At 41.4% G+C, this 66,620-nt stretch overlaps 1 protein-coding gene across 2 annotated transcripts; it reads right to left on the reverse strand.

Moving 5' to 3' along the window:
* Positions 1-4,584: 4,584 nt before the first annotated feature.
* Positions 4,585-54,806, reverse strand: LOC130250547 (amine oxidase [flavin-containing] B-like). 2 transcript variants are annotated; one of them, XM_056486311.1, is made up of 16 exons: positions 54,439-54,806; positions 37,116-37,210; positions 36,184-36,321; positions 25,017-25,121; positions 24,228-24,319; positions 20,700-20,841; positions 19,324-19,473; positions 18,558-18,717; positions 17,861-17,957; positions 17,062-17,115; positions 12,983-13,040; positions 12,022-12,119; positions 10,819-10,930; positions 9,236-9,298; positions 8,686-8,846; positions 4,585-6,033 (listed from the first exon to the last, which is right to left on the reverse strand). In XM_056486311.1, the coding sequence occupies exons 1-15, from the start codon at positions 54,482-54,484 to the stop codon at positions 8,691-8,693; spliced, it is 1,566 nt and encodes a 521-aa protein (XP_056342286.1). In that variant the 5' UTR covers positions 54,485-54,806; the 3' UTR covers positions 4,585-6,033; positions 8,686-8,690. The 2 variants fall into 2 exon arrangements, with proteins under 2 accessions (XP_056342286.1, XP_056342277.1); XM_056486302.1 differs by having other exon boundaries at positions 4,585-6,070.
* Positions 54,807-66,620: the final 11,814 nt, after the last annotated feature.

Raw genomic sequence — 66,620 nt, forward strand, 5'->3', positions numbered from 1 at the left:
GCCCAGGGAGGGTCACTAGGCTGATCACAGGACTGGAGCACCTCCCTATAAGAACAGATTGAGAGAATTGGGGCTGTTCAGCCAGGGAAGAGAAGGCTCTGGGGACACCTCAGAGAACCTTGCTGTTCCTAAAAGGGCTGGAAAGGAAGTTTTAGCAGGGCTTGTTGTGATAAAACAAAGGGGATAAAACTAAAAAAGATAGATTTAGATTAGATATAAGGTGAAACTTTGCCCAGAGAAGTTGTGGATGACCCATTCCTGGAAATGTTCAAGGCCAGGCTGGATGGGGCTCTGAGCACCCTGGTCTAGTTGAAGATGTCCCTGTTCATGGCAGGGGGTTTGGACTAGATGACCAAGAAAGATCCCTTTGCTACATCCCCTCCAACCCAAACTATTCTATGATTATATTTTAAATTATTTTTGAGCTTTTTCTAGCCTAGCTTCAGAACAGTATATTGCTACTGACTGTACAAATCATACACACTAAAATCAACTTACAAAGCCTCTTACTCAGGTGTATTTTTTTACAGCTTATCTTGGCACTCAGCTGCAAACTGAAGGCTTTTTTAGCAAACTCTGCTAATATTATGACTAGAATATCATGGCTCTGTTTCCAATTACAAGCAAATTCATCTGTAGCCTGCCTGGGTAAAGGACAGCTGTGTATTAACACATTATAAGTGCAGCTACCTATTAACATTAATTCACATGTTAGGTTCACAGAGCCCACATCATCCCTGGTGCATTTCTTCAAAGCTAAATGCCCCAAGAAGTACCTAATTGCCATCAGCAGTTGGTGGGGTGTAGAAGCTGCTTAGTTTGGTACCCAAAGATCATCTGTGCCACAGGGCAAGGCTGGTTTGACATTTCCCTTGGGCTTCTGGAAGAGCTGCCTCTTGTTGGGGCAGCAGCTGGAGGCTGAACAAGGTGCCCTTGAGTGTTTGAAAGGCACAAGGTGACTGAGTTTTGGCTCATGAATTGCCCTCTAGGTAGGTAAATATGTGTTCTTTGCAGAAAGAGTAAGATGCAAGTAAATTCCATCCAATAAGTGAATTTCCAAATCCCATCCATCCCTCCATGGACACAGAGAGGAGGACATGTCCACCAGAGTCCCACAGTACCTGCATGGGTTGAAACACCAGATGAGGAGCCCCTTCCACACCCACACCACAGAGCAGGACCAACCTGAGAAAAATGTGTCTTTTTCCCAGCAGATACCAAACTGAACTTTGGTTCTGCCATCTGATGCCAGTTTTACCTATCATTCTTGGATGCTTTTTAAATTTTTTTTTCTCTGAGGCAATTCCACAGGCTCAGGAAGAATTTATCCTGTTTTGAGCCAGAAAGAAAAACTCATCAGTCCTTCCAACATTTTGGGATTTGCTCCAGATGAGCAATTGGTATAATTACACAAGACAAGAAGAAAAAATTATCCTCAGCTCTTGTAGTAGCACTGAGCTTTGCATGATTTAGCCAAATAATTTTTGCACATATCCTATCCTCTTCTAAACAATGAGTGGGATTTCTAATTGGTTTCTTGGAAAATCATATTTGTATCTTTCGTAGATGTTAAACAAAATGGATTTCTTCTGTATTAATCTGTCCACATTAATTTTCTATATGCTAGACTGATGGAAATAATGAAGTACCCCTTGGCTGACACAGTCTCTTTGAAATGCACACTGAAAGCTTTGCAAATAACTAAATTAATAATAATACCATTTCAGTTATGTCCTCTGGGATGCTCCAGGATATGTCTGCACAAAGGGTTAAAGAGATAGGTCAAATCTGACTCCACTTTCCACTCCTCACCTCTGTGAATCACATATTTAACTATTTAGGAATTATCATTAAAATCCACATCTGTCACACAACCTGCACTCACATCAACAAAACCAACCAAGCAAAGCAAGACAAAAATTCCCCACACAAAAATGAAAATAACATCATCACAACACAGAACAAAAGTTGGCAATTCACACAAAATCCACCCTTTGTGCCTTCACCACATTACAGCAAAAATTCACCATGAACATTCTACTCTCTAACATTGTTCAGTCCATGCCTTGCCCAAACTTTCCCAATTCCCATCCTTATCTCAAAATAATCATGATCCTGGGTTTCAGCACCAAAAACACTGTGGTGGGTTGACCCTGGCTGGATGCCAGAGACCCACCAAAGCCACCACCCCCCTCAACTGGACAGGGGAGAGAAAATATAACAAATGGTTCATGAGTCAGGATAAGGACAGGGAGAGATCTCACTCACCAAAAACCATCATGAGCTAAGCAGTCTGAACTTGGACTTATTAACTGAATTTTTTACTGACATAAACAGAGCAGGATAATGAGATGAAAAATAAATTGTAAAAACAGATCTCCATTAACTTCTGCAATGTGAGTCCTTCCCAAAGGCAACAGTTCTCCACAAATTCCTTCACTGTGGGTTATTCTTCCATGGGGTCAGTCCTTCAGGCACAGCCTGCTCCAGTGTGTGTCCCCCACAGGGTCACAAGTCCTGCCAGGAATTGCTCCAGGGTGGGCTCATCTCTCCATAGGGCTGCAGGTCCCTGCCAGGACCCTGCTCAGCACAGGCTCCCATGGGTTCCCAGCCTCCTCTCAGCATCCCTGTGCTCCATTTTGGGTCTCCTCCATGGCTGCAGGTGGATCTGTGCATCCCTGAGCCCTCTGTGCCCTGCAGGTGGATCTGTGCATCCCTGAGCCCTCCATGGCTGCAGGTGGATCTGTGCATCCCTGAACCCTCCATGGCTGCAGGTGGATCTGTGCATCCCTGAGCCCTCCATGGCTGCAGGTGGATCTGTGCATCCCTGAGCCTCTGTGCCCTGCAGGTGGATCTGTGCATCCCTGTGCCCTCCGTGCCCTGCAGGTGGATCTGTGCATCCCTGAGCCCTCTGTGCCCTGCAGATGGATCTGTGCATCCCTGTGCCCTCTGTGCACTGCAGGTGGATCTGTGCATCCCTGTGCCCTCTGTGCCCTGCAGGTGGATCTGTGCATCCCTGAGCCCTCCATGGCTGCAGGTGGATCTGTGCATCCCTGTGCCCTCTGTGCCCTGCAGGTGGATCTGTGCATCCCTGTGCCCTCTGTGCCCTGCAGGTGGATCTGTGCATCCCTGAGCCCTCCATGGCTGCAGGTGGATCTGTGCATCCCTGTGCCCTCTGTGCCCTGCAGGTGGATCTGTGCATCCCTGAGCCCTCCATGGCTGCAGGTGGATCTGTGCATCCCTGTGCCCTCCATGGCTGCAGGTGGATCTGTGCATCCCTGAGCCCTCCATGCCCTGCAGGTGGATCTGTGCATCCCTGAGCTCTCTGGGCACTGCAGGTGGATCTGTGCATCCCTGAGCCCTCCATGGCTGCAGGTGGATCTGTGCATCCCTGAGCTCTCTGGGCACTGCAGGTGGATCTGTGCATCCCTGAGCCCTCTGTGCTCTGCAGGTGGATCTGTGCATCCCTGAGCCCTCCATGGCTGCAGGGGAATCTCAGCTCCATCCCCTGCAGCAGCTCCTGCCCCTCTCTCTGCACTGACCTTGGTTTGCAGGGCTGTTCCTCTCACATATTCTCACCCTGCTCTTCTCTGGCTGCAATTACAGCTGCACAATAACTCTCTTTCTTTCTTGAATTTGTTACCCCAGAGTTACCCACCCTTTCTAAATGGCCCAGCCCTGGCCAGCAGTGAGTCCATCCTGGAGCAGTCAGGGATTGGCTCTGCCTGACATGAGGGAAGCTTTCAGCACCTACTCACAGAAACCACCCTGTAGCCCCCCTGCTTCCAAAACCTGGCCACACAAACCCAGTACAGCAGCAATGCTCTAAAATCATAACCACTTGCTGGCTGCTTTGAGGGCTGTGAAATGCACTGCTGGATCTGACACGTTTCTTAGGGGACAGATGCTTTAGAGAGCGTGTGAAGGATTAGTTGAGGGTGTTTGGTTTCATTGTATTTGTGCTCCTTTAGAACTTGTAATGCTGAAAGTTAAGCCTATACAAAGAGCACTGCACACTTTGGATGTTTTTCACATGGATGATTACACTTACTCCAGTATTCATGGCCAACATTTTTGTGCAACACAGGTCCCTTCCTAGGAGAAAATTTTCTCTTCAGTTCTATTATCTCTCTAGCACTGACACTGAGCTACTGGGTGAAATTAAGTGATTTTGGTCTCTCTTTTTTTCTAGGGCTTTTATGTTTATATCACACAGTATTTGGTACAAGGTCTGTTTTCTTCTTATGTTCAGCTTAAGCTGCTTGCACTACAATGGTAAAAACTAATTCTTAAGTGTAAGAGAGTTGGTCATCTATGCTACTACCAAATGTGGCTTGATTTTTTTTAAAATTGTGTATTTAAGGGGTTCAGTGAGATTTTTTGCATTGTTTTGGGGGGGTTGCTTGGGTAGTTTTGTATTTTTTTTCTTTTATACTCTCTTTTTCTTTACAGAGCTTTCTTTACTAAGAAAAGCTGAAGTTACCTCACAGGTTTCAGTGCAAAATGCAAAATGCTGTGTCAGTAATACCACTACAACCAACTCAAAAGGGTCTTCCACAAAAGAAAAGCCTCAAACAACTCATATGACATGACAATATTTATTGATTCTAATTAAGGTTAAAAAAATTTCACAGCCGTCAGATAAAAATATCTGCAGAGCCTATTGGAAAGGGAGCTGAAGAAGGAAACCAAGGGGGACAGTCACCACAGAGGCACTTTAGAAAATGCTACGGTTATAAAAGGCACAAATTCATCACACACAGAGCATATATATTCCTGCAAAGTGAAGTCACTCTTTTATTTTTTTTTCCAAAACACAGAGGCAGGCACCACTGAGCACTGACCTGCACATGACCACAGCAGACACTCTATAAGCAGCAGTCTATGACAAAGAATTCACTGGAGAGACACTTGGAAAGCCAGGCTGCTTTGGCCATCTCGTTTTTACAATCTGTTCTTCAACAGAAGGAAGATCAAGGTGGTGGAGATGGGAGAGGGAATGCTAGTTCATTTGAACACAGGTGAGGTTTATTTGTGAACTTTTGTCACCTGTGGTTAGAGGGGCTTTGCTTCTTGCCCAAGAGCAGTGGCAGGTCTGTTATTTAATATTGACTCCCTAGTATTTCTGGAGGTCATACCATTCCTTCCTCCTCAAAAATATTACTTTTTCATGTCTCAAAAAAGAAGAAAAAAAATCTTAAAATTTCTGCACATCTGTAAAGCCTATTTCAGTGAAACAACAGTCCCACTGTGGACACAGAAAGATTTCTTTAAGCCCCATAGTTTCTTGTCCAGGCCGTGGGTTCCAGTGATGTACAATGCTCAGACAGGTAATTAATTACTTGATTAATGTCTTCATATTGAGAGCAGATGTGCTATTTGGAAAAAATGCACAGATTTAAGGGAAGACAAGGGGGCTGCCTCAGATTGCTCACATCCTTGTAATTGTTGAGTAGTTTATACAATTAGATTTTAGCACTTTGGTTAACACAGATTTCTATGCCATGACCCGTTATTCCTTGCAATATACACTGGTTTTCAGAACAGTGTACAAGAGAGTAAATTTTTTTTTTTTTTGTAAACTCTTAAGAGCATTACAAAATATGCATGGTAACACAGTTCAGTTCATAAGAGACAAACACTATTATTTCCATGGTTGTTCCTACAGTACATTTTACAAAGCTGGTAAACTCTTGGAACTTTCATGATAGCAGTTGTCTCATCAAATATGTTAATAAATTAAGAATACAGCACGACTGGTTATCCATTAAAACAGACTTCATTCCTCTCTTCAAAGGGTTGGCATGAATTTCAATTTCAAAAATGTAAGCCAGTCCTAACAGCTCCCTCTACCCATAGGGAAGCAGCTTGATTCTCTACCTCCATTTTTCAATTTCTCATCACACTGGCATCCATGTACACAAGGTGCCACGTGTTCCCTTTGTGTGGAAAATGTTGAGAAAACAGCAGCAAATCCTTTTTTTAATCCCACAGTGGTGGCAAGGTCCACAGCACAATCATAGCAAGACATGGCTGTAAAGACAGAGAGATTTCCTAAAGCTTTGGCAGTCTGCAAGGAAGAACACAGAGACTTTAGAGTGTTATTACAAATGTTACAATTCAAACCTCCTAGCTCCAATCAGATTTTATTAGAAATCTCAGGGAATATAAATTTGTTTTGAGATTCCCTGTCTCACCTACTTTAGTTGTGGCAGAGAAATGCTTTGTGGGATTGCTTTATTTTTTTTCCCATTTTTATTTTGCTTTGAAACTAAAAATAAGAAAGGTTTATAAGTATAGAAACTTTGCAATATTGTGTTTTAATTGGCCAATCTCATGAAAAGCTTAGGTTATGATTCAGTTCACTTCTAACTACCTAATTTCTGGTTTTGATTGGAATTTCTCCCCCTGTGGCACACAACATGATCTTGTCAAACTGGGAAAAACTTCTGCCAGATTCAGGAGCAAAGAAGAGGGAAATACATTTTGGATGTGAATAAAACTGATTTATCCTCATTAGTTTCATGAATTTGCTCCTCTTTAGAGAATCTGGAGAAGCAAGACCTGAATTCCAAACAGTTTTGGCAGAAAAATCACCTGCAAATGCAGCAGCTCTTTATATGTAATATATGTTTTCACTGTCTAGCACTTAAGAATATTAAGGCTAAGACTTCAAAAATGTCTTCCCAAATTTAGGTTCCTTTGTTTATTTCTGGCCTGAGAATTGTGTGAGTTGCAAAAGCTCTGAACTTCCCATTCAGCTTTCAGTTCCTAATTCATGTAGTAAAGAAATCACAGGGAGAGAAATCCACATAGAAGGTCTCTGCAGTAGGCAAATGTCCCAGCAAATTAGAGCTGGATGTGATACAACAAGAGAGGCCATATGTACACTGCTGCACTCCTCCTCTGCCTTAAAGATCTTTATGCCTGAAAAGTTCCCCCATGCATTTTAAAAGGCTGTTATGAGGCTATTCATTGGTGATAAAATCCAAGCTGCTGCTACAAGATGATGTTTAACCAGCACATCAAGTTAAAAAGAACAAAACCTAAGGGCCAGAAAGAGAGGTGCTGCTCACAAATATTACAGCTTTCCAAGCAGTTCAATTTCCATGGGACTGTTTGGAGAACAAAGTGCTGCTCTACACAAGCAAGATCAGATGCTAGCCCAAAAATCTGCCTGACACTGGTGGTACAGCTCCTCCACTGTCTGCTCACATCAGTTGCTGCATTTATTATTATTCTTCCCTCCATGCCTCTTTACTGCAATCCAGTATTTTTTACATATAAATTGCTACAGGTAGAAGGGAGAAGTGCAGCAAACAGGCTATGAAAAAATCCAGACATCTCCAGCTTCATGTGCACCAGATCTTGTTCTCAGCCACACCTGTGTCTTCCTGTTTTGTCTTGTGCACAGGTAGCACAGCAGAAATATCTAGAACAAGATGCCAACACACTGACAAGAAGCTTTGATGGGTGGATATTTTTTTACTTCTCCCCAACCCTGGCATACTGACTTCTTTATATCTTCTCCTATTTTTTCCCCCCCATTGTTTGAACAGTACCAAGCTATGGAGAAGAGAAGCACTTGCATTTGACTCTCAAATCCACACTTCTCCTTGATCTCACTATCATTTAGAACCCTGATTAGTTATAAAAGTGCATAATCAGTGCAACACAGCACAGCAGGCAGAAGTGGCAGTGCTAATCCCATCAATAAGGTTGTTAGGAAAGACCAAAACTCTGAATCAGCAAATCTGTGTTCAGCAGGAAGCAAGAGTTTGGGGGCAGAGAAGTTGGGGGTTTTTTGTTTTGGTTTGGTTTTTTTTTGTTTTATTTTGTTTGTTTAATGCTAACAGTACATTTTCAAGCCCATTGTGCCCTCCCAGGTAGGAGACAGCCTCCAGGTGCTCACAGGGACAGACTCCACTGGACAAGAGCTCTGCTGTGCCAGGCAGCTCTGAACACATCTGGGGAGCCTGAGCTTCAACCACATTGCCAAACCCAGCAGAACTATTGTCCTCTAGCCACTGTAAGATATATATATGCCACTGGAAATGCATCCTATGGTTCCACTTGCATAATTCAGATGGATAAATTTACCCTGACTTGTCCCTTGGGTGCTCCCTGAGCTCTGGACATCTGGGTAAGAAATAAAAGCACTAACAGTTTCTTACCAGTAATTTGCATGAACTACCTGATTATTCTGTAAGCTGTGGATTTCTCTTCTCAGTCTACCACACAAGAAGGAAAAATCCTTTTTTTTTTTTTTTTACAACTAGAGATTTTGTTGTACAAAATCGTTTACAAAGGGCCTGTGGAGACTTGGAGTTCAGGACCTGGTTCTGACATAAGTGTAAAACCAACCAGAAATCTCATCAGAATAGGCTTTAGAGAGGTATTTTGTCACTTCTGTTCTGAGATCTGGATAAAAAACTCAAGGTGATAATACTTGGTAACCCAAAAATTCAACAACCAAAAAGTTACTGCTAGAAGTAGGCCTGGACTCAAGGGGTTCTCCAGTATGGATCCCTTTACTATATCCCTGCCCTCCAGCCTATTTTCTCTACTGCTTTCACCTCCTCCTCAAATTTTGGCAACAAAAAACTGCATGATAAAATAAAACCTCTGGAAAAAAAAAAAAAAAAAAAGAAAACCCCTCAATTGAGAGGCTTTGAGTGGACACACCTTTTTCAGTTTCGAACCAGAAGTCCCTTTTTGTAGGCAAATAACCCAGCTGCAGCCACAGAGGTGAAGAAAGTGGAAAATCCAACCAGCTTTAGCAGTCCTGGCACAGATGGAAGGTTCCTCTCCCAGAAGGTTGTAGTGATGGGCAAAGCTGGCACATCCTGTGGGGAGAGCACCCATTATCCACATAACACACTGAGAGAGGGATATAAATGGGGAGATTCCTGCAGCAGGAACAGAACTGGGTTGAAGCATTACATCTTATCAAGAAGCAGTATATCCAGATTTTCTGCTCAGTAAAAGGGAAGAACACACACATGGAAAGGATTCACAGCCCAGTTAAGAAGTGCAGCTCCTTCCAATCCTGCCTTACAGACTTGTCAGAAAGGTTTCCATCCTCTTCCTTTTTTAGGGAAGGGCAATTTTGGTGAATAAGAGGAAGTTTATTGTGGCTTTGATTTAGTGAACTTATATAAAAACAGATGAAAAAAATTTATCTCAGCAGCAAAACAACAGGAAAAAGCTCCATTTTATCTACATAAATACTTACAATTGATTCAGGTTCTGGCTTCCAAATTTCACTCTCTGGGATTTTCCTCATAGCAAAGAGTATCTGAAAATAAATAATTCTCAATAAGTACTATTGATTCTTCAAGACAGAAAAAAACCTGGCTTTGATTGTTGTTTAAAAATGGCATCATAACTGAGCACATAAATCACAGAGTATTCAAATTTTAGAAGAAAACTCAACCTTTTACAACTTATTTCTAGGGATATTTAATAAGACACTTCTCCTAGTGATACATAGAAACAGTCACAGAAACATCTCTTTATGCTTAGTTAGTCCATGCAAGATATTGTTATTTGGCCAGTCCAGGGGAACAGGCTAATGTGATTATGACTACGAGTTAAGCAGACACTGGTGGCAAAGTGGGCCATGAAGGCACCAGCTACAAGGAACAGCTTCTTTTGCAAATTTTGTCATGATGTAGGAAGAGGAACAACATCTTGGGTGTGATAACAGAACACTACCTTCAGCCAGAGAGAAGCAAATCTAAAACTAAAACCTTCACCATGAGAAAGTCACCATTCAAAGTATCAAAGATAGCAGAGATCAGCAGGATAGCAAAGACTATTTGAAATTATACTCAGGGAAGACACCAAGATTAGCTCCTTCTACAGTGAAATAAAATGGAGGTGGTGATGATTCTTTTCAATTCCAGACACCTGTAGATTTAACATGTAACATCTTTTACAAGGGGCTTTTAGTTTTGACAAAATTCATGGACCCTGTCAACTCTTCAATGCAGGGGAGTGAGAAGCATTGAATTTTCTACACATTTTCCTTTCATAAGTTAAGGAGGAAAGGAAAACATCAAAATTTTTACCAGTCAAGTGCACATCTCTACTCCAGTGCTATGGAGGCTCTGCTGTAATGTCCTGACATTAGAGAGGCCATGAGGTGTCTGGAGCTTTCTCCAATGGGATAATTTATCAACAACTGATCTCTGTCACTTGGGGCAGGGTAGGGGCTAGATGAACTAACTCTCCACATTCCTTCCAGTACAATTTGTGCTCCTTGACTAGTTTTTAGCCAGAAAATACCCTTCACCTCATAAAACAAAGATTAAATTTCTTTTGCTGCTCCATAAACTCTAATGTTCCTGAAAATACTCGAGGAATTGGCATTTTCTCAGAAGAAGAATATCTGTGTCCTTGTTCAGTGACTCTGTGTTAAGGCTGTCTCAGTGGTACATCCCTGTGCTGGAAACACTGAGGAAGGGCCTGGCTTGGAGTGCAGAGCAGCAGGACTGAACTGTTCCCAGGCTCTCAGGATGATGATTACCAGATTTGGGAGAAAAATGACTGGGGGAGAATTTGGGACTTCTGTAAAAGAGAGAATTTAATCCTAGAAACAAGGGGAGAGTTTGACAGAATAGCCAGAGCCCTTCCTAACACTCCAAATCTAAGTGCAAAACCTTCATCCTTTTTGGAGTCAATCCCTTTTGCAGGGATTTGCATCAAGATTCAGAACACCTGAAGCTGTCAACACTCAGCTCTCATCTCCCCCCCCCACCACAAGACCTTTCATTTCCAACAGCACATTTTACAATGTCCCCTGAGCATCTGCACCTCTCTGGCTGCTCTTTCTCCAGCCTGGACAGCCCCCTCCATGTACCCACTCCACTCAGTGGCTGTCTCTGTGCCAGCAAAGTAGATCCTGCCAAAGGGCTGTCGAATGATCCTGCAGGGGGAAAAGCAGAAAGTCACATCAGTATCAAAAAGGAACTGAAATAGCTGGGTTAATGCTGGAATAAAAGTGTTTTAAATGACAGCAAGCACTTAAAGATAATAGCAGTGGGTGAGTGGAGCTGGAGGAGGAGGCTGGGTGGCATTTAATTTCTTACAGTGTTCACATTTTTTAAATGTTTACACTATTTATAGGTGAAAACGACAACTATAGGTGTAAAGGACAATTATTTTGAGATGAGACTTACACTATCTCACAGTTCCAGCCTGTGGCATAAGCACCAATGCCAGGCATTACTGGCACAGTGCAGCATTCTGAATATTTCCCCAAAATATTTGAAGCAATAAGTAAATAAACAAAAAGCATTGTTTTAACTCTATTTTTGCCAGAATCTGCAATAATTATCATTTTCATTACTTCAAATACTAAGGCTTCCATAAGCTCTTCCTTACTACTGCTTTATTGCTCTAAGTTACTTTTAAATTTTAAGAACTGAAACTTTAAAAGTACAGCTCTTCTACCACATTAAAACCTGTGTATCTAAATCCAATCAACAGTCTGAAGTAAGTATTTTTCCCCTTGGTAAATCTTATTTTCATGCAAAAACTTAAGTGGGAGAGGATTGTATACAACAGCACACTAATCACTATATTAAGTTTTCATTGCTAATAAAAAAACGGAATGGCCCAAAGAAATCACTCATTATCATCAATGTCAGCAAGAACCCTCTGTCAGTATTTTTAAATCATCATCTAAAGGTGTGCTTGAAATGGTCGCACTGATCTCAAATACCCAAAGCCATTTTTGCAAGCAGACTGTGGAAGCTTCCCAGCTCCCTTCCCAGAACCTCCTCAGCTGAGCTCACCAAATAACAGGAGAGGATAAAGCCCCTCATGATTCTGAACTCATCCATCACAAAGCCCAACAGAGACAAGTGGAAGGTTATCCCATCTGCTTAAAACATCCCCCAGTGATCTTAAAGGTATGAAGTGAACAGTGACAGAGGATTTATGACCCTTTCTGAGGATATTTATTAACTTGGTCTTATCTCACCCTCCAAAGCCCACTATAAACAGACACTGTACCTTCCATACTGAGTCATTATGCCTGGTGGGAAGTAGGCTGTGTAGCAGCCCCCAGAATACTGCTCCTCACACCAGTTCTTCTCTTCATAATGCACAGGCTGTAAAACAGAGATTAATTCGCTCAGGGAAAGGACAAAGTCTTGAGGAAGTTAATAACAGAACAGCTTATCATTTGTTGCATGTCAGTGCAACAAGATGAGCACACTTAACAAATCTCTTAATGCAGCATGAATGCAACACAGTAATCCCTATTTTTTTTTTTAAATAGGAATATACCATCTAAAAAACTAGTTAATCTGGCCATTGTAGAGCATAATCCTCTTAATCTGTCAATGTTAATTTATGCTTTATGAACAAATTTATGCTTTGAGCCTTGTAAAGCAACATTAACCTCTGGTGATACAGTTGTATACTGTAATGTGTACACTGGGTACAAATATACACTGTTCAAAATGCAAAGTGTGGCACTTTCATGGTTCTGTGTGCAATGTTGTTGTGTTGAAGAAAATCATAACCCTGTAAAATTGTTCTTAAAAGTGTAAGTGGTGTTAATCACATAATCTGAGTGTGAGATCACACAAACCCCAATTTTCATTTACATTTACATGGAAGAGAAGGCAAGGGAAAGGCAAAAGAAAACCAACCCAACATGAGCAGCAGTGGATCTGAACAGCTAGTAAGAGAGAAGATTGGCATGGACAGGGAGGGAAAGCAAGCCTGCCACGTGTGACAGCAGCTGAGGTTTATGGTGGCAAGCACTGAGAATCCCACCCATGGAGCTGGACAAGAATATATCAACAAAAACATCTTTTAATGTTCATTAATGTTCATAAAGCTCATTCTTATCCTGTCAAAACCAATCCAAGGCTTGCCATTATCTTCACACCTCTAGTGGGGGCAGCAGGTGCCCCCATAGCAGGTACCTTTTCCAAAGGAACCTTTCCAGAGATTTTGTGCTTACATGTAAAGCTTCCTCTGATCCCAGAACCTTTGCATAGAGCTCACACAGCTTTGTCTTCCTGCAAGAGAAAAGCAACAGAAGGCTTCAGTGTGAGGAAAGAGAAAAACAAAATCACTTCTAATATACCCTATATCTAAAATGACAAGTATTCTATCTGCTGGAATTTGAGGTTCCAGCTTTTTAGGATCTATCCCAATTCATCAGCCTCTGGATCACTAGAAATAACCCAAGCTCCTGTGCTGCATAAGTGCTGCTTTTCCAGCAGTTTTGCAAGCTGCTCTCTTAAGATAACTCCAAGTAGCCCAAACCCTCAAATTATCCAAATGGTCTCCAGGCTGTCAGGGAAAAAAAAGTAGTAAAGGACTGCACTTTTTTGTTTTGGCACATAGTCTAACTTCCAGTTTGTTCCTACAAAGATTCAGGTCTCAATATACTGTGGCTCTCAGGTAATCAGCACTTAATTTCTGTTTATATAAAATTTCCTCCTGTTTTAAGTTTATGTGTCTATAAATCATTGAATATACTTCATTCTGTAGCAAACCCCAAGTGCAATTAATTTTGTTCCTACAAGCCCTTGGGTCTTACTCTCAGCCATGCTGCACCAATTCCCAAAAGCAAGATCAGGATGAAATAACATTTATAGAAAACAAACACCGCTCTGGAAAGACATTTAGTTCTGGAAGAAAATCCAGTGTCAAAAAGCCATGCTGGGCACAGAAATACAAGAGTCCCATCTCTGTAATTGTGAGGGCTACCCTTCCAGCTCTAAAAGCACATGAAGAAAACATCCACAACTGATGTAAGAAGGAACCCAGCTCTACAGGAGCCCAGCTCTACCCAGGAGCAGCTGAACTCAAAGGAAGAGGAAAGAGGATGAAGAGAAATAGGATGAACTGAAGGGCCTTGGAGGTGTCCTCACATGCAGGTTGGAGCTTGAGAAAGTGAAGGTTGCTACAGCTCAGGAGGAGCCCTGGGGTGGTGCTGCTGGCAAGTATCAAGCCCAGCATCAGGGGGAAGGAAACAGCCCCTTCTTTTGCCCTGGGGCACAGGACAAGGGTCAGCCTGCTCCAGAAGCAGTGATGGGCCAGGAAGGCTCAGAGAGCTCCAGGACCTGAATATGAACATTCCTCTGCACTCAGGGGTGACACAAATCCAGCAGCAGCCATAAGGAAAAAGGTGATTTCCCAATTTCTCCATACCTGGGGTGAGCACTGTGCCCTGCAGGCCACCAGCACATACCCAGTGTCTGAACAGAAGAAAGTTATCTTAACAGCAGGGTCCAGGCCAGCCTCTGCTGAGGTCTGCCACCACCTCTCCCAAATGTCATCAACTCCTCCTTTCAGGGCAGGTCAGACACCCCACAGGCTCCACAGGAGAGGGAGTTATCACCTTGGGACCCATCTGCTTCTGCTCCTCCCAGAATTGGCAGGGATAAGAAAGACCCCTCTAGACCTTCCTGTCTCCTGTCCTTTTTCCATAATGACTTGCAGACCCTCCAGGGAGCCTGGAATTGCTATACCAGTGACAGGTAAGTATTGTCACTTGTGGCCACCTGCAGGGCTCCACCAAGGTGCAAGTTCACAGCTGTGTGCTGAGTACATTGCAAACACATATTAGTTAGTTTAAGATAGCTGTGTAAAGGAAAATATTAAGCTGCAGGTCAAGGGCATCTTAAAGTGTAGACATTGGAAGGAATTCTTCATCAGTAACAGGGTGTTATTTGACTGGGGAAAAAAAAAAAAACCCAAATGACCAAACAGAACAAAAACCAAACCAGCAATTTCTAAAGGATTTATTCAACATAAATCAATCACTGAGGACATTTCCCCTAATAAGAGCAATCTTTGCATCTTGCTGGTCTCTCTGCAAGATCTACACTTTTTTGTCCTAGAGAAGTTTAAATAAATTCTTATTAATGGACTTGCAGTTAATGCTAGCATGGAACATAACAGCACTACATGGAATATGCAGTGAGTAAAAGCCTCATTTCTTGGCTTTGGGCTCAGGTGTGAAATTGCTGGAAGCACTAAAGAAGAGGAATGTAATGCTTGGAGCTACCAAGGTAGGGTCTTGTTGAAAGTCAGACTGTGCCCAGTGTGGAAGTGCTCATGCAGACACTCAGCTCTTCTCCTGGTCTCCTATTCCACAGCAGGGTGTGATGCCATGGCCTTCACTGCAGAGCTCTGAGAGGCAGGGCACAATCTCACCCCTGGTGCCTTCCCACCCCTGGGAAGACCAGCTGGAAGGATGGAATTTACTCCCTTCAGTCTGGCTTAGGCTGCAAAGAGGTTTCCATTCTCTCACACAACTTTTGTTTTCAGAGATGATTTAGGATAGCTGCCACAGACTCCACATCCTACTCTTCATAGCCAAGGATTACCAAAAACCCCCATCCCATCCTGAGCATGATGAAGGAGAGCCCAGGTTGTGCTGGTAGCTGAGCACAGCATCTCAGCAGGGTACACCCTCTGCAGGTGTCCCAAGCCTGTGCTCAGAAGAGATCCCTCCCTGCAACACCCCAGCCCTCACCTGAACCAGCCAAACTGGTTGAGTGTGCACTGGGAGCAGGTCTGGGCTCATGTTCTGCCTTCTCCTGGACCCCAAATCCCACTGGGGAGGGCAGGAGCTGCAGTGCAGCCCAGCAGGTTCCTGCCTTTCCTGGCCAAGGCTCCTGGAGCCAGAGGCAGCCCTGCACCAGGGCACAGCCAGCACACTTCAGAACATTCCTTACCAAAGCAAAGCCCCTCCCGGTCTAAGGTTTCTTCCCCAAGAGACAGGAGTTCAAAACTCTGGTGTAAAACTTGGCTGTTGGCAGCAGCACACTCAGATAATTGTGCCAGTGCTTTTAATGCCCAGGGAGAAGGATGGTGCCTGCAAACAGCCAGGACAGACCCTAATTTCATAGGAAGAAAAGCTGTTATCAAAAAAAAAAAAAAAAAAAAAAAAGCTGCAAATGCTCATTTGAGGCACTGACACACAGTGAAAGACACCATTTGGTGTTTAGGATGGCTCAGAATGCTGGGCACACTGGGTTTCAGAATACCTACATGATTTTTATCATCTGGCACCTGCTGGGCCTCTATCTCAGAGCCTCAGTGCTGTCCATTCCTGCCAAAATTAAAAGGACTCTGTGGTACCAGGCTGTCATTTGAAAAGACTGGCCATAAACAGCTCCATTTAGACCCATTATCCACAGACTGCCAGACTATCTGAGACAACTGCATCTTCTCTAGTTAGAGCAGATATTACTGTAAAAATGTTTACTTGGGCACAGTGTTCCTTTATCATATTTTAAAATCAAATGTATTTTCTCCCTGTCAAACCAAGGCTCTCCTCATAATCCACAGTTTCTACTTGCAGCTTTGATTTGATCAGATACAGCGAATCAGTGAGATGGAAAATAAAAAAATCTTTACTTTATAAATTCTATTTTAGTAATATACCAAAGAGCACTACTCTATGCAGAGATTTGTTTCAAGAAGACAGCAAAATGACCTTCATCTGTGCCTGAAGGGAATTTTTTTCCCCACACTGAGGGTGCAGAGGTGGAGGCAGCTTTCTGATCCCTTCGTGATGCTGAACCTTGCTACAGGTTCAAGCTGCACCTAGTTACAGACACTGAAAGGAACTTCCAGGGTGAACAGAAAAAAAAAGATAAAATCAAACACAGAGGCCAAACCTTTCCCTTCTGACAAGCTTTCCAAGAGCTCAGGGCACCTGCAGGGAGCCAGGGAGGCAGCAGAGGGAGGAGGAGGCTGGTCCTGGACATTTTAAAACAGAATACCTACACCACTTTTATATTCAGCACCTTAGAGCTGCTCCTTGGCAAGAGTCACATAAACAGAGAAGCCTTGTGGGAAAATAAGAATCAGGACCAGAGAGTTTCCAAAGGACAAGTGTGGGAATTTCTGTGGGTCCTTCATCCAAAACCAAGTAAGGCATCTTCTTCCTTAATGCCTGCCTACTGGCACAAGGTTACAGACATCTTCCTTCAAATCAGGGCATTTTTTTCCTGCTCTGGTCATTTATAACAAAATTTTGACTTGAATTCCACACAGATCTCCAGGGTTTGAACTTACCTTTCTTCTTTTGTGAGACCTGTCAGTCTTCTGCACTTCCGAGCAAGAATGAAGCTGTAAGACCAAAAACAATTTACTCCCACTATGCTGCTACATTTCCTGCATTATTTAAAATGCCAATAACTTATGATGAGATGCTGTGATTCACAGTAATAGCTTTAGGGTCTCTAATAAAAACATCCATTTCACCTTTCTGCATAATTCTCTACCTGCTGCTTGCAGGACTCATTTAGGAAGGAACCACTCTGAAATTCATGTTAGAATATTTGCATGAGCTGTTTCCCAATTACTTTAATTTTATACAGCCTTGGGTGCAGGCATATAGCAATAACATGAAACCTGAGATTGAGCTGGAAATCATATTTTAATAAAACTTTTAAGACTGATCATATTCTCTTGTTGCTAAAATAACCAGAACAAAAAAAGATTTAATTCTAGAAAACAAATTTTCATTTAAAGAACTGAAGAACTTGGAGAAAACTTGGGGAAAACTTTAAATTTTTGCAATCGTCTTCTTTTTTCTTCTCTTTCCTCTTCTCCAAGTTTGTACTTTGCCACAGAGGCAAAAGATAACAGTGATAAAAAGTACAAACAGAAAATTTACTTTTTTTAATTAGCCATGGCACCATAGAGGAAAATTTTGAAGTAAAACATAGAACATCACCATGCACTGAGAAACTCAACTTTTAGTTTATTTTAAGTATTTTCTTTCAGAAGTATCAGGTTTTCCTCTTCAATTTTTGCCTCTAAGACAAAATAAAAAGCATTAACTAGACAAGACACTTTCTTTGTCCCTTACCCTATTATGGCAGGAAAGCTGCCATCAGGCTTAGTGTCATCAAGTGTTAGACCAATTGCAGCATCCTCATCTTCAATGATCATGGTACCACAATACCCTGGTAAGAACAGGGTGGGAAAGCAGTCATGATCCATGAATCAAAACACAGGAACTTCCAAGAAGTTGTAAAATACTCAGACACCTCCTGCTGATCCATCCCAAGACTAAAAGCCAGAACATGACAGGATCCAGAACCCTCAAGTTCATTTACAAAGATGGGGGGTGGATGATATTTGTAGGCAAACAGATGGGGATGTCTGTGTGAAGACACCTCCAATTAATGCTGACCAGTCCATCCAGAAAGCAGAATTTCTGCAGACCCTTCCATCACACATCACTTGTACCTTTACATCCCTGTCCAACTGAGAGAGACTCACATAGGGACCATTTAAGGAGAGGACAACAGAACAACTAAAGCAAAAAGCAACAGGCATGAATCCTTCCTTCATGACTACCTCCTTTTTTTTATTCCCTCACCCACTCTCTCCTCCCAACCAAGTTCTCAAGTTTCTCTCACAGGGGAATGCAAAAATGGCATAGAAGAATATGAAGACTCCTTCTGAGGTTTGGCATGCTCTGAACAAAGAGTCTGCTCTGTTGCCAGGTACCCTCTTCCCTCTCTCTGTCACTACTATTCCTTTCAATTAAAATGCAATACCCTTCTTCCTCCAGAAAGTTTCCTTGTAGTACACGATGCACTTGATGACTGAGCCCATGGGGATCCTGTTGATGAGCTGGTTCCTCATTGGGGGCAAAGGTGGGTTGAAATGAATCTTCAAACATAGAGCTGGGGGAATGGCACTGATCACATATTTGCCCTGGAAAAGAAATTATCTGTAAGCCAAATACCTTCTCCCCAAGTATACTGCTCTGATGGTCTTGGCAGACATCTGGGGAGGCTGCAGTGTGTATCTTGTGAACCAATTTTGGCATTTAGCATAAGAATTGCAAAACCAAACCCTCACAAAATCCTGCTCATTAAATAACAAACAGGCATGACATAAACAGCCATCTGTTCAAATGATGGGCAGCTGCCCTTCCCCTGGTGTTTAAAAGAAAACTTTGTGCCCTAAGAGTCCACTGGTCTCCCCTCCATCTGGACTCCTCTGTCACAACTTGGAAGCAAAGCTTGCAGTGCTTTTCACTTATAGTTTGTTGCTAAATCACATTTTACACCTTACAATTCAGAAAGTAACTGAACACAGAGAGATGCCAGGAAAGGAAAAGTTTTGAATGCACACTTTGCTTTTAGGCATCACTTTAAAGCTCCTACACTGCTGTTACTTTGGGGCAACGTGTGACTTTCTGTCACTTAAAACCGAACTGCATTTTTGTACAGGACTTTGCAGAAGTTAAAAAGGAGAAGCTGAGGGTTTTGTAGCCACCCATCCCAGCAGTGATGCTCTGTGTGGACATGCCCTCACCTCGTAGAGCTGATGGTCCAGGGTCTCCACCACGACGCCGTCCCCGGACTGCTCGACGCGCACCACGGGCTTGCCCAGCCGGACGCGCCCGCCCAGGCGCTCCGAGATCCTCTCACTGATCTGCCCAGAGCCCCCAACAAACTTCCTCTCCTGCAACACAGCAGCCACGGCTCAGCACAGCCTGTGCACCACCACAAGCGTTTCTCCACAACAAACCCCTGTCTTCCATTGGTATCAGAACTTTTTTGGTGAGTTTTGCAGTCTCACCTGGACGCGTTTTCATTTTATTTTCCCTTTCCGTCAGCTTCTCAAATCCTTCCCATATCTGATCACCATTTGAACTCTAGTCAATACTAAAAGCAATAGTAACCTCATAAGAAAATCCCTTCTCCAAATCTGGTCTCCAAAAAGATTCTACAGGCCCGTGAGAAGCAGCAAGACTTCTGAAAAGGGCTTAAACCTTCAAACCTTTCCTGAGCTCACTCATCCCTGCAGAGCTCTGTCAGAAGCAGGAAACCTGATCTCCATAATAAATAACAAGGTGTAAGAAATAAAGCTCACATCAAAAGTGTCTGCTACAACACCTAATTCAACCCAACTTAAACTCAAATCCCTTCTAACATAGTACAGAATTCAAATAATATTTAATTAAACATATTTAACTTAAATTATCCACAGTAATTGCTTATCTGTGCATATGTATGCATTTTAATATAGCTAACATATCTGCATTTTTATTTATGATTAAATAATTAGCATTTCTAAAAATATACCCATTTCTAATACAATTAGTGACATTTGCACTTCTCAAGTAGAAGACTGTTAACAGAGTCTTTACTTTCTTCAAATGCAGAAGCAGCTCTATTGTACCAGATTGCAAACATTTTAGAGCAATACCATATTTAAGCTGGGGTGCTCATTTTCTTTAGACTGATTTTATAATCTTAATGGTGTTAAAGCTTGGAAGTTTGCATTTTAGGAACCCAGCTCTGGGCTACATTTTCAGTATTTACTTGCAGCTGACATTGCCATCTCCATTAAGTGCTTCTGTAGTGCTAAGGATGGCTTCAGCCTCGTGACAGAAACAAGCATAAGTAAAATTTTCTCTTTTCAATGTGGATAAGCAAAGCACATGTTTTAATCTGCATCCAAAAAAAAGCAAGATACAAATCTTCTGATCCCTGGGGACAATGCCCTCGGTAGGGAGTAACCTTCAAAACTTGTTTTAAAGACCCAGATTAGAGAGTAAATGAATAAAACTGGTTATCAGTGCTGCTGGCTCAAAAGCCATGGATATCTCTGGACTAAAATAAACCAGCAGAAGAATGAGGTTAAAGCAGGGCCTGCCAAGGGCTGCAGGAGTGATGGTGCAGTACCTGTCCCCCGTTGGTCGTTGAGAATATTCTTGTTGTGCCCCCACACTGCTTCACATACCACAGAAACCAAAGGGCAGAGACCTCGTGGGGTTCAGAAGTGACATCCACGTTCACAAACAGAGTTGCAAAACTCTTGGCAGCTCTGCAACAAAGACAAAAAGTGAGTTAATTTAAAAACAGAATAATGCTGACAAGATTGTTCTTGAGTAGGCAGCAGCTTCTCTTTTGCAGCCTTTTCTTTCACTGTGGGGGCAAAAGGTTCCTTAATTTCAGCTGAAGTAAGGAATTATCAATTCTTTTAATGCAGTATTTTTCAAGTAACCCTGCAAAAAATATTAATCAAATGCTGCTGTGTTCCAGGCAAATTAAGGGAGACACAAAAGCCCAAGATTATATCACTTCATGCTACTAATGTAAAGTTAGTCTGCCATCCCAGCCTCAGGATTAAGCACAGCACAGCAAGCCCTCCTGCCTTCACTGGAGTCCAAAACCACCCTGTCCCCAGTTCCTGGGTCACAAACCAGATCTGCATTTCTGTCTGCCCCTGCTGAATGCCTGTCCCCTCAAGAACACAGCACAGAGATTATTCAAAACCTCTCATTAAAGAAAAAAAAAAAATTAGGGGTCTTTTCTCAGCTAATTATCTATTATTTAAATATCTATGGATTAGTCAGCATCCATTCACTTCCCAATCCTCTGCTCAGGGAGTTTTGCAGCTGGAACATAACAACAAAAGAAATATAAGTAGGAAGCCATATATATATAAGTAGAAGCAGAAGAGAGCATTCATGGCAGGGTCTGGCAAGCAAAAGTAAGAGAAGGGAAAAGGGAACAGGGAACAGGGAAAAGGGAAAAGGGAAAAGGGAAAAGGGAAAAGGGAAAGGAAAGGAAAAGGAAAGGAAAAGGAAAGGAAAAGGAAAGGAAAAGGAAAGGAAAAGGAAAGGAAAAGATACTTTTGGTAGCTCAACTCAGTATTTTAAACAGTATCCAGTGGCAATGAACACAGAAACAGAAAATTGACCTGTGTCTGAAAAGGGATCACTGCTTTATGTCCTTTAATCTGTTCTTTCATAGCAGCTCTACTGAAAATTATAAGCCTGTACAAGATTATGGGGTGCATTAAGGCAGTTAATTGAGGCTCAGGGAAATATTCCTCCTGTTATAAACAAATATTTCCCTCTGCCTTCACCGTGAGGAAGAGTTTGAAGAGAAATGAACAGGACCAGAAGATATTCAGTTTAACTGCATAGTAACTGATAGGGATGAAAATTCTATAGATACTTCACATGTAAGTCACTGAAGGAAGTGCAGAATCCCCTTCTGGTTGCTGCTTTCTTTTTCTTTGTTTTCAAACTTTCAAAAAAAAAAAAAAAAGTAACTCTAATATGCTACTTCGAAGAGCTCTAGATCTATATAGAAAAATGCATCTTCTTTCTTTCCTAAAAATGCAAAGTCCCACTCAAGTAGAAAGCTGATCCATTTTCTGAAAAATGGGTGCATTCTGAATTCATTCTTGGCAGCCAAAAATAATAAAGAAATTTTTTGTAAGTTTTCATCTGTATGAGCACATATAAAATACTATCAACTCTATGAGATATTTTGCCTAATGTATATGTATTTATTAATATTTTATAAGCAGATGCTATTACACTGTGGTTACATTCTACCAGATTCTGCCACCTTCTCCCATTGCTATTCAGTTCCTGATGCTTTATCTAGAAATGGCACTATGATTTCAACCAAGAGCACTCAGGATATTTCCAGCACAGAGCTCTAGCCAAAAGCAAACCTGTACAGTCTGTTAGATAAGAGGAAAGAGTAGAAGGTTGCCCTTCTGGATCATTACCTTCCAGGGTGGGAAGTTTCTGCAGCATGTTACCTCAGTCTTGAACAAACTGAGCAAATCAAGCCAAGATGCACATATAAAATCTGAAAAGCATCCTCAGCTTATGCCAGTATTCAGGTAAAATGTCAAGTCTTATTCCATCAGAGCTGGAAAAAACATGACTGCAGTCACATGAGCTGCTGGATATTGAGTGAGCACCAGTGTGTGGTGCTTTGCTCACTTGCACAGCTGCTCACCCTGTCCCAGGCTCAGGCAGGAGCACAGCTGTCAGCACACATTTCCACTTGGTTTTACTCAGTATGGACCATGGCACAAATGAGAAAGGATTTCTGTATGCTTCTGTGCAATGGTCACTCTTGTGAAAGCAAAACTTTGAACCAGAAGATTCCAAGTTTTTTGACAACAGCTTGCTGTCCATTAACAATAATAGAACTACAGAATGGTGAAAGAACTTGAAATCTTCTTTATCATTCCAGTTCCAACCTCCCTGTCATGGGCAGAGACACCTTCCACTACACCAGCTGGCTTCCAGCCTGCCCTTGGACACTTCACAGATGGGGCAGCCACAGCTGCTCTGGGCAGCCTGTGCCAGTGCCTCACCACCCTTGTGGTAAACAAATTCTCCCAAATATCAAATTTAACCTGCCTTCTTACAGTGTAAAGCCAGAACCCCATGTCCTATCACTAACATTCTTGCTCACAGTCCCTCTCCAGCTCTCTTGCAGCCCCTTTAGGCACTGGAAGATGCTCTAAAGCCTCCCTGAGACTTCTCCTCTCCAGGATGAACAATCCTCTCAGCCCATCTTCACAGCAGAGATGCTCCAGCCCTCAGATCATCTTTGTGGCCTCATCTGGACTCATCCAACTGGCCCAACACAAACAGCAAAGGCCATGATGCTCTCTAGAGGCTGCCTGGAGCCATAAAAATGCCCCATAAAAATGTCAACGACAGCACCAGCTTCAGAGGGCACTAACAGGTTTCTTCCCAAGCCCCAGCCACGTGTCAAACACTCAGCAATTCTGAAGAGGTTGTTGTAGAAATCAATCTGCTCTACAGCAACCAGGATTAATGGGCTTTTTTTTTTCCCCCCCTTCAGTGAGAAGAAAAACAATCAAACTGCTGTTGAATGACAAGTAAAGAAAAACTGCTTTGATGTATGCATAAAAACAGGAAGAGTTTTCAGTTTCCCTGGGTGGCATACAGTGCAAGAGCTAAACAATAGAATGATGAGTGCTAAAGTGATTTAGTGCTACTGAAAGACAAATATTATCTTTATAGCACTCTGGTAAAATCAGCTGGTCCAGCACAGAATAAATGTGTACTGCTCCATCAAGAGTTAGATTCAAAAACCTGCAGTAACCATAACAATTTCACTTAAAGGCTAAAAACAGAACAAAGAGCAGGAAAGTGCACAGAACAGATTATCCCATCTCTTCAGAAATAACCTTCCCAAACATATTTTCTTTTTGTTTTTGTCTATAAAGCTAGGGAAATGTAACAGAATCTACAGAATGTGCTGACAGGTGTTGTGGTCCATTATTACAGGACTTTCTCACTCCTTTTTTTTACAAGGGCTGCATTTTAGTGATAGCTACATCTGTTTGCAAAGCAGTAATGCTTATTTAGAGATCTAAGGTATATAAATATAAGCCATTCTATTTCATATGAAAAAGTTTCTTACTTTGTCCAGCATATTTTATCTATGAAATCTTGCATGGTCATTTTGTCCCATTCTTCTGCATGTGGAGCCTTCCATGGAGCTTCATTGGGGATCTAAGGAGATATAAAGAAAAGCATTTATCATCAAGTGAATGAGTGGCAAAGAAATACAAATAATCTTGTCTTTAAATGCTAATTCAGCCTGCAAATTTCTGGCAGGTAACACAGTGAACTTAACAGAGAATTCTTTTGGGGGAGGGAGCTTGTTACTTGGCTTGTTTTAACATTCTTTTTTTTAAGATTGAAAAATAGAGAACAATTTTAGAGTTAAGAAATGTCTCTAAGTTATTCCATATCTCTCACTGTTATCTAGACAAGTAAGAGCAACCTCTTCTCAAATTTTGTAGCTCATTCAATGGAAAACTGGTAACAAACTAGGACAAGTTGAATTCCAGGATAGAAAAGGGCAAATGATTGAGTTCTGGAAGACTCTTAAAAAATTACTTACCAAATCATCAGGAAAAGTGGTAAAAATCAATCACAGGCATAAACCTTGACATTCCCATAGCCACTAAAACAAAGGGATGCATGCACACAGCCTCAGCAGCACAGGATTCATAAGGAGGCCACTCCCAGATGTGCTCTGGCCACCAGTGGGTACCAAAATGTGTGACTGCTCTTGCCAGCACTGGGTTTGTTCAAGGCAGAGCAGCTTTTAGGCAAAGCACCTAATCCCTTCATCCTAATTCCTGCACCCCAGTCCCTTCCCTCTGCCCCTCCTGGAGCCAAGCTGAGCTGGTTCATGCCATACCTCCTTCCCCATTTCATCCATGGTCCTCCAGAGGTTGTTGTAGTCCAGGTAGGCCAAGGGATTCCACATAGGAGGGAATGGGCCCTTGAAGGGGTAAGATTTACCCTACAAGATGAAAAACAAACAAAAACATCATAAAAACTCACTAAAGATAACCATAACCATGGGTTCCATGTGTGGGAGGAGGAACCAGAAGTTTGATGTTCACAAAAAGACAAATTTAATCAATCCATGTGACAGCTTCTGATGGGTCAGATGTGTGCAGGACACAGAGCAAGAGGCACAAAGTGAAACACAAGAGGTTCCTTCTGAACTTCAGGAAATGCTTTTTCACCATGAGGGTCCTGAGCACTTGTAAAGGTGGTATTTGCAACTCTTAATTAGTGGCTTGTCTGAAGTTTCTTCTGTCTTCACTCAGAGCCAGGATTAAAAACATGAAGGAGACAAAATTTCTTATGTTTGAGCTAGGTTGTTTATTAAATCTTATCTAAAGTATAGAGAGTTCTGCAACACTTCTAGCCACCAGCTAAAAGTGAGCAAAATGAAGGGAGAGCCTAGCTGCTACAAGGTCTCTTAAAGATGAACAGTCCAACAGAGAATTAACTGAGACACTACTCAAAATCCTCCCTCTTGTCCCATACCTATTACTATGTAATGAAAACCTCAAATTTAAATCCCTTCACCATGTGAAATCACACACATTTCTATTTAACTACACATCCGTGACTTTACCTCCATCACTCAAATTTGGAAGCTTCTCCAAGGCCTCAGGTCACAGAAAGTTTAAAAACCCAGATTTCTGGGATCCAGCAGCACGGGCACTGATTGTCCCAGAGAAGTTGTGGTGTCTTCCAGCCTCAGAGATACTCAGAGTTTGCCTGAACATGATCCTGGGAAACCAGCTCTAGGTGGTTATTCTGTCATTCCTGCTATTCTGCATGTGCAGTTCAGGTGTGATAAACAGCTAAATTAGCAATTGAGACTTCAGCAAGTCAGTGCAGAACTGGTACTTTACCTTCAAAGCTTCACATTTGGCACTTCTGGGCAAACAAACAAACACCCTGCAGTAGAGTCACTAAGATCAGTCCCAAAAAAATGAGATGAAACAGCATTGTTTGACTGAGTCGAAAAATTGGCTATTTGCTACTGAAAATTATATTTATTTATTTATTTAAATTATTTTTCCCTCCTAATTGTTCATGAAAACTCTTAACTGTTAATTGCATTTAGCAGTTTGGTTTTTTTTTCTTTCAGAAATCAGTCAAAAGTAGTTGTGGTAAACTTTATTATACACTAAATCATATCTCAGAGATCATCCTGGGGATAAAAATTTTTAGCTAAGCTAAAAATTACCAGCCCTGCAGAAAATTTACTAATTAGACTTATTTTTCCAGCCCAAGATCCCTAGCTGCAAATTACAGAGTGGGACAGTGTGAGCAATACCAGTGTCCAAATTACATCATTACATATTTAATAGTCATATCTTTTGTATCTAAATCTCCATTACTAGATATTCAGAAAGTCTAGCTTAATTAAGAATGGAAGACAATGGGTAATCCCATTTTTTTTTCTTTTGTAGAGCTGTTTTATTTACATGGGATTTCCCTGGCTGACTATATGGATGGCAGCCTAATAGCTTTAAAAAAGTCACAAAGAAAGGCTCACTAGCATTATGTGGGTACTTGTTTTTTCACAGTGCATTATGGAATCCATAAGACAGATAAATAATAAAGGCCATATTGCATGCCACAGCTGATTTTTCAAAATTTATACTAAATTATGTATTTAACATACACTCCACGAGCATGAATGTCAAACAGTAGAAGTACTGACTTTTAATAGATGTTTGATGCAGTGCCACACCAATCCATCACTAAAAATTTATTCACACTGGCTTATAAAAATCACACTGCACCAAGATTTAATATTTATAACCAGATAACAACAACAACAGTGTCTTTTTGAAGAGAAGCATCCCCAAACTGCTTAGTCAAAGAAATGTCAGCCTGATTTGATTTAGTCTCTTTATTAATACTGTGAAAGAAGGAACAGAGAGCACATTATTCAAATCTTCAGGTGTCTGCAAGCACCAGAAGATACACTAAAAGGGTACAAAGGGATCTTGAAAGACTTAAAACCTGGTCTGGAAATAACAAAATGAGATATAACTTTAAAAAATGCTGGTTAATAAGTTTGAGGACTTTTAATTCAAAGAGAAGGATACTCAGAAATCAGTAAGAAAAAAAAAAATCAAACCTATGAATAAGAGAAAATAAGCTTACAAAACTCCCAAGCAGGTCAGAGAAAGTTAAGAAGAAACTGGTTTTTCACCTAGTCTTTATGGACAGAAGAGTCTAATGGAATCCTTGTCAAAAACACCAAGGCAATGAAAGTTAGGAAGAAAGCAAAATGGAGAGAAAAGGATTTAATTATTTGGTAGATGGACAAGAAGTAGCTACAAGGCAACAATTTAATTCTGTAGTGCTTTGGAGGATAAATTATGGTTTTAAAAATGCCAAAACCAAATTTTTAGAAGTTTTCTATCAGAAGTTCTGTCATAGATAGTAGATAGACACTTCATGTGCCAAAGGCACCAAGGTTGAAAATGTTCACTCAGAAAATGGATGGCTGTAATTTTTTTTTTTTTCATTCAGCATGAAATCAAAGTGCATTTCTACATCTTTTGTGCTCAACTGTATGAAAATATTGGAATCAGGAAAACAAAATCTGGAATCAGGAAAATTCATCCCTGTAGATTGAGTTGAACAGAAAAAGTTTGCTTCACCAGAGGCATTTGATGCATGAACATCTGGGTGTTATTATGGAATCTCTTCCCATGGACTCAATTTATACTGGGCACACATCAATTCATACTTGGCTGCCCAAGGGCTGTGAGAGAGGAGCAAAACCTCCCAGACCAAGTGCCTTCTTATCCCAGGTGATAACACCTGAATCACGTTGGAAATTACATTTTAGATATTTGGGGCACATTAAAATTCCATAACTGGCCCTGTGGCCTCAAGAAGTCAATTTTACTGTGGCTTCTGAACTCTGGAGCCCTCACTAGTGTCAGCATCCTGCAAGGATCCCAAAACTAGAGTTTATCAGCTTGGTTTCAAGCTCCTGCTATTCCCCAAATTTAGGTTTATGAAACAAGCATACTGCTGTGCTGAAGAAAACCAGGACAGCATTAGAATGGGTTATTCTAATTATTGATTTTGTTCTGAGCTTCCTGGTCTGCCAGAGGCAGCTCTAACCCAGTTATCCCCTCTGAGTTAACTCAAGTCTGATGAATTCCCAGCAGCGCTTCCCCATGAGAGCACAGCTGAGACACACAAACCAAATCTCTGTTCTGCTGCTCTTCTATTTCACTGCATCTGAACTGCCAGAAGGAAAACCTTGGGTATGCTTCTTGTGTAGGAATCTGGGGTGGTGAGTCTCATAAAGAACTGGAAAAAACTTCTACCTGAAAAAAAATAAATGCAGTCATCAAAGTTAGTGAGTTTCCTGTGAAAGTTACTTTCAAGAGCTCCTAAGGCATCTCCTAAGGCCTGATCCTTATTTCTTGCACAAATAAAACTCCAGGAGCTGTCAATCACAATTTTGTTTGAGAAGAGACTGCCAGGCTAGGCTCTACACAGAAACAAAAATAGCAGCAGCAAAGAAAGACTACAGATGGCTCTGAGTAGTTACCAACAAACCAAAACATTTCAGCTGCACTTGTGCTGAATTTGCAATTTTGCAAACACAAAAACATTTTTGATGTTTAGGCAAAATTTGCTTATTTGCTAGTAATAGTATTCTCTGTGCCTCCTGGTGGTGTGTAATCTCTAAAGAATAACAAGGCACTTGCATGCCCCAAGATGCACAAAACATTTCCTTTTCAAATATTTTTATATCTAAATCAGAGCTGTATAAACCCATCAACAACAACCACCCCTTCCAATCACTTGACACTGTGTTTCAACACCAGCTCTATCATGCTCAGAAGTATTTCTTACCCTTTTTTTATTAGTACATAAAATTTTAGAAGTGGTTTCATGATGCCACTTGCAATGCTTCAAAAATCACAACAGCACCATCAGCACTTGCAGATCTACTGCCATTGCACGGATCACTTGCTGCTCACAAAGGCTGCTGCTGCAGTGGGGGCTAAAGCTCGCTGAAGGAGCTGAAACTAAAGGGAGGAAACTCATGCAACCCAGCTGTCCCAGGAATAAACCACCAGGGAAATGAGAAACCCAGTGTTTGTCACAAACTTTACAATCCCCAATGGATTTTTCTCCATCTGTTTCACGTCAACCAACATTTGGCTGAGTTACGATGGGCCCATGTAAGTCGTGCAGAAATAAGATTTCTTTATACATCAGGTCTGTTTCAGGTCAAATAGCTGACATAAGAAATGAGTTATTACAAGGGAAAAAAACCCCACAACATGACAACTGAATATCAGCAGCCCCTTGAATACCAGCCCCAGCACTCAGGGGGGCACAGGGACCAGATCTCATGCACCTTCTCCTGTGAAGGTGACAGTGAGAAAATGCTTAGCTGAGCAAGAACTGCCAGGAAATATCTGTATCTCAATGCAGAGTGAGATTCTCAGGAGAAAACCTGCTTGTGCAGGCCCAGGACAACTTCAGGCTCCCCTAAAGATTATGTACCCAGGTAGTGCCAGAGTGAGATGCAGCACAGTGAACTGAAGCCCCCAGTGACAATGATCCATGCATTTTTCATAACACAGTATATAAATGAAGTCAGCTCTCACTGAGCACAGATATTCCCTCAGCTAAACCATCTAAACCCTGGACTAACTGATGCTCTCTTCACCAAGACTGTCACTCTGCATTTTAATTCACAGCCACACAGGTTTATTGGCACGTAGTGCCCTCTGCTGATTCACAGCGCTGGTACACCACACACCCCCTGTCTCCCCAGTTTAAAATCCCAGTAATGACATCCATCCAGAGCTCAGGAACTCCAAGGAAAATCAGAAACAGAAAAGCATCACTTCAGGCTCTAGCTCTGTACCTGTCTCAGGTGCTGCTTCTCATCTGCTGCCTTATGGAAAAGGATAATTTTGGTTTGGTTTTTTGGGGGTTGCTTTTTGGGTTTCTTTTGGGGTGTGTGTGTGTTTGTTGTTTTTGGGAGTGTGCATGTGTTTGTTTGTTGGTTTGAGGTGTTTTTTGGTTGTTTGGGGTTATTTGTTTTTAATTCATAACATCTAACAAAGCATTTTTGAGACTAAGCCTCTTGTATAATCACAATTCTCAAGTAAAAAATGGCAAGTAGCTGGACCAAAATGAGAGAGATTTTACAACCTACTTAGAAACTGTAACAGAGCTGAGCTTCATTAAAACTCCCTTCATTGCAAAACTGCTCAGGATCTCAAATGCCTGGCTGGTTACTATAATATTCTAGAGGTAAGAAGATCACAGGTTAGAAAATATAATTGGAGTAGAAAAAAAAATTATAACTGATGGTGCAAAGCTAGAACATTAAGACATGCCAAAATATCCTCCAAATATCTTTCAATATTTAATTTGAGTTCATCAGCTGTGGATGCCAACATGGCTTGGGAATTTCATTACAAAAACTAATTCCATTTTAAGTGTTGCAGAGCCAGACACAGTGGCTTGAAATATGCATTCAGATAAGGAAAGGAGCTAATTGGGAACAACTTGTTTCTGTTGTATTATGGAAATGAAGTCCATTTCCACTCTACCACACTGGTCATGCAATCTGTTAAATATTTGTCACACTTGAAAAAAAAGCAGAATTAGAGAAACATCACCAAAGTGATATAGAAAGTGAAATTGAGGATCTTGAGGATGTGCTCTGAATTTAAAGTCTATATATAACTGTAGATATACATAACTATTTGTTCCAATCAGCTCTGAAAATAATTGACCAACTCTCCTTCTTACTAGAATGAGATTTTTTTTTGTTTGTTTTCAGACACCAAAAAACATATTTAGAAAAAAAATATTAAGATATCTTATGAAGCACAGATTTATAGGGACTTTGTTCCTAAATACTCTGATACTGGGCTTGCAGAGGCTTTCAACACCTGAATTAAACCAGTCAACAAAATGGATAAAATAAATTGAAAACTTTTCAGTATTTCTAGAATTAGAAATACAGAAATATTTCCTTCCCTTCTAAAAAGCAGAGAAATGGGGCATAAATAAAGAAAGCCTTCAAAAGAGCATCTGCCCACAGTGTAACTGAGTATACCACAGACAGTATACCACAACTAGAACACTGGGTTTATGTAGAACGTGACTTTGGGGTCACTAAGAATATGAAAACTTACATAAAATTTTACAGACATGTGAAACCCAATATGCTCAGCCAGTTGTTCCAGTATTAAATAGACATTTCTCTAATTCTGTTTTCCTGTAGACATAAATCAGCTTCACAAGGGAAACAAAAATCACTTCTGCATCCAGATGCAATTGAAGCTTTTCTCCCAGCAGCCTCCATTAAATAATCTAGGTGGGAGCACAAGTCCTTGCCCTTGTCTCCTCACAAACAGACCATGGAGTCTGGGAAAGCTAAGACTCAGGAAGATTCTTTTCCCCTCAAATTTAATTAAGAAATGCATACTTTATTCACAGTTCATTTTTCTTACTGCTTTCATCCTCATGCTACTATTAGGTCACAGCTCCCAGCCTTCCATTCAGTCTTCCAGATCAACAAACACCTTTTTTAAGACCTTGCTTTACAGTCCCCCTTGACAGAGATCACTTTGCAGATTTGCTGTCCATAATTGCTTCTTTTAAGCTGCTGTAATACAAATATCTATATTTTAATTTAAAAAGTCCTAATTAGGAAATTTCTTCTTGCAAATACTGCCAGCTGGCTGGCACAGAGAAAAGGGAAGATGCCCCTCTATTTCCAGTGAGACCAAGCAAGTCCAACTTTTCCTGTACTCCTGCCAAAAGCTGCTCTTCATTCTCTGACTGCAGGATATCCCTCCTTGGGGTCTGGAAGATGCTTTCACCAATTTGAGCCTAGTCAACCTCAGACTCACCTTTGAAGCTACAAGTGAGTGTGATAATGGCACAGCATCATGTGGCAGGAATGTCTGCACCCTCATCTCCAGTAAAGAGTTAAAATAGATTTGTGTTCCAATAATGGCATGTGAAACTATCAAGGCCCTGCAGCAATTCAAGTGTCTTTAAATTTATTTGGTTTCCCTTTCAAGACACCAGATGCTCAGCCTCTTCAACATTCAGATGTCTTCTCAGTTCCCCAAATTCTTGTTTATGAATTGTCATCAAAAAGGGGAGAAAACAAAAGACACAAGGCTATTTCACCTCACCTAAACTGATATCTACTGAGAGTCTCACAGTCTTTCCATTCTCTGACTGCACTCTAATTAAGATATACAAAGAACAATGGAAGCACTTTTATCTAGTCATTCAAAAATCCATTTAAGCTCTTATGTTCTATACTAGACTATGCCAGAAGATACTGCCCCTAGGCACGTGAAAAGCTTAAATAAATCATATTGTTTAGCCTCAGTGCATATATCACAGATATCACAGAAGAAACACCACTAAATTCTGTAGCTTTAGATACAGCATCACTCATCCAGCTGCTAATTAAATCCCAATACAAGGTGGCCATCATATTTCTAGTTCATGAACAAGACCACTGCAAACTGCATTTTAATAAGCACAACAGTGATGAAAATGAATGACACCCAAGAGGGCTGTAAAATTTTACTCTGCAAGTCTACTGCAGGTCAGTAGGCAACCTGGCAAAATCAGTGCAGATTTGGGGTCCTGTTTAAAGTACTGTGTGCATAGGATTAAATATTCACCTTCACAAGGTGCTGAAGGCAGGGGTCACATTGTCACTCTCCCCAGAGCTGTCAATTATTTATCCCTTATGAAAGTGGTGCCAAATTTCAAGTGGGCATGACATTCATGCAGACACCTCCAGAGGGATGAGCATGAGGAAACTCCATCCTCTGACAGAATGTGGTGGCAAGTTCCTGTCAAGACCTTGACTGGGGAGGGGATGCTTCATGTTTCCCCCAGCACCTTAACATTAAAGACCCCCAGGATGGGGACCATGGCAGTGGGGCCTCTTTGGTGCTAAAGGAAAAACTCAATTATAACCACATCAGGAATGTTTCATGTGCAACAGGCTGTGAAAATAGCCAGCTGCTAGCACTATCCACAGCCTGCCCTGAGACAACACAGAGATTACAAGAAATGAGTGTTTCTACCATTTTTTATAATAAGAAATTTCCAGGAAGTATTGATGGCATTATCCTATATAAAGATCTGGTAGAAAACAGGATTGGATGTTGTTCAGTTGGCATCACATCTGGACAAAGAGTGGATCATCCTCACAGAATATGAAGGAATAATGTAAAAATATTAATTGGGCAAACTATTCTTATAAAGAAATGTTTCCTCATAGAGATTTAGGATAGCAGAGCAAACCAGTTCCACACTTAATTTAGACAATGAACCTGTGTTACAACTGAAAATATGGTAAATTTGTGTTTTTAAATGCAGAAAGTTGGCATGGTTAATGAGACTCCACAGAAGTGAAGTACAGCTTGAATTAACAAGGAATATTTGTTAATTAAATCCCCACAATAATGGACACGTTTTCATATTTCAGTTCATATTTCAGGGACTGTTATATGGTAAAAATTACCAGAACTATATGCTCTTTGCTTTGCTTTTTTAAAGACAAAAGCTCTCATTTTGGTGAGGAAAACAAACACCACTAGTCAAAAGCTGCAAATTTGCATATCTAAGGCAGGACCCTGAATCCTCTCCTGGGCAGCTAAGAAGTTCTCATTTTAAGAAGCATTTTTAGATTTTACATCTGCCTACCAGTCCAATGAGAGACCTGTTAGGAGATGATGACTTCTCAGAAAGTTCTGCTTTTGCTTCTCAAATCTGGATTTATGAACCTAATTTCAGTTAGGCTATTGAAAAATCAATGGTGTTCAGGCAGCAATTTGCCTACCAAACACTACTCACAGAGCAATACTAATTTTCTCACTAAGGCTGATGAACCAGTATTTACAAAAAATGAAAAGAACATACTAATCTCTTTTCAAAGACCATGAAAAAGGCTGCTTAACAAGTGGAGGGAAAAGAAAAAAGAATGTAGGGCAAGAAATAAAATTTTGAGTTTCTGTGAAGATATCACACGCAATATAAGCAAGACCAAAAATAATCTCACAATAGAACCTGGCATTAAAAAAGATTAAAGGAGAAAAGAACCATGCAACCCAATCAAGTTGGTAAAGCCTAATTAGTAGAGACCCACCCAGAGATCAACAAAATTCATTCTTTTCATTTTGTACTACAAAGAAGCTGCATATATTACTTGTATTAAAAAGCCTCTAAAATGAATTTAATTAACTATGAAAGGCTTGATTTTGCCTTTGGGTATAAGTAAAAACAGCAGCTGATTTTACAAGATGCACTGTGATGCCTGATTTTTGTGTGGCAAAAGAAGAATTAAAACCTTTAGGTTTCATTGCCTCTCCAGGCTCAGATAATTTTGTGGTCCAGAATTTAATTCTATTTGCCCACAGTCACAAAGCTTGGGTCAGCATGTGAATTCAAATTCACACAGGGACAGTGTATATGTTTATTATATACTGCTCACAGGCCAATTATTTAACTGTGAGTAATTCTTCAACTATGTAATACTTCCCCACAGTTGTATTAACACAGAAGGAAAATGGAAATAAAGGATTTTAAATGAATGAAATCAGGAAATGCAAAGGATGTGCTACTGACTGTGGAATTATCTCTTCTCTTTACCTCTTGCTTGACTATCAGGGAATTCTGGCACACAATTCTCTCCTTCCTCTCTCCAGGAACTCCTACAGGCAATTGAGCCTACAGACTGTTTCCATACAATCTTTAGGCTCTCAGCATGGCTTGGGAGAACTCACCCAGCATCCAGGATCTCTCTCCTTGGAGACTTTCAAAACTTCAGAACAACCTAAAGAAACAGTGATTTCTGGCAGTATTTTGGAATGCTAGGGCAGCAGGTTGCCCTGAAAAGCTGAGCATCCTGACTGGCCATGTCAAGTGTTTCCCCTCATGGCATGACCTCCTATTGCTGTTGGGGAGATTTAAAGGCTAAATACTGTGAACAAACAGAAAAATTGGCTTAGAAGATAATGCCAGAGGCACACAAAACAGAGCAGTGTGGATGTATCCATTAGTTCTACCACAGAAATGGTAATTACAGATTGAAACCATAGCAAATCACTTTGAGAACACTCTTCTTATTTATAAAAATTGAGTGGAAATATAATGGAAAACATGACAGGACATCTTTTCTCTATTGCTGTTTTAAAAGCTCTCAACGCCTTCTTTAACCTTTGATCAAACATCAGCTACAAATATTTTGCCAGTCATTGCACAATGGCTTTTCCTGAGCATACAATGAAACCCAGAGTTTGCTTCCTTGAGTCTAACCTGGAAAGTTTCCTTTCTGTGCAAGTGCAACACTGGTCTATATCAGGAAAGCAGAAAGGATGCTCTTTTGGAGAATGACTAGTGAGTGGGCTTTTTAACAGCTTTGCCATAGCTGTTCTTTTTCAGACCATGAACTCAGATCTGCCTCCACAACACTGTCTGTTCCCAGAGCCTTTTGCAGTTACTATTTTGCTATTCTGCATGTTAAGTCACCCAATCAGCAAAACCAGACATAACCTCTCACATTTCTCTCTGTCAGCATAATTGTCACTGGTTTAGGAAGCCCATCCTGAGAGACTTTCAGCCTGCTTGGAGAAACATCCAGGATTTCTGAAAGGGATTTTCAGCCACCTTGGGCAGTGCATATCAGAGCTGACCTGCACAGAAGAGTCACAGTTGCACCACTCATAAACAAGGAAGATTTTTGAGAGCTTTCAGCTATGAGGTGAGACCTGAACCAAGGCATGAGCTAACAGGATGCACCCACAGGGTACACACATAAATATGTGTGCATGTCATAATTTGTACTAGTATAGTAATTTATTGGTGATTTCATTATCAACACACTTACTTTTTAACCCACAAACTTTGCATACTCAAGTGTTCTCCAGGGCAGCAAGAGTGGAAAACAAGGAGAAAGGACATCACTACAATGCTCATGTTTGCAGCAGCAGCAGCTTGAGAGTGTCTCTTACCTTGACATGGTGTATCAGGTGCTCAACTTCATTCACCTTGTATGTCTCTATTCCCAACTCTTTGGAGAGCCTCAGGAGACGATTCTGGGTTGGCCCCACGTAAGCCCCTCCAAGGTCCACATATTTAACTTGCTTATTCTGGTTTATCACACACAACACACACAAAAGGGAAGAAGAGAAAAAACAAAAACCAAGAGATAAATCCTTTGTAAATAGCACACAAGTTAAAAGAGCAATCCAGAGGAATGAAATGAAATTAAATACTCCCAGAGCATTTTGGTTAAGATTCTTCTCCCCATGGAAAACAAATTCTTCAGTAGAGTTCTGATGTGGGGATTACTGAGTTTATAACCAGCACGTTGATTGTAATTTGGAGTTTATAACCAGAATAGGTGGCCCATTAGAGCCTTAAAAAGAGGAAAGAGCCTGGCAGGCAGAGAGAGGAGAGAGTCAGAGACAGCTGTGCAGCTCTTGCTCAGGCAGGCATCTCACCAATGACCAGTTTAAAACACACTATCCTAGGAAGCAGCACAGGATTTTCTAATGGGCAGAGTGAGAGGGGGAGCAGAAGAAAGCAGTGAAGGGAAATAGGGTGCTTTGCAGGGCCATGTCACAGCCCAGCTCAAGGCTCTTCACAGCATGGCTGGCCTCAGGGGTGTTTCTTCCACAGAGATTTCTGCAGTGTCTTTCCCCAGGAATTTATTTTGAAATGTAGCTCATTGTGCTCTCCTTCCCAGATGGGTGACTCCAGAGCTCGAAGATCACAGAAATATTGTCCCCACCACCATACCAGTCCTTCCCTACTTTTATTGGTACAACATCAAGAAATATCCCACCTGCTGGTAATCTAGAAATTTTCCCCCACATAGCACATACTGTAAGTATGAATATAAGTAGTACAGTAGTATATAAATGGCTCTGGGGATAATTACCCTTACGGTGAAAGTTCTTCCACCAACTCTGTCATTGGCTTCCAGCAACACCACATTCAAGCCTGACTCAGTCAGTAGCTTGGCTGCTGAGAGACCTAAAATATAAAAGAAAAGCAATTAAAAAATACTTCTGTATATGGGCTACACAGCTTTCGTGACTTGATACATAAATACTCTCATAGCTGTCCATCCAAATCCTGAATTTTTCATTTAAACACTATGACAGAGAGGTGAGGGGGTGGAATTAAAACCCTCAAAACTCAATAATCACTACATGGAACTGAAACCATCTAATTAAATAGTTTGTTGTGCAATTTTTGCACGTGCTGAATAAATTTTGCACCACATGCTCAGGAATTCTGATGCATCAGCCAGCACTTGGTACCACAGTCACCCAGCCAGGCAGAGAACTTACAAACTTTACTGTTTGTACAGAAAGCTGTCCTCCCCAACATTTTGTTATTTATAACCCCAACAGCAACAAAAATGGAAGAAGTATTATTAGAACTGTCCTAAATTTGTGAAGTTTTCCCTGACACTTGTTCTATGTCTCTGCTTTCCAGTTCTGAATATTTTGAAGCACAGTAGTAAAGTTCCCACACAGTCAGGTCACAGGGTTCATCTCCAGAAGAACATGTGGTCTGACCAAGAGACAGAATGTGCAGCTGTGTCTGGCAACAAGAATTAAAAGTATGGGTAAGTCTACCCCAAAAAATTGTTTTTTTCCTCATCCGTTTTTTAATACATTTTATTTCTATCTTGTGACTCTTGAAGCTGAGACACCCAAGTGAAGGAACAATAAAAACAGAGGAGGTAATATCTCTTGTTGTGATGTTATAAATCCTCACAATTGCAGTGGAAAACATCAGTGTCAAGCCCTGCAGCAAGAGTGTCAAGCTGCTGTGGGAATGAAGAGAATTAAGAAAGGGTGCACATGGAGGGAATCCAGCCCACAACCTTTCAACTTCCTAAGATCATCTCTGCCTTTTACTTCAGCACACAAACTCAGATTTAAATAAACCAAGGTGCTTACTTTGGCCACACATGAATGTCTAGAAGGACAAGAGCTCTATTCTAGCAGGCTGCATCATCCTTTTGAACCAGCAGGATGTGTTGAATAAAGTTCAGCAAGAGGCCAGGCTGGAAGCCACACTCATACATCACAATTTATCCATCCTTTCTGGCTCCTTGCCTTGTTACCATGAGAATGCAATCTGCTCCCTCTGTGTGTCCTAGTACATGCAGTTTTTGAGTTGCCATCCAAGCAGATTGTTCCAAGCAGAAAGCAGCCGTGGAAGAAATGGCAAAAAGCACTGACAGCAAAAACAGATGGCCCAAGCTATCACGGCAGGATTGAATGAAATGAAAATGAAGAAAATATAGCAGTCCTGGGGAGAGGCTACAGAACATTCTGGTCACCAACTCATGGACTGGGACTAGAAGAACCCAGTCCTGTTCCAAGCCTGTAGTGAAACTGCTACAACATGCTGCAGTTAAAAAAAAAAAAAAAAAAAAAAAAAAAAAAGGGAAAAAAGTTACAATAGTGTAGACCTATCTACCTAATGAATTTGACATTTTCTGAAGAAAAGCTGCAGATGTTTCCATTAATACATCATACCCTCCTTCCTGTTTTTTGGTTTTTTTTTTTTGCCCCTAGTTTCATGGGCTTATTTATCTTGGGTTTTCACATAAGTGTTGGTGAGAAAACCAGTAATGAAACTGATAAAGGTCTTTCCATACTTCCTACTGAGGAAATTATATTGCAAAAACATCTGGCTGGATCAGTGGCCTTGACTACACTCAAAAATATTTGAAGATACCAAGGAAGAACATAATACAGAAACAGCCATGGTATGTAAACATGGACAACTCCTTCAAACAACTTGCAAAGAGAGATTGGCTTCTGGAGGAAAAACAAGCAACAAAACTCCTAAATAAATCTGGCTTATCTGTTAAAGAAAAATGAAGTTACTTCTCAAAAAAAGACAAATGTTTCATCAGTTGGGAGAAGATCAATAGTAGTTATTAATAATTTACAGCATGGATGCATAAACTGAAGGCTGTTGTCACTGAAGGCCTCTGCTGGCTTTTCATGCTAACAGGTATTGAGTAATCAATTAATAGCATTCAGTTACCAACACTGATTAAAGGATATGAGATTTGACTTACTTTATTAAAATCTAATGAATAAACATTTCAGTGCAGCTGGAAACACAGGTAGTTTATTCCCAGGAGCTGAACCAACAGTGAAGTTTGTGAAAGGATAACTCTCTGGATTCCACATAAATGCAGCAGATTCACAGCCGAGGTACCACCTCCTTGTCTCCTCCTGCACCTTTCACCCACCTGATTGCACCTACCATTTACTCCCCACTGTTTATTTTGGGGCATGTGCCACCTTTCCCCTACCCCCTGCCACAAGGACCTGTTAAAGATAAGACTTTACTTTTTCCTGAAGCAAAAACAAAAAACCAAAACAGTGTAGAGGGAAGGATCAGGCTCATTAATATGTCACTGCCCCACCCATGCCCATCCTCCAGCAGATCTGATCTCTGCAGTGGGAGGGATGTCCCTGGGGTTGGAAGATGCAGTCTGCAAGGTTCCCAAATCAAGCATCACCTGATCAGTTCAAAGCTCCCCCTTTCCTCTCACCCACATCAGTGTTCTGGTCCCAAGATTGCTGCACAAATCACCACAGACATGTAACAGGAGAAATATGGAAGAAGGAAAGGCAGAGGCTCAGGGGGGTCAGAAGGCACAGCAAAGGACCAGTGTAGATCTCTTAGCACACTGTCCTAGGTTACAATGTAAAGATGTGCCCAGAGGTGTGTATTCTGTCACCATCTGCTGAAACCAGGTGGGGCAGTGACCCTTATCTCTGTGGGAGATATCCTCTGCTAATGGGCCATCTGTTAAAACCAGCTGGGCCAATGTTCTTTATCTTTCCCATGACCCATCCTTCCTCCAGGGAGATATCTCCTGTTAATGGGCCATTGAGTCCCACTGCATGACTGATAAAATTACATCATCCCACTGGGAGATGCTCCAGCCAGGGGGAGGAGCAAAACATTTCCTACCTAGATAAAAACTGAGATTTGGAGCACCAAAGCAGCCTTTACCCACTGGTTTCCAGAGGACAAGAGCTACCAGGATCATTACAAGATCACTGCTTCAAGAAGACCACTTCATCTGGACTGCTGCCATCACCCTAATTAGAAAGGTGTCAGGTTGTATTCTGACTCTGTCAGTGGTTCTTCTTCTGTACTATTGCATGTATTTTATTTTTTCTTCTTTTTCCTATTAAATCGCACTTCTGACTTAAAGTCTCTCACTGGTTTTGATTTCAAAACCCTTACACACACACAGAACACGATAACTCAAGGCTGCTGGTGACAGAGACCACAGTACAGTGCAAGTGCCAGGTGGGAATGTTGCTGGTTTTGGTGTCTCACACATTGGGAATCCCAGTACTGCCACATCACTCCATCCCTGTTCCTGGAGCTGGACCCAAACTTGGCTCTTGGACTGACACCATAATAACAGAGGGGACTGTGGAGGGAGAGCTCTGAGAAAAAGTGGTACAAGGGCAGGTAAAGCACCAGGAACAGCAACAAAAGAGTATTAAAATGGAAATGAACACTAGAATGTGAACTTTGGGCATGAGGTTGAGGTTTGCTTTCCACAAACTAACAACTGCTGCAGAAAACCCCACAAACCACAACCTCTTTTCTGAGCAAGAGTCAGAGTGGTTCTCTCTGTGCCCCAATTGCTGCAGAGTACACAGGATATCTGTGAAGCAAGGCCTGAAAAATCAGTCACATGTGATATAAGGTCTCCTCTTGAGAAGTTTAACCCTTCACATTTCACATTGCAGCACTGCCTCTGACTTACCTGCCATTCTAACACACCACTAACAAAAGGCAGATCTTTGATATTGCCCCCATTCCTCACAAACGAGGCAAAGAGCTGCATTCAAATGCAAAAGCCATCCAAAACTGTGACTGATGCTATTATTGCTCCTATTTTATGCAGAGCATTTGTCACCCAGAGGCAGCTTTCCCTCCTCCCCAGGAGCATTCCAGTAGAATCAGATCTGAATTGCAATATAAGGGCTCAGCCACTTTTGCCACCATTTCACAGAAGACAGAAATTGGGTCCAGTTTCCAGCACAGGTCAGCTTTCTCAAGGGGGCACAGAGAGCCATATATAAATATAGAGAGAGAGAGATCAGCAGAAATCAAACAGTTAAGCAGCCTCACGTGCAGTTCTGCTCAAAGAACCAACAGGCAGAAAATTAATGCAAACAACAAAGAAGCAAAGATGATTATTTGAAGCCCCAGACTGAAAATACAACCGTGTTTAGAGGATGCTTAACTGGGCAAGCCTCCATCTGTTACCATGACAACCTGGTACCCAACGCAGCCACCCAGAGATCCTGGAGGGAGATTGCCTCCCCCAGAATCTTGTAATGCAAGTTCAAGTCATGAAAATCATTTGTTTCTTTCCCCATCGTGCAGCATTCTGCATTCACACAGACTGGACTCAAATGTAATCACAGTAATTATTTCATCTTCAGCTCCAACTTACTTCTTTCTTGTTTGATGTCTCTGTACCTACTAAACACCTTAAATTGCACCATTTCACTAAACAGCTTCATTACCTCATTTCCTGACATCAAAAGCTTTCTTATCTTGAGAGAATGACTAAATCAGATTTTTACTTTTTTTTTTTAATAGAAAATCTTAAATATTTATGCTAGGGCAAAATCCAAATGGCTATTTCATAAAATCATAAAGCTTGGAAATATCCCCAAGATCATAGAGTTCAACCTTCATTATATATTTGTGTGTGTGTGTGTGTGTGTGTATTTGGATTATATATACTTGTATTATATACAATATAAATATTATAACATATTTATTATATTTACATTTGAATTGACCAATGTGAGAAGAGTCTCATTCTTCATTTGACCCTCATGTGCCCTACAATGTAGCCTTATGATAAAATATATTTGACTATCTAAAGAGCATTTAAAAGTATATTTTCTAAAAAAACTGATTGAAATTTAATAACACCATTCTATTCTGCCTGGAATCAGCAATTTTACTGAACCGCCCTTTTAATCTTAGCATTTAAACAAAAAAAAACACTAGAAAGGACACAACTGGAAGCTCCATCTATGAAAAGCTGTAAATTTCTGAAGGCATTCCTGTATTACTCACTACTTTATCATATTCCTCCATATTTGTTATCCTTTCTAGGAAAAAATTCACTTCTCTCATTTATATAATTATAAAAATCATCTAAAAATTCTGAATTTTAATTCATGGAGGGAGCAAAGAAAGTTCTAAGCCACAGGCATTCAAGTAATAGCTCCTAAAATGGCTGGCACAAAAAAAATTGTTCACCTAATAACAATAAAAATTCCTGCCTTTGACTAAAAATACATTGAGCAGGAAGAAATGCTGCCATTGTACCTGTGCTGTATTAACTTGCAGGTCTTAATGCAGAACTTCCTCCAATTCAGGGAATTTGCCAACATTTTCCTCCCTGTATTTATTTTGACACAAAATACATGTTTGCAAAGGTTGGGTTTTTTTGGTTTTTTGGGTTTTTTTCCTGGTTGTCAACCTGTTCAGCCACATCTAAACCACTGAGTCTGCAGAGATGTCAGGTAGCAGATGCTGCTTGACACAGCCAGTGGGCAGAGCAGCCTTGGTGCAGTCCAGAGCAGTAAACAAACATTGCACCAGGCTCAGCATGAGGATGTGCCCAAAAATCCACCTTGGAAATGGGAGAGCACTCAGCCTGCAGAACCAGCACAGTCCTCTGCCCTGGGGTTAATGCAGAAATCCTGGGATGCAAAAATGTTTCACAAGGCTGACAGCAAAAAGAGGAAACATTTGGTAATTGATTTTGCGCAGACAAGACTTCAGGATTTAAGGTAGATGAACTCAAGTATTTTTAACAGAATTATTCAATGGGTGTCCATGGATATTTAATACATTGAAGCTGTTATTTTAGTAATATCTGTATTCTTCTTCTTGATCTTGAGTATATGTCTCATTTTGACCAGAGAGGCCATGAATTTAACTTCTTAATTTAAGTGATGAGTCTCAAAAGAAAAAAAAAAAAAAAAACCAAAAAAAAACAAAAGCACAACCCAAAAAAAAAAAATTTTTAACTCCCTACCTGAAATATCTAAAATGTTAAGAAAAAAGAGGAAATCTGTCAAAACCTACAAGAAGTTATAGAATCTGCTACTGCTGTGGGATCACATGAGAAATAAAACTTTCCTCACTCTCAGATGTCTTTGTACAATATCCCTGACCTACCACCTTTGATGCTACCACTTTTGATACTACCTTTGGAATATTTGCAAAATACATACAGCAAATAAATGAATTTGGCCAAAACTGCTGCACTGCACCCAAAGAAACAAAACCCATCTGTTAATGCTGCAGGAGGACATCTGGGGAGAACACCACCATTAGTGGTCAACAGCTGCAGTGAATGAGGTCAGTAAGAAGAAACTCAGAGGAATATGCCCCAAGCAGGCGAAATAAATTGTGGAAGAAAGATAAAAAAACACTCCCTCGATCAGGAATTAAGTTTGTAGCATGTAAAAATTAGATGAGTTAGCAGAAGAATCTGGTTTGCTGTTGCTAAGACCGAGTTACTCAAAAATTCAAATAAAAACCCTCCTTGTTTATACTCAGGGCTCTCTGACCTCCTTCTAAGAGATGTCCCCACAACATCCTGTAATTCAGTGCCATCAGCATTAGTTTCAATGTCACTGTGACCCTGGAGGGATGGAGGGCAGGACCAGGGAAAAGACCTCACCCATAGCCAAGGAGCCTTTCTGCACCAGTGGGATTTCTCCTTTGTGCTCCACAGCTCCTTTATTGCATTGCTGTGCTAGAAAGTGCAATTTAATAGCACTGGTGCTGTTTGTGCCCTAATGAACACAATCTGATTACTGCTCTGCCCCTGAGAGATGGAACCTGGCATGGTCACCTTTACCTCTGTCACTCATCATTAGCCAGCTAAAATGTTTTAATTGAAATAATGGCCTGAGACAGTAATGCCTGCAAGGCATTATAGATAAGGATTGTAAATAAAACAAAAACCAAGACAGCAACAGCAACAAAAAAGCAAAACCAGCACTGGCCTGGGGTCTGGGTGAGTTAAGGTGGCACAGAATAGTTTTGTAATGTTCCTCACATAAAGGAGGAGCTTTGCTCTGTGCTTTCAGTAACCTTTTAACATCTCTAATTTGGGCCATCTTAACAGTGGTAATTTAGATATCTGACTCAATCTTACCAAAGAAAATTCAAAAATTATAGTTCAGAACCTAAAACCATGGTAGAGCTGGGCCAATGTCAATTGTCACTCTTGGTGCCTTACCTTCATGTCTGAACAGTACAGTGAAAACCAGCAAAGCAACTCTTTTTTGACCCAACTATTTTGGCCACTGCAAAAATGAGATGTTTTCCTAAACTGTATCACCATGCTGCAATTAATGCCATCAAAATGAATATCACCCACCTAGAACATTATGGAGCTTAGGAAACAACAAAAATTACAGTTTCAGAAACCCCAAGGAGCAAAAAGAGACATTATCAAGCTACCTGCTTAAAATGTACATTTACTGAAAATATTTGCACGAAGGACCTAACATTTCTGTCTAAGATGCAACACTCTATGAGCAAATATAATTTATTTCTGTTGGCATTTCATTGTCTAGCCAAGGCAATGAGTTTTTCTGTCTGAGCTCTAATTCTGTAATTTTGTCACTGAGGTCAGTATGAGCATCCCCATGAGTTAATGGGACTCCATGGGAGCACAAACTCTAGTCCCAGCTTTCTGTGACCTCTTCTCCCTGCAGGAGCTCCTGGATGATCCATCCACAGTGCAGGGAGCAGCATTTATTAAGATCTTAAAACCAGAATTACAAACATTCAGCCTACACTTGTCCCAGCACTGCAGCTGGTTAGGTGATACAGAACCTGGGCAGATATGAGGGAGATGACCAAAGTTGTGGGGTGTTAAGGTCCAGCCCTGCCAAGCATGGGATGAAGACAATTTGTGCCATTTGGGTGGAAACCCAACACCTTTGGTACAGTGGTACCCAGGCTCATATCCACTTCTTTTTACATCTGAAGTTCCCCCTGAAACTTCATATTGACAAAACTCCAGATTTTCAAAGATTGAGTATTTCTGATATCAATCATTTACTGTTTTCTTCATTTAATAGACTTGTCATGAACAGCCATGCACACCTCACACTTTAAAAGCATGTCAGAAGTCTTCAGGTAAAAAAATCAAATCCAAACACATTCTGTGGGTCCTTTGTTATGGTTCCAGGTTATACTGAAAAGTTAAAGTTAATATTAGTAATAATATTAATAATGTAATTATAATTTATACTCTGATTTTATCACACACCCTCAGTCCCAGGGCCTCCTTTAGCTTAGGTCATGCCTTTCTCCTAGTTTACAATCTGAGCTGCCTCAAAACACAATAGACAAAACAGAGGGGAAAAAGGACAGAGAGAACAACAAACAGATCATAGCACTGGATCAAATAAAGCTGAGCACAGTGAACTGGCTGAGGGTCCATACAGGCAGTTTCCTAAAAGCATCCTTTTAGGCATCTATTATGAAGAAATCTATAAGCAAATAAAATGCCAGCCAGGTTTATTCTGAAGAATAGTTTTGCCTTCCATACACAGCAATGTGGGAAAAAAAAAGGCTAAGCTGCATCTGGTAAATTTTGCAAAATTATGCAACAGTTGCCTCAGAAGAGAAATGCTTATCTGTTTTGCCAAGTCTTGCTTGTTCTCAAGTGAAGAATTCATTTTTTTTTTAGTCCTCTGAGAAAAGTAAGAGCTCAAAAAGCACAATCAATTGGAAGAAGTGAACTTAAAAAATAAACAGAATATCATTCTCATATCTTGACATTAAAGATCAATGTGTAATTTCCCAGATTTCTCAGTATCTAATGACTCATGGGTGTTCACCTAGGCCAGGCTGGGCAACAGCAAAACCCAGCAGACCCATCATGTCCTCAATCCATGGCTATCCATATTGTTTCACATTTTAATTGATCTTCAGCTAATGAATTTCTCACAAATAACACATAATAATTACAGATTTATATTGAGCACCTCTCAATGTCATTTCCAAACAGCCCCAGAGACTCTTTGGAAACTCCTGTCATCATCAGAGCCCACATATAAAAGTAGGTGTGTACACAACACAGGCTAAATTGTAAAGCCTACAAGAATTTATGTACATTTTATTTATTTAAAAAATTAAGTGAATCCTCCTGAAAGCCCAAATCATTCTCCAGCTGAGATACCAAAGGCTGAGAATGTACATGTCATGCAGAGAAGCCCAAAAAAGAACCACTAAATCAGATGACTTGTGACTTCCATCCATCCATCTCTAAGTGCAGGCAGGAAGAAGTTTGAGCCAAAGAGTTCCTAAAAACATCACTGCTAGTAAAGAAAAAAGGCTACCACTAGAATTGTACCATTCTGATAGAATGTGTAGGGACAAAAATGGTGAAGGAAGTATAGAAGAAAAGATAAATATCTAAAGTGGAAAATAAAAGCTTTTACAACCTTTCCTTTCCTCATTGATACTCATTATTTAGCATAACTCACTGATTCAGCCTCTGGCCATAAAAAATTAGTTCATATTGGAACAAAAGAAGTGTCTTGAGCCATTATTTAATACATTCAAACACAGATTTATCACTCAAGCAAAAATGAGCCCAGTTTACACTCAAGCTGTTCTAGTAATCCAGGTAATCATGGTGCACAGTATGAACCTGCTGTTTGATCAGCTGCTGCTGTGTGCAGTCAACTGTACAGACTCAATTCAATGTTTTATATATGAATTATACCATCAAGATAAAAGCCAGCTGCCTGGGAGGCAGGAGGCTACAGGGACATCTTTTCTCCCCACCCTCCTCACTTCCAGCTGTGTGGAAACTGAAAAGTATGAAAAACTTGAATAGGACAAAGTAATATCTGCAAGATGAGCAGGTTTAAAATGAATCAAAACTTCAGGGAACTCTGTAACCACCTGAAAAATGAAGTGCCAACAGGAGCCAGGTCACCACCACAACTTAATCTTTGTAAGATGCCCAAGCCTCTAATGAGCCACAGCCAGACTCTTCAGTGGTAAAAATTAGTGCAGCTGTGATTTATTTTGCCAGATGTGCCAGCTACTAGAAGTAACCCACAAGACTTCCTAGACTAGAGCACCTATTCTTTCAGGGATGGTTTTCACTTTGCATTCCCCCATCCTTATCCCTTGCCCTCCTTTCCTCTACACAATCACACAGACCCCCTACAAAAATCCCAATTCTCATCATTTCCTTGAGCTCCCTGCTCTCCATCCATGGCTGCTGCTGCTCCTGATGCTGTTAAGAACCCACATAGTTGAGTCCTGTGGGGCTGTGGGTGGCATAGGAACAGAAGCCTGCTCATCCCATAAATAATAATCTCACTGTTTCTTGACTGGGTCAATGCAACTCCTCTGTGGTTTGACAGGCACTTTTCAGCACCTCTTTTATTATTCATCTATCCAGAACTCAGGGTCTCCCCAAATGAGACCCTGATGGCCATTCTTCTTTCTCTTCCCTTCAAGCCCCAAACTAAATAAGGGTTTGTGGAGAAAATACAGTTTTCCAAGTGACTTTATACTGATTTTTCTTTTAAGCAAGCTGTTTGAACAAAAAACCTGACAGGACAGAGAAAGAGCAAATAACAAGAGCATTGGTGGGTTATTTAGAAGAATGCTAGTCATTCATGGTTTAAATACCAATGACCTGTAGGGCAGCCTCACTGACCACTGAAAATAGCAAAAAAAAAAAAAAAAAGTTAAACAAGAATAATGCAGCATTACAAAATTAAAAATCTTAGACACGAATTGGTCCACAAGGAAAAAAAACCTAGTGGATTATATGCCCTTCAAGGCAGCAATAATAATAATATCTGACATAAGTTTACAAAGATGAAATAGGTTCTCAGCCCAGAAGGAAAATGACATTAATTTCAAAAATGGCTATATAAAAATTAAGTGATTGAAACTTTATTGAGATAAATGTAATTTCCTCAAGAAACTGAAGCCTGGCTGAAGCTCTGGAGTCCTCACCACAAAAAAGGCAAGGACCTATTGCAGCAGGTCCAGAGGAGGCCCACAAATAAGATCCAAGGGATGGAACACCTTTTCTAAGAGGAAAGGCTGAGAGAACTTGATTTGTTCAGCCTGGAGAAGAGAGGGCTCTGGGAAAACCCTGTAACAGCTTCCAGTGCCTAAAGAGGCTTATCAGACAGATGAGGATGAAATTCTTAGTAGGGCCTGTCACAGTAAGGGATAATGATTTTAGACTGAAAGGGGGTAGATTCAGATTAGATGTAAAGAATAATTTCTGACAGTGAGGGTGGTGAAATGTTGGACAACAACACTCAGAGCCAGGCTGGATGGGGCTCTGAACAACCTGATCTAGTTGAAGGTGTCCCTGCCCATTGCAGGGCAGCTGGAATAGATGATCTTTAGAGGTTCCTTCCAGTCCAAACTGTTCTATGACTTCAATTCCTCAGGAATGATGACTGATTTTAGAATCATCCCTGAGTGCTTTGCAAGTACATCAAGACACATTCTCAGCAAAGGAAGGTCTCCAATAATCTAGGGCCCTGCTCAGTAAACTTTCATAACCATAATAAACTTCACTGCTGTATCAGTGCACTCTGTGAAATGACTGCTACAGAGCACAGACAGAACACAAAGGTAAACAATTCCTGTTTTGGGAAGGAGCAGTGAGACAACATGGCATTTTATCATGGAATAACATAACTATTTAGTTACAGTTGTCAGTTGTGCTATGGAGAAGAAAACTGTGGCAGTGGGAAATGTGCCAAAATCCCCCAGATTGTTTACATACAGAATAATAACTTCTGAAGAAGAAAAGCCTTCTGAAATTATTAATTTAGGCATAAGACCTAATTCATTGTCATTAGCTGCTGTGCAAGATATGTAAATACAGAGCAAACTCTCTGCTGGTTTATAATAATGCAAGCAGCACTGGAAGTTTACCTCTGAGACTATCAGAGCTGTGTAAGCCCACATAGCTCAGGCTGCTCAGGCAGTGCAAACATGAATACACAGCTTTTTGGCACATCCATCCAGCTTTGGTAAGACTAACACACACACCAGTTGATAAGAACACATCCAGTAGCCAACAGTATCCTTGTCAACACACTCCTGATCTTTGATCAGGGAAACCAAGTTTCCCAAGAAACAAGCTGGCAGTGTCTATGTGAAAAAATAGTGCAGAACATCACACACTTGATCTGAACCAACTCCCTAATGCAAACAAACACCAATCCCCACCTCCAGTGTGATTAGGTTCCAGTCAAGTGCTGGACCAAACTCTGACAAATCTCACCAACTAAAAGCACCTCTGCAGGTGGCTGTCCAAGCAAACAATGCACAGGACTTGCTTACAAAGAGCTTTCAGCCTCTCCTGTTTTGAATCTTGTTTGTAAAAAAAAAAAAAAAAAAAAAAAAAAATTAAAAAAAAAGCAATTCAGCAGCACAGATAAGAAAATCCTGTGGACTTTCCAGTTTGTAAACTTTGGTTCCCTACCACTTATTTCCCATAATAGCTTAACATAATTCCCATAATAGAGATAACAGCAATTTCTTTCCCAAAGTTTTGTCTTCCTAACTTACCTTTTTCCCCCTACCATATAGTTTTCACATTTTGCTGAACAGACTGAATGAACTTTCCCTAACAACACTCTCTCATAATGGTTAAATAAGCTAATGGAAAACCTTTCTTTAATGATGCATCAGCCTGAGCCTTGTGAGATGAGATGAGATGGCTCCTGCAGGTAGACTGGAAAGCTTCTTATCAAATCAACTCTCAGACCAATTAGGAGGTCTCAGACAGTGAATTACAAGAGCTGTCCCTGCTGCCTAGGCTACCAAACTATTTCACAACATTATGCAGCTGCTTTCTGTTCTGTTTACTGTGCATTGCCAAGTGTTTTTGTTTTTTTTAAATGTGAAATGTCCAGAAGTCAAATGCAGGTTCCATCCAACTGGCTCATACTGCTTTAGCCATGAGAGGGGTTGAGAAAAAAAGGAGTAACTTCCTGCTGGCAGAGACAGAGAGAGGTGACTGAAAATGTTAACCAAGAGCTCCAACATGTCAACTGCCAGGAAAATGTCCTGGATTCCCTCTGCCAGAGTGCAACCCAGAGAGGGTGACATTCCCTGGAGAGGGGCAGAGTGCTCCACTGACTGACCCATTCTGGTTCATCATTTCATCCATGCCCTCATTTGGTTTTGTGGGTTTTTTTCTTCTCCAAATGGACATCTAGCATAGGACTCCCAGACTAGTAATGTCCTGTAATAATCTTGTTTGGTAACCCATCTTTTCAGAGGAGGAGTATTGAGACATTGTAATTTTTTACCGGAGGGCAAAAAGAAACAAGTATCTATTGAATATTATGTATTGTATCTATAGTTGTCTTACAGTGTGTCCCAAAATTGTTTTAAATAACAATTTTGCCCTCTGCATCAGTCTATTTTTAAACAGATATAATACCATCAGATAATAGACCTCAAAACACCTGGTCTGCTTTGGGATGTTTTGGTTTCATTTTTATTTTTCAAGTAACTTGAAAGTGGTTCACAGATGCAGTGAGAGCTACTGTAATTATACAGCACATTAAATTGTCACACAAATTAAAAGTGAGGCTTAAGAAGAGTAGAGAGGACAGTGGCATCTCAATAATGCAAGAATAGGTATGGCAATATTTTTAAAACCCTACACAACAGGATGTTATGTTGTCTTACAGAATGTTTTGGTTCCAAACTTACAGGAACATGACAGGTGGTTTGTGAACAGCAAAACACCAAGCATACTTTAAATAACATTGTATAAGAAAAGACTCCACCTTTAAGGAAAAAAATCAATTAAGCTCACTTTGATTGTAAAATCTGTGCACTAGAGATTTAAGAGAAGTATTTTCTCAAGTAGGACTGGCATAAGTTTAGGATAAAATCTGATAATCTACATGAAAACAGAACAAGGAAAGCAGTTCCCAAGGGAAAAGCAGGGACAGGAAGAGACTTTTGAAAACAAAACCAGAAAGCCTTTAAACAAAATCTCTGAACAGAATTCAAGATGTTATTTGAAGTCATTGGTATCTCAATTAAGAAGATAAACAAGTTTGATGATGTCACTTTATAGCTTTCTCACAGTTGTTTTGACCCTCATGCTAGAGGAGCCTTTCAAAATAAAAGAGAGGACTCTAAGCCAAGAGAAGAACCTGTCAGAATGCACATTCCAGCTCTAAGAGGGTCTGTTATGCTTTTGATCTAAATATTCTTTAGCACCAAGCATTCTGCATGCAATGTGTGGCTAAGCATTTTCATATATGCTTTTTGACTCTAGGAAATTTTCCTTCAAAATATTTGGTTTTAATCTGCACCATTTGCAAAAAAATTCAAAGACTTTTGCTGAAGTTTTACCCACAAAACAGAATCTACCCTTAGTAAATCCTCCTGTTCCTCAAAGGTTTTCATTATCATCAATACTACTGAGTTTACCTGACAAATTCAGGAAAGCCACAGACCATTACTTTGACTTGAAAGAAATGAAGACTAATTTTGAGCAGATTTTCATTACATAAAATTTACATTGGCCAGTTTCTTAGTTTCATTCTTCCCTTTTATCAAACCTGCAATAAAATGATTCAGCAAAGGAAGTGGCATCTTCAGATAAAAGAACAGAGACTGCCAGGGTTGTGAAGGCCTCTGCACTGTTATTTCACTATCACTCTTTAAATTTTAGACCCTACTAATGACATCTGGATAAAAAGGCAGAGGTGCTGCCAAAGAGGGTCTGAGCCTGCAAATGGAGCTTGCTTGACTTAAAGAAATAAACAGAAAGGAGAGAGCCAAGTGGCAGCTCTGTGACACTTGTTTGTTTGCATCCTCCTGCTGGCACTGCAAGTCTTTGTTTGCTCTGCAATTACCTGCTTTGCTCAGGGCTCCAGCACACCTCGATGTGACAAGAGGCAGCAAACACAGAGCCTTGGTCAGAAGAAGCTCAGGCAGCTCAAAAACAGAGATTTTCTGAAGGAACACACACCAGCTGTGGAGCAGCAGCAAACCCAGGCTCCAAGGAGTGCCTCATTTTAAAAATCATCCTCTGGTGGACAGGAGAAGGGATCTCTGCAGCAGCTGTGCATGTTAGCAGGGGTTTTAAATCAGTGCAAGGAGAGCTAAAGCCCTGGTGTCACCACCTGGCTGCAAGCTCAATGATTTACAGACCAGTGTGAGTCAGAGGTGAAGCAGGAGCTGTACAAACACCTGAAGGAAAGTGACTGGAGAGGGGCACTTATTCAGCAGCAATTTTTGTGCCTGTATGCTTTTCCAGCCTTTGTGGGAAGACAGAAGGAAAGTTGCTCCAGCATGACACAGGAGCATTTTGGTGGGTATTTAGTAAAGAGAAGTAAATAGAAAACTGCTCCCCCTGCCACTTGCTGCTGTATACAGGTGGCAAAGTGAAGCACAGGATTTACCACCCTTAGCACTGCTTCTGATGCTCTTCCAGAAAAACCTCAGTGGGCTGTGCAGCCCTGCCATGGAAATATTCCCATGGCAACCATGAATAACAAGGGCAGTTTAAAAGCTGTTACACTGACTTTCACTCCAGCTCTTTCAACAGGGGCAATGTAGCACTACTGCTGTACAAAACCATGCCACTGAAAATGTTTTTGTTTACAGACATTTACCATGGGCTAATTACTTTAATTGAGTTTCACCGTGACACACGGTGCAAGTTAAAAAGCCATAACACTGTGTTCAGAATTCACTGTGCTTTATAGAAAAGCCATGGTTAATTTTTGCTGTTTGTATAAACATATTCGAAACACTCAAACATTATTCAGCAGTTTGTTATCAGAGAATCATCCTTAGGAAATAATACCTGTGAATTTGTCTCTGCATTTTGTATATCATTCAAATTTCATGTTACACACCTTACCATGATGGTTAAACAGACATCTAGAATTATATATAAGTAAATAGTGGAAATTAAAAGCCATTTGGAAAATGGATGGACAAAATCACATTTTGTAACAGATCTCAAGTAATTGTTTGTGGTTTGGCAGGAGATACTGCTTGGATCTGGGGATGTGTGCACTCATGCTCTGAGGAGACCTCCACATGGCACAGGAGCTGTCACTCCACACCTCCCAATGCTAAGGGACCAAAAAGCAACTGTTTGATCTGCCAAAGGCACAGGGAAAAAAATCTACTGCTGATGGACAATTTACTTGGCACGTGCATCTGGAATAAAATGCACAGGGGAGAGATTCACTGGGCAGGCACAGAGAACTTCTAGGCCAGCCTGGGTTAAGAGCAGCTGGTTGCCACTCAAGTGCAAGAAGGCTCCAGGCTCCCAGGGCTGTCTGTCCATTCTGCCAGGCTGCTCATGCTCTCAGACCCATACCTGCACTGAAAGGGGAGCTGGAAACTTCCTATTCATCCAGCTGATTTCAGGCATTTTTCCTTTATGCCTCTACCTGCGCTGAACAAAAGGCAGCCAAGGATTCAAATTAATCACATGTGACTGAGGGCCTCTGCCTAACACCCCTGGACTGGGTGCAGAGAATGCTGAGTGCTTCTGGCCTCACTCATCCAAAAGATCCGGGGTACTGGAAGAATTGCACAAGTTCAGGGGATGCCAGGACTGGGCAGTGGAAGAACCAGAAAAACAAAATGTAAATCTATAAAAAACTGAATTTAAAAAAAAAATACTAAACTGAAAAATATTAGTAAAAATGAACAACAATGGATATAAATTATAATTAAAATAAATTATTATTAAAATTAATTAGTAAATTAGTAATCAGTAAAAATAAATAATGGAAATAAATTATAATAAAAAGAATAATGAAAATAAAAATAATAAAAAATAATAAAAAATAATAAAAAATAGACTAATAAAAATAAAGACTAGCAAAAATAAACAATAATAAAAATAAATAATAATAGAAATAAGTAATAATGCAAATAAATAATAATAAAACCAATGATAAATTATAAAATAAAAATAAGATATAAATAACTAAAATAAGACTACAAGTGAAATTATTCATAGTTTACAACAATACGTAGGGCTCCCCGCCCGAGCGATGCTCCAGGGGCTGTGCTCAGCCAGCCATAGGGGCCGGGCGGGGGTCGCGCATCCCCGGCCGCGCTGCCCGTCCCGACCCCGCACCCACCTGAGATGCCGCCCCCGACCACGACCACATCGCATCTCTCGGCCATGGCGCTGCCCGCTCCGGGGGCTCCGGCTCCGCTCCCGCTCCGCTCCGTTCGGGCTGTGCCGGTCCCGCCCGGCCGCAGGCACCGCCCCCGCTCCGGCCCCGCTCCGGTCCCGCCCCGCTCCGCTCGGGCTGTGCCGGTCCCGCTCCGCTCGGGCTGTGCCGGTGCAGGTCCCGCTCCGGTCCCGCCGCTGGCACCGCCCCCGCTGCGGACCCGGCCCGGAGCGGGCTGCTGCTGTGTGCTGTGTGCTGTGTGCTGTGTGCTGTGTGCTGGGTACTGTGCTCTGTGTGCTGTGTGCTGTGTGCTGTGCGCTGTGTGCTGGGTGCTGGGTGCTGTGTGCTGTGCTCTGTGTGCTGTGCTCTGTGTGCTGTGTGCTGTGTGCTGGGTGCTGTGTGCTGGGTGCTGTGTGCTGGGTGCTGTGCTCTGTGTGCTGTGCTCTGTGTGCTGTGCTCTGTGTGCTGTGTGCCGTGTGCTGTGTTCTGTATGCCGTGTGCTGTGTTCTGTATGCCGGGTGCTGTGTGCTGTATGCTGTGTGCTGGGTGCTGTGTGCTCTGTGCTCTGTGCTATGCGCTGTGTGCTGTGTATGCTGTGTTCTGTGTTCTGTGTGCTGTGCTCTGTGTGCTGTGTGCTGTGTGCTGGGTGCTGTGTGCTGGGTGCTGTGTGCCGTGTGCTGTGTTCTGTATGCTGTGTGCTGCGTGCTGTATGCTGTGTGCTGTGTGCTGTATGCTGTGTGCTGTATGCTGTGTGCTGTGTTCTGTATGCTGTGTGCTGTGTGCTGTGTTCTGTGTTCTGTATGTCGGGTCCTGTATGCTGTGTGCTGTATGCTGTGTGCTGTGTGCTGTGTGCTGTATGCTGTGTTCTGTGTTTTGTATGCCGTGCGCTGTATGCTGTGTGCCGGGTGCTGACCCACAGCCCGGGCCAGGCGGGGATCGGCTCTGTCCTGCCTCCCGCACGGGTTCGGGAGCGAATCGGGCCTGGCTGAGCAGCGCAGCTCCCGAGGGGCTCTCTCCGATCGGGGGCTCTCTGCTTGGTTGTGTCGGCAGCCACTTCTGCCGGAGGGCACCTGTGGCTGCCAGGGTAGGGACTCTGAGACCAGAGCAGCTGGTGTTTTCCTTGGGAACCCCCCCGAAATAAGGGTTGGCACGTGGTGCTGAGTGCTGTGTGACAGTGACATGTGTCACCGCTCCTCCAGGCACGGAGCTGTGTGTGAGCCTGCCTCATCCAGTGTCATCGAATCCACCGGGATGCTTTAGGCTGGTCCCTTCCACACCCAGCAGAGCCTTCCATAGCTCAGGTTTCTGCTTTGCTGTGAGGTGGCACCACGAGAACGGGCTTTGGGGTGGTCAAAGCATGGAAATATCCTTGGTCTGATGTGTCTGTACAGATCCCATCCAGCAGCCACATCAGTCACACCTGACCTGCCACACAGCAGGCTCAGGGCAGAAGGTTCCCAGCCCCAAGACATCCTCTGAGCCAAAGACACTTGCTCAGTCTCTGTCGTTCTCCATTTCCTTGAGCTGTACATTGGAAAAAGCAGGGCCATGAGAGTCTGGAGAGGGATCCTGTCCCTCTCCTATAATACCTCAAGTGAAAGTTTGTGGGGTTCTGAGAGGATCTGTGATGTAAGTCATAAATATTGACTACAATATGTACAGTCCTGCATTTTTAGGCAAAATGGGAGGGAAGAAAATTAAAGGGATAACAATAGAGTAAAAATAGAAACACATATTCTTACTCTGATTAAAAGAATCTGTCTGATTAAATCAAATTCCAAGACCTCTTTATCTTGAGAGAGACACAATTATCAAATGATCAGAAATAATGGTTGTGGGGACATTTCAAATCCCATATGAAACTCTGAAGATTGGGAAAGGCTATTCCAAAAGCAGAAACGGAAAATTTTATGGACTATTGTCAGGGGTAGCTATGGTTGTATTTATGTATTTAATGTCAGGTGCCACAGCCTCCTAATGTTCCCAATATATAGCACTTGTTCCTGGAATTCTTCTGTTTTCCTATTTCCTTTCTGATTCTTCTGATTCCTATTTTTCTCTTGTGGCTCTAAGAATTAATATCCTTTTTTATCTTTTTTTTTTTTTTAAATGCAAGAGTTTAAAGCAGAAGGCTGTTTTGCCTGCATTTGAGGGTATGTGATGCACATCCTAGAGTCACATGAAGGTCCATGGGAGTGTTGGAGGACACAGAGCCCTAAGAGGGCTCCTGTTAAGATACAACAGAGCAAATATCTGTGTTATTAAGTCTGTTTCTGTATGTTCATGGACACATTATATAATCCTGCTAGTGAATAGATCTAGCACTGCTTAGAACAGGCCAAACCTTTCCCAAAGCCAGGTTGGTGGGTTTTCCCACCTGTCTTCTGCTATAAGTCTGGTTCAAAGGTTCATTTTTTTCACCTCAGTGGCATCTGCTTCTGAAATGTTTACACCATGTGTGATGGTAACCCCAGCCAGTGCCAAAACCAGCACACCATGGTGCACTTAGACAGGTACTGTATTCCCCTCTTTGCTTTTCTGTTTGCAATGTTGTGATGCTTGTCAAGCACTTTAGGATCCTCAGATATTGGGATACGCATTTGCTGACCCTAATAATGATTTCATACACAGGTCCCAGTCCTAAAGTATCTGTCTTCAACAGGTATGAGCAGATGGTGTACATAACTCTAATAAAGACTCTTTGATGGGCATAAAGATGATGAGGGGTTTTGGGTTTTTTTGGTTTGGTTTGGTTTGGGTTTTTTTGGTTTTTTTGGTTTTGTTTTGGTTTGGTTTGTTTTGTTTTTTTTTTTTTTTGTCTAGAGCCCTCACATCTAATCATATTAGGATTCAGTTTCTGGTTTTTATGGTCCCATTACTTCTCTCATCCCATGTGGTTCTAACTAATTAAATAGATAAACTGTGTTCTGCCTGTATTTTTGGCACATTATCCTTTGAAAGCATGATGTTAAAAGCAGAGCAAGCTTTCTGTGAAAACAGAGCAGCTGTTGTCTCACCTCAAACTAGAGCTTGTCTGAGATAAAATACATTGTTTTCATACATTTTCTTAGGTTCTCTGACACTGTGGCAATGAAATGGCATAATAGCTATGCTCTCTGGTGGAAAAGGTACTGAGAGCCATGGACTAGGTTCTGAGGATTTACTTGAGAAAAGTTGATGGAGTAGGGGTCAAAACCAAAGATCTCCACATTTACACTCTCTGGTCAGTGGCTGGTAAAACCACTGTGCAGCTTTTTAGATTACACATACACTCAGTTTCTATTCCTTAAATAAAAGTGCATTTAAAAAAATTTTGAAAACCACAATTTTTTTGTAGTTTGTTATGTGTTACAGTTGTTCTTTGACATGTTCAGGGGGAAAGTCTCTTCTTCAGGACAAACTGTTTCACATTTCTGAAATTTCCTGCTGGCAAGTAAATGGATGTTAACATCACCTTTAGTCAAAGCAGCAGAATGGATTCCTCTGTTACCTGCAGACTATATTAGCACCTGCTTCAGGTGCAGGGGTGGATTGAAGCCAGGAATTCTTCTAAACTCCTGGTCTGAATGCAAACTCCTACTGTGCCAGGTCCCTGTCAGTGATCCCTTTTCCACCACTGTCCTGAGGTGCCCTGAGCCTTGGTGCTTTCAGGCACCCAGTGAATCTGCTGCTTGCACTTCATCCCTGGTGGAGAGTCCCTCAAAGGAGGGGTGCACATGGCTTGACACCTCCCTAATCTGTGAGAGGCCATACTGCTCTCCTGCTCAGTGCCTTTGTGCTTGCTGAATACTGATGTTACAGAAGACAAGCAAATTTAAATACATTTCTAAACATATATTTTATGCAGTTTCAAATTTTCCTCATGCAACCAGTGCAGAAATTGTGAAAGCACGTCAGTGCTTTTGAAATATTGCACAATTAAATGAGCATAAGCTGCATGCCAGGCTTTCCACTAGGGGAAAACTGCTGCAAGTGTCTCAGCAGGTTGTCTAGTCTGTCCCTGCACTCTACAGTGACATCAGCCATGACTGAAATCCATCTTGATTAGCAGTGAATGTTAACTGGAGAGGTAAATGTTAATAGCCAAGAGTTTTAATCCAGCATACACAGCCTGACATTCATCCAGAGCTAATAAGCAAAAATTGAATATTTTATCAATCAGATTGCATTCAAAGTAGGGCTGATCATTAAATGTAAAACCTACAAGATTAAACCTATTAGTAGGAGCAATGAGTGAATGCAAATATTCACATTCTGAGCACACACAGAGCCACAGCACAAGAACAGAACAAGGCTCTGACTGCCACAGTGCAGCCAGGCCTGCAGCTGCCTGGGGATGGGGACAAGGATCATGGGGACACCCAAAGGAGGGGGGCAGCCCAGGCCTGTCACACCCCCAGGCAGGAGCAGCACCCAAAATCAGGTCCCTACTGATGCCATAATTATTTAAATACAAGTGCACAAGTTTTTAGAACAAAATAATTTTAGCTTTCTTATTATTATCATCTGTCCATTTGGATTTAGGATCTTCCTGGGCAAAAGGGTATAGAGGCAGCTTCCCATTCAGTGGAGGAGAGCCATGTAAGCTCTAACACAAAAAGGAGACAGTCACATGCCCCCTTATTAGATCTCACAGAGAAGCCATTCATCAAGACTGCTTGTGTAATGAAACCCCAAGAAGGAGTGGAAGAAAACTGATGTGATGTCTCAAAGCATTCCAGATATCCTACTTCATAGTCTCTGGGTTTTTTTCCATCTCTTTGTCCTAATGAACCCACTTTTACAAGTCTGTGACTGGTGTAACCACCATTCTGACGGAAGAATTAAATATCATAATGGTAATCATGCAAATATATGCATACTTACTAATATAACCAACAAACAAAAATCAGGGGAAAACTCTTAAATTTGCATAAATTAATTCCCCAATGTCAAGCTCATCCTTGCACTGTGCTAATCTCTTCCTGACGATTAGCTACAGTTCAGGCTGATCCAATTTCCTATTCCTTCTCTTTTTGTAAAATTTTCCTACAAAAGAAATCCATTTTCAGGTTTGTGGTGGTGTTCACTATTGTTATTAGCATGAATATCTGCATGCAGAGGTGCTTGGCACTGCCATGGCATCTGGGATGTGAACTTGTGCCAGTTTCTAAAGACACTTTGAGTTTGTTCAGGGGTAATGTCAGTTCCTGCTATGCAGAATTCCTGGGGGATGGGTCCACAGGTCACCCAAACAGGCAAGGATAATGACAGAATGGAAAGCAAAGTTTTATGTAGATGTAAAGGAATTAGGAAAGTTAAAGTACCTTAGAAGGTACCATATTGCTGCTTCAGACAGACTTAAGGACAGACTTAATCAAAGGGTGTTGCTCAAAAATGATCTGTGTTTTTAAAGTAGTGGCCAGACATGTTCTGAACTGAAAACCAACAGCCTTTGCTATGTAATGCCTATTTTTTTACTGACCCTTGTTTAGAATCTATTTGAGCTCAGTTCTTTTTCTCTTGAACTAGAGGAGCAAAAGCTAAGGATGCAAAGCAGATGAGAACAGTGAAATTCCGTCTCCTGCCTCTAAACAGTGTCCTGTGCAAATGCATCAGTATACTTCAGAACACATGAGGAAATGGAACACTTTCATCCCTTTAACAAAAAAATCTACCATGTCCTTCACAATAACCTAATCTGCAGAGTTCCTGAAGAGACAAGTTATGCCTTTCAGTCATGCCAAATATTTTCTTGTGACTAATGGCTGGTGACATTTATTTTCTCTTAATCATGATGGTCCTGCTGCTTTGCATCTATGGAAGTCACAGCACACTGTTTCCATCTGTCACTTGAAAGATAGTCCCTTCCAGTCTGTCCACTACCAGCCTTCATTATTAATTCATTGCTGATTTATTTCACCTTTATGGGAGTCAAAAGAAACTCTTAGGTTTGCATTCTTCTGATTCCTCATTCTCTTTACCTTCCCCTCCATGTTTCTTTTGCTTCCCTCCCTAATTTTTGGCTGTGGTGAAATAGTCCATCACCAGTAGCAAACCTTTTTTTTCCTGAAGGAAAAAAACATAGAGGAAGATATTCCAGAAGCTCCTACAGTGCAAACTTGGGAAAGTAATGAACAACAGGACACAGGCTATCATGTATTCATAAGGAGAATATTGTGTATGTACTAGATATTAAAATGTGTGTACATGGCAGTGCTGCTGTGACTAATAGGGGGGATGTTGTTCCCTGCACATTTCCCCAGTCCAAGTTAGCCCTGTATAATTTGGAAAGGCTTCAGTGAAAAGCCCTGAAAATAATTAATAGATTAGGAAATATGCTTGCTAGTGAAAAATCTAGAGGAGAAGGTTAAGAGGCTGTAATTTTTACAGGTGGGATTCATTTCATCTTATACTGCTCATCTGCACTGGCTCTCAAGATCCCTTCTCTGGGCCACAGGAGGGACAGGTAGTTCTAGAGACTGATTTGTGCTGTACTAGAGTAGTTAATCAAAGCAGGCAGGACAAGTTTCCTCCTGAGATTCCTGGCCCTCTTAAAGGAAACTTAGTTGACTTAGGCCAAATAAACTTTCAGATGATTAGAACCAGTGAACTCAGTCCCACCCCAGGTATGTGCTTGGGGAGCAAAGAGCTACTCTAACAGCTCTCCAGTGAAGGGACAGGAATACTAGCTAATACTTCTAACCCAGGAAAAAGGGAGAAACCAACACAAAGCTTCCCTGGCAACTTACCACTGGGTTTATTTTGTACAGACCATAGGATCTTTGCTCCAGAGCAGCAGGAGGCTGTGAGTTCAGGATGAGCTGGCTCCTGGCTCCCCCAGGGAGGTTGGGAGTGCCTTGCAAAGGTCTGTGTTGTCCTGCTCATCCTCAGTGCCCCTCAGTGCCCTGGGACAAAGCTGAAACACCTTCTTGGCTGGGCAAGAAGGACCCTTTAGCATGGGAAGGATTTTTAATGTCATTGCACAGATTTTATGGACCCACACACAGGCAACATGAATTGTCTGCTGGATCAGAATCAAGTTTTTATCTTATAATTGCCCTTTGCACTTTGTGTTTTCTAAATGCTCAAAATCCCAGCATTGCCAAGTGCTGATTTTAATCCAAATCTTTCTGTGCTAAATCTTCTGAGGTCAGGGCTTGATCCTGTTCTCTGAGGCTTGGTTGAGATTTTCCATGCACATGCTCTTTTTTACTCTATATAGAGTTTTCATTCTTTTCAGGCCTAACCTTCCTCCAAAATCTTGAATTACACTATAAATTCCAAAGTGCAGCTCCTCATCAAATTTTCCTTGTGTACTTCTTCCTTTAACTCATTTCCATGAACACAAACCTCCCCTAAACAAGTTAAAAATTGCATATGTATCCTCTTGCTAGATATACAATAGTTTAAAATTCATAGAATTTGGGTCTGACAATAAGCAGGGCTTTCCATATTCTTGCTGTTTTTAGTGTCTCAAAGTATTTAGAGCTATCTTTTCTTGTTGTCTTCCATTTTATAGGTGTCTCCTTTTGAAGTGCTTGGTTATTTTGATAAACTTGACTTGCAAAGATGCTTTGTTTATATTAGCACTTCAGTATTGGGCAGCTAGGATCACACATAAGTCTCTTTGTTTTCTGCAAAATGAGGTTGCTGTATTCATTTTGTGTTTACACATCTCCTGTTGAAGCCAGTGTTCTAGTTTCAATATAATAAAAATGAGTTTAGATACATCAGGATTTTAACTACTGTCCCATACAGGCACTGAACAATAGTTTTAAAATTGAAATATTATTCAATCTTCTCTCACATTTCTCATGATCAGTATTTTGGTTTCATGAGGTAGCCAGGACATCATTAGTGTTACTGTGGCTTGTACTTTACAAATAGCAGATTTTAGAGTAGATCAGGGCCAAACAGGGTATTTTAAAGTGCAGCTTCTTTACAGATTAAGCAGCCAGACAGCACCAGAGCCCCTTGTTTTGTCCCATTCCTCAGCTCAAGCATGTATAGTTTCTTGTGACTGCAATGAATGGAATTGCCAGGGCTGAGGGCAACTTTGACTATTTTACCTGAAGACCTCACCTGGTCCTGGCTCTACCTTCATGAACTAGACTCTTGAACCAGAATATCACCTAGAATCTAGAATATCCATCATCTAGGTTGCATGTGAAAACAGAAGCTTGTCATGTTCAAATACCTAATGTGTGCAGGCTTGGGAGAAGGATTGAAGGATTGCAGTGATCCTCCATCTTCTGGCAATCAGCATTTCATGGCAGGTGGCAAAAAAAAAAAAAAAAAAAAAAAAAAAGAAGAAATCAAAGTGAGCCTGCTGCATTTCCTCTGCTGGGATTAAAGTCTTGGTCCTGAGCCACTGTGTGCATTTTTCTGATAGACTCCTTCCTGCATGCACTGGCCATTGCTTTCCCTCATGCCTGTCTAGGGAATGGTTGATACCTGATGGGGATGTGTCAGGTATTTGTAAATCTTCCCTAGCTCAGACACTGTTTTATTTCAAATCTTAAAACTGTAGAATATCCTGAGTTGAAAGGGACCCACAAGGTCATCAAAGTCCAGCTGCTGGCCTTGCCAAAAACAGCCCCAAGAATCCCTCCATGTACTTGAGAGTGTTGTCTTATGTTCCATCAAAACTCCAAATAATGCCCTGGGATCAGACCATGCTCTGATTTGGGTCTGTACTCCTTTTGAAGTCTTGCCTGCTTCCCTAACATCCTTTTGGTCTGTCTTGGTTTGCATTATTTACTTCTGGTTCCACATTATTGGTGTTTTCTCCTTGTGTTGTGTGAGCCTGAGCCCCTTCAGTCTTTACTCCCTGTATGAATCTGCAGCATAAGCACAGTGGTTGGGAAACTGCTGTGGCATTTTTCTGAGAACAGTGACACTCCTTCCTGCTCTTGCACTTGTGGGTTGTTCAGCCGAGGGGTGGTTCATCCACCATGTTTCCACCTCTTTGGAGATAGGTCACAAAATTAATTGTTTGGGTGTTTTTAGTCTTGCAGACTGTGGTGGGAGGGGCTGGTTTGTCTGCAGCTTCTGCCACATATTTTTGCTTGACATGTTGCTGCTCACTGATGTGTTTTGCAGTCTTGTTCTGGTGACTGTCAAGAGTCAGTGGAGTGATTCCTGCTGGTGTCAGGGACTTCTTTCTGAAAGCCTCTGTTATGGTTTTTATTGCTATTCTAAAACAATTGGGTGGGAAAAAAAAAAACTCTTTTGCTTTTCAGGTATGATTTTAGATGAAAAGAATCTTAATGTGTGAAAGCAGACAGACATTGGTCTAAGTCACAGTGCTTTCTGGAACTGGTACCTGCTCAGAAATACCTGGACAAAGGTACAAGAAATTTCTCTGGTAATTCTGGTAATTCTTTTGACAATTAAATATGACTTTTAATCTATGTCAGTCAAGTGAAGCAATTAAAGCAGTTCTGTCAGTCAAGTCTTCTGAATTCACAGTCGTAAATGCCTTAGCACTGAGGTAATTTTAATTTTAATAAACCAAGTGTATTTGCATACTTTCATACTTGAAGAATGTGTATAGACAACACCAAAAATAATTGGCCTTTTCAATATTGGTTAGTGATTTCAAATACCTTGAGTTCATTAGAAAAGTCAGCATTTCACCTGGGATTGACTGGCCAATGAAAATAGTAGAGATAAGCAAAGTAAACAGGCTATGATTAATTAGCAAATATATGTGGTATTTTGTATTTCTGAAAAAAAATCCTGACATTTTCATATGAGGCTCTGGGATTGTACATTCTACAACCATGAGGTTTGCTTAATGAAGGTATTCTGACATGGAATACTTTGATGTGCCTGTACCTTTTAAACTAAAATAGCCACATCCCCATGAACACTGGCTTTTGCCACATTGTAAAATATCATTCTCTTGAGAAGCAGGTACAGCTTTCCCCCTAAACCAGGTGTTGCACAGAATGGGATAGCATAGCTCCTGGAGATCATTGTGCATAAAACTCTCTTCTAGGTTCAGCACCTCTGCAAACTGTGTTGTAAAGCTGGGCTGGCCAGTAGTGCCTGTATTTACTCAGGCTGATCAAAAGGTCAGAGATAAATTGACCTTGAAACCCATGCAGGCTTCAGCTCTGTATTGGTGGAGAGCCATGCCTTAACCACAACAGACTCCTGCCAGGGGACTCTGCTCTGCCTAAAGCTTGACTTTTCTCCCAAGTTATTATCTGGAATTTTCCATAGCTGCTTTCCCTTTGTGCAGCTCTTTGTAAACTGCAACCATGCCTTCTAAACTGATTGTGAAATTTTGTTGTCTAGTTGTCATCTAGTGGTGATAGGACAGTGCTGCAGTGGTTTGCTGTTCCTGGGGAAGGGGTGAATATCTATACAAGGCTTTGGCTGTAAACAGCACACAGGGTGATGTAGGCAAAGCTGACATGAGAGACTTTGTGGTGGCAGGAACACAAACACTGGCACCTTTACAAGTAGAGCAGTGCAGTTAGTGATATTTAATTGATCCAGATGTGGAATATTACCATGACAGCTGTTCAGTGTTGATTGATTTCTTCATTAGGAGTAGCTGTAATTTCACTTCCCTCCCCTCTGAAAAGTATTGATGAAAACAGCCTATGCAAGATGTCCTGGGCTCCAGAGGAGAGTTGGCCAACAGCTGCAGAAACAGGCATGGCACCTGTGAATAGGACATGCTATAATAATGACAAGCACAGGGAGAGGGAAATTTAATGTCCCTTCCAACCCAACCCATTCTATGAGTCCACAGACCCAGGGCACTGTTCTTCTGTGGATAATCTTGCAGGCAAGCAGTAAATCTTATGTGGCCAGGGCATTCACTTTTGGATTTGACTTGGGGACACTGGAACTTGTTTCTGAGATTTATATTTTAAGATGGCATTATGCATTCATGATAATTCTTCCCCAAATGACCAAGGCTAGATAATCATGGAATCATTTAGGTTGAAAAAGACCTCTTATGATCATCAAGTCCAACTGTTTATTTGGACAGGAACTGTATAATTTTTAAAAAACAGTTTCTAACATTCATAGCCTGCCTTCATCATTCCACTAACTGTAAAGTGCATCCTGAACAAGAACCTGGTAATGGTGCTGCTTATTGGCCACCAAATAATCTCATTCTGAATTCTGAAGGCTCCAGCCCTGGCCAAGGGAAATCCCCACTCCTGCCCTGGCACAGGGAGCACTGCCCATGAGTCAGGAGAGGTTATCCCCCGGAAGAGGTGCCTGAGCTCTAGAGGAAAGTCACCATCACTCCTGTCTTCAAAAAGGGTGGCAAAGGAGGACCCAGGAAACCACAAGCCCATCAGCTTCACCTTCATCCCCAGGAAGGTGGTTGAACAGCTCATCCTGGATGTCATCTCTAAGCCTGAGGAGTCATCACAGGGCAGTCAAAGGTGATTGTGCAATACCAGAAGTCAGTGGAGCTGCCCAGAAGCCTCCTGAATTGGGATCTCAGAGCTGTAGTGCTTTAGCAGGGCCATACACACAGCAAGGTTCACCCAGGGGAAGACTGGGATTCACCCAACAACTTCACTTAACCTTGGCTCTGCCTTCAGCAGAGACTCCAGTCACCCCCACAGGGCTGCCCTGGGAGTGTAGCTCCATGTGCCTGGTGTCTATGGAACCAGCATTTACCTCTTTTTGTTTTGCTTTGTAGTTCCTTATGCTCACCACTACTTTCTCCCCTCAAAAAATTTTCTCTTGGTTTGTTTTGTGAGGTTTCAAAACACCTTTTCCCTGCTTTTTGACCATTCTATTTCCTATATAGCCTCACAGCTATAAAGCCTGAGTCTCTTATGCTCTGGACACTGTGCTTCAGACCACTGGAATAGCTGTTTAGAATCATCACTCCTGGAAAGAAAATGTGGGGATAAAAGGAGTAAAAGCACAAATAGAGAGGCATCTTCAACACTATGGGTTCAATCTATCTCAGACCTACAGCCACCTGCAGCAGGCACTGAGTTCATGCTCACAGCTGCAAGCTGGAGCTGGATTTTCTCTGGCCAAAGAGCAGCCAGAAAGAATAGGGTACCTGAGCCTACACTTTAGGTTGCCAGATGTTGCCAGGCTTCTACAGGCTGCCCTGGTGTGTGAAACAAACTCACAGTATATTTACTTTTTATAAAAATTGTACCTCTGCT

Source organism: Oenanthe melanoleuca, chromosome 1, assembly GCF_029582105.1.
Source record: "Oenanthe melanoleuca isolate GR-GAL-2019-014 chromosome 1, OMel1.0, whole genome shotgun sequence".
NCBI classification, from domain to species: Eukaryota; Metazoa; Chordata; class Aves; order Passeriformes; family Muscicapidae; genus Oenanthe; species Oenanthe melanoleuca.

What these genes read in the sequence shown, in the direction of transcription:
- LOC130250547 (XM_056486311.1), bottom strand. Translation starts at nt 54,484, where the DNA reads ATGGCCGAGAGATGCGATGTGGTCGTGGTCGGGGGCGGCATCTCAG. An exon ending in GAAGAACTTTCACCGTAAGG is followed by an intron (nt 36,322 to 37,115) that starts GTAATTATCCCC and finishes GTGATAAACCAG; the next exon opens with AATAAGCAAGTTAAATATGT. An exon ending in GAGAAAGAGCAGCCAGAGAG is followed by an intron (nt 9,299 to 10,818) that starts GTGCAGATGCTC and finishes ATTTATTTTCAG; the next exon opens with ATACTCTTTGCTATGAGGAA.